The following is a 65861-nucleotide window of genomic DNA, read 5'->3' on the forward strand; positions in this document are numbered from 1 at the left end:
GAAAAATGGACTTACAGAACGAAACAAAAAAAAACACAAATGATGACAGCACAAAAATACCGAACACAAAAAAAAAAAAACACCCATTGCACAAATCTTTCAAAGATAGTATGACTCGGATTAGTTGAAAGCGGGGAAGAGAGATATCGAAGGAGTGTTTCGAAGTGGGTTCCTTCCCTCGAACCGCTGCGTGGGTCTGTTTTAGGTACTGCACGCCCTCGACGTTCAGCCCGGAGCTCCGGGACCTCGTGAAGGGCCTGCTCCAGGCGGACATCACCAGGCGGTACGGCTGCATGCGGAACGGGGCGGACGACATCAAGAACCACAAGTGGTTCACGCAGATCAGCTGGACGGACGTGCTGAACCAGAGAGTGAAACCTTCCTACGTCCCGAGGGCGAAGGCCGTGACCGAACACAGCAACTTCGACCGTTACGAAGAGGAAGACCTGGTGGTCTCCGATAATGAGGAGTACGCAGATGAGTTCAAAGATTTCTAAGCAACACTTCTACGTGCTGTTTGCTTACATGCACGATATCTGCAACTCTCATACTGAAAAAAATCTCCCACAGTGCACTTTTAAAAAAAATACAAGAACCTTATTTTAATTTATAATTGTCCATTTCAATATAAATAGTTATTAGTTTACGGGCATAATGTTTGTTGTTTATAAAGACCAAACTAATTGTGAACATTAAAATATTTTTCTTGTGTTTAACTTCATTGCCAATGACAAGTTTTATTGCTCCATTTGACAACTTTGTTAACATAACATAGAAAATTTTCATTTCTCAGCTATTGTTCCGATGCAGATTTTAAATGTGCACTTAAAACCAAGAAGTTGCCTGGTTTTCATTAAAAACCGTTAAAATGAATTCATGTCATATGGATATGGCACAAAGAAATATGTATTTTGTTAGGGTGGCATAGAAAAAAAAATTTATTTGTACTTTTTTTAATCATTTGTCTCTTACTCATTTATACATCACTGGCCTTTGTACATTTTTCGAATGCACCAAAGTTTAACATATTTTTTTTTTGTTATCAGTAAATCTGTTACAGTTATGCTCATTACAAATAATTTATATGATATAAATATGTAATTCAGCACAGAAAATAACATTATTTTTGGTGAAAAAAAATTTCAGAAAACATTTTGGTGCCATATTCGTCAAATAATATACACTATCTTCATGAATAAACATCATTTATAAAAAAAAAAATCCATAAAAATTTTTCTCTCTACTCACAGTTAATCATTACAAGTCGAGAGTTGGCTGACTAGGTAAGAGAGATCAAGATAAACTAAGTAATTTCAAAATGCTGCAAGGGAGACAAGGGAGACCAGAATAGAGGAAACATTTTTTGCTGTCTTGTGAAATTCACCAGACACAATGTGACAGTGGATCACTAACTAATCTTGTTCTTGTATTTACTCTCGTCCACCCCCGCCGGAAGCGTCAGGAAGCGCCAGTAATAGGCCAGCCAGAAGTACGCGACCCCCACGGCACAGTAAACTGACGTGAGCATCAGCGAGAGGAACGGGAGCCTCGCGCCCAGCACGGAAAGCGGATGGACCGCGACGTCGAACAGGAACAACGGGACGAGGCCCGCGAGGTACGCGCGCTCCGGGCGCGAGAGCAGGGGAGCAGAAGGCTTCCCGCCCGTGGCGTGAAGCGCCGACAAACCGAGGAACGCATACGAGGAATGGACGACGAGAACCAAGAGTTTGACGGGAATTTCAAACGGAGTGAAGAGGAGAGGGAAAAGAGAATAATGTCCCACCGTAGATATAAACAGGTACAGCCTTGCTTCATCCTTCCACAGCGCCGCCAAAATTCTGGGAACAGAACATTTTTTTGACAAGTCAGCAATCATAATCAATCTAAATGCTAAATTCTTATTCAATATCAACCTTCACATATGGGACAAATATACTACCAAAAATTTACTGACATAAACAAATTTACACTTTGATTCTTTATAGTATAAACTAATAATTTTTTTTTAAAAATTTAATAATAACTGGTCTGTTTCGTACAGAACACCAACACACACACAAAACTTGCCACAAAGCTAGTATGACTAGCATCACAGCAGCATTTATAGTGTGTTTGGAAATTGCTGGGCATTAATAAAATGGGTGGCAGGGAATGCAATGGCAAGAAATTTTTGTTACAGAAAAAAAGTCCTCAAATACAAACATACAAAGTAAGAAGCGCAAACGGTTGCACACAAATTTGAATTTATAATACAAAAGATACTACTCGACTGGCTTTTTAGCCAAAAGGACGCACTATCTCAGTGGGACACATGTTTTAAGTTAGCCATCCCCATAAGCTACTAACAGTCTCATGTACAGCACAGTGAGTGAGACAACATTTACATGTTTGGCGTTGGACTATAACTGTTGATGGTTAATAAATTTGTAGCTGTGATGAAAACTGTACTCATCCCACACATAGCCCTGATTTATTATTTATTAAGTTATTTAAATTAAGCGGATTTGTATTAAAGAGGTTTGACTTGGTACAGTTTTTTTACAAAAACCCAGCTCACAAAGTTGGACGATGTGGGGCTTATGTGAGAGGGATAACGACTTACTTGAGAGGGATGACGACTTACGTGAGAGGTGTGATGACTTACGTGAGAGAGATGATGACTTACGTGAGAGGGATGATGACTTACGTGAGAGGGATGATGACTTATGAGAGGAACAATGACTTACGTGAGAGGGATGATGCCTTACGTGAGAGGGATGATGCCTTACGTGAGAGGGATGACGCCTTACGTGAGAGGGATGATGACTTACATGAGGTATGATGACTTATGAGAGGAACAATGACTTACGTGAGAGGGATGACGCCTTACGTGAGAGAGATGATGCCTTACGTGAGAGGGATGACGCCTTATGTGAGAGGGATGATGCCTTACGTGAGAGGGATGATGACTTACGTGAGAGGGATGATGCATTACGTGAGAGGGATGATGACTTACGTGAGAGGGATGATGAAATGTGAGATGGATGATGAATTACGTGAGAGGTATGATGACTCACGTGAGAGGGATGACGACTTACGTGAGAGGGATGATGCCTTACGTGAGAGGGATGATGCCTTACGTGAGAGGGATGACGCCTTACGTGAGAGGGATGATGCCTTACGTGAGAGGGATGACGCCTTACGTGAGAGGGATGATGCCTTACGTGAGAGGGATGATGACTTATGTGAGAGGGATGATGACTTACATGAGAGGTATGATGACTTATGAGAGGAACAATGACTTACGTGAGAGGGATGACGCCTTACGTGAGAGGGATGATGCCTTATGTGAGAGGGATGATGACTTATGTGAGAGGGATGATGACTTACGTGAGAGGGATGATGACATGTGAGAGGGATGATGAATTACGTGAGAGGTATGATGACTCACGTGAGAGGGATGACGACTTACGTGAGAGGGATGATGACCAGGAGCACTGCCTTCTCGTGGACGTGCCAACCAAACATGAATGCGCTGCACGCACACAGCACCATGCAGCGCACAAAGTGCTGCGGGTTGGCAGGAGACCGCCACAGCTTTATCACAGCCGGCTGCACACACACAAACTACAGTGAAGCACCATTAACTGGCACTTGAAGGAAACATTACTTTGGCACTTTGCGCCAATGAGATTAGGATTAACCCACCAAACTACTGCGCAGTTTATTTTCAAATAGGCTCTGTAGTTCGAGTTTTATTTTTAGTTGCTTTAAAACACACACAAAACTAACTTTTTAAATATTTGGTTTCTGTAATATTAACAAAGTTTATTCTCCTGTAAAGGTAAACAAATTCATTATTTTAATGTTACCAAAATATTAGGGTGCAAAACAAGTATGCCAAAGAGTAAGAAATATAATTTACTTCTACACGTATTAAATCGCTAGTACTGTCGTTTGTCGGTTAGAAAGTTATGATTTCTGGCTGTTAAGCACAGAAAAGGCCAACTACTTAAACAAGACATGCAAACAAAACATATCATTTCTGTATTAAAAAAACAAAAACAAAGCACATTAAAGCTGTAGAATTTTGAGAACAAATTATGAGTACATTAGAATTTTAAGAAATACCTATAATGTGCACTGAACTGGAAAACATTCACAGATATTCACCAAAATCGAGTGGCCTAATTCCATGGTTCAGCTTAAAAGTACTAAAAAAAAGTTTAAGGCTAGTGCTGCAAAGTTTGTTCATTTTACCTACGTTGTTATATTGTTAAAATTACCAAAAAAAATGACAAACCTCGGCAACACCTTTACTTTAGCACAATTTCTAAAGAATAAAGTAAGTTTTTTTTTATTATTTTGCTTTTATAAGAAAGGAATCAAACGCGGAGTTTCTTAATATAAAACCCAGCACTGCAAAGCGCTAAATAGCTGCTAAGCGTAGAGCTAATTAAAAAATTGGTTGTCTGTAAAGTCGGTTTACGGACGATAGTTTAACGTGACGTCATAACAAAACATTGATTAAATGATTGCATACTTTTATGAATAAAATTGAATCATTTTTATTGAATTATCACTTTTTTGTATGGATACAAAGAAGGAGTGAAATGAAATCTACAATTTAATTGATAAATTTACTTTTATTTGCACTCATTAATTCAAATATGTTCATTACTTTAACGAAGAGATTATTTTAACTATAACTTTTATACATGTTTGCTATTTAACTTCTTCCAATCTGTGTTATTCTGTTAAGGATAGGACGATGATAGGAAAAGTAAGAAACGAATGGGAGTGTTTCAAGTTTAATGTGCCTCGAAAATGTCAAATCGATGGTAGTTCCAATCGAGTGGAAAAGAGATAGATGCGGCGCAAGTGTACAATGAGCGGTAACGGGACACCGCGTAACGGGACAATGTGTGTTACGGGACACTTTTTCGTGCGTGCAGCCGGCATTCATCGATTTATTAGACGTCGCCATGTCAAAAACGTTTATCCATCTGTGACCATCCACGAGACAATGAGGCATACAGGCGAAGGGGGCTGCGCCCCACGACACCCACCAGGACGGAGAGAGCCGTCAGCAGGAAGGTGGTGCCGGGCGTCACGCTGGGAAGGACGGCGTGTTGGTACTCCTGCACCAGCCCGCCGGTCATCACCGCGGACGGCCGCCGAGCGTCGTGGCCCAGCCGCGCCCCTGGAAGAGTCACCCGGACACTTGGATACAATTACGCAGCTACACACACACACGCGGATCCGAGCGAGCCGCCGGCGAGACGGAGCCGGGGCCCACACTCACCGATCACGGCGCCCATCTTGTCCGCTGCGTTGTACAGGGCCCAGGCGTTGGGCGCCCAGTAGGCGTGGCACAGGCCTCTCTTGAAGGGAAACAGTCTGGTGAGCACCTGTAAAAATCAAAACCGTTGCAGAGACTTCTACAATCACGCTAAACCAAAACAAAACACCCAAGAAGGGTTTTTTATTTTATGAATACTGACAGGTAAAATATTTTACTCATACGACCATTTTTAATTACCATGTTGGCACTTCAACATTTCTGAAGTTTTGACACACTATAACAAATATGTCTCGCACACACTAAATTGTAACCAAATTAAATACATGCATTTGTAACTAGCAATGATCATACATTATTGCTTTCCTTTTAATGTGGTGTAATTTGAATTTGTCTGACTTGCAATCAGATAGGTTGCCCTGTGATTCTACAGCCAGGACAGAATTTACTTGTCTCGGACAGGCAGACAGATTTTAAAAGCTAACCCTGCAAGTTCACTTAAAAAAAAATACATATCCACAGGATGTCACATAAAACATACCCATTATTATTATTTTTTATTTAGATGTATAAATATGTTTGTATAAGTATTTGTGGTTTAAACACAAGGAACTGAAACAGTAATTTTCAATTACCACCACCATCGTAAAATTAAACATGAAAATAAAAAAAATAACGCAATGCCACGAAGGGGAGAATAGAACGGACCAAGTCCTAAGTTACAGCGTTGTTACTCGTCTAAGACAGACTCTGACGTGACACAGTGGGGGAAGACGGTTGATACGCAGAGTGAAATATGAAGAATATGGCTTCTTGTGGCATTACAGCAGTGACATATTTATATTTATGTTGGTAACAGTTGCGCCTTGTTAGATGCACGCCTACCAGGTCCCTAGGTTTGTGACAAAGCTATTTATGCATAGTGGAGAATGATACTGAAAGATGATATCGCGCAGGATTCTCGAACATGTTCATTTAAACGAGAACCAGCTGTAGGATAATAACTAAAACAAAACATTTATTGCCTACCACGTACCTGTCCCAGTTGTCCCAAAGCGATGAAGGGTCCAAACGAGACCAGACACACGGACAAAACTACAAGAGCCAGGCGTGCCAATCTTCCGGGCGAGAACGACCTCCAGCGCTGGGGGTCACTGAAGCAATAACTGCGCAGCAAGTACACGAAGTAGGCGGGAGCGACGTACATGAAGATGTGTTTGTGGTTCAAGAGGATGGCAAACCAAAATGCTCCTTCCAGGCAGCGACCCTGACAATAAAAAAAAACAGCACACTCTTAATCAGGCGCGACAGCCAGTGCTAGAAAGACTAGAATCACCAATAATTCAGAGGTGCCCCCCCCCTTCCCAAACACCATGACTCACCCCCCCCCCCCGCCCCCTGAAATTTTTATGTCATTTCCTCAATGATTTACTCAATTATTTTATAAATTATACTTTTTTAGTATTATATTTTATCACATTTTGCATTAATTAAAACTGATTTTCTAATAATAATAATTTTGGTCATATCAGGTAGTATTTCCATCCTGAACTGACAGATGCCAAACTGCTTTTGTTGAGGAAAGTGCGGGGTTGCCAATTTGATTTACAAGATCCCTTTCAATTATCAAAGCACCAGAAACGTATTTTCATATTAGAAGCTATAATTATGTAAATAATATATACATTTTTCTCGTCTTTTAACCACCCCCCCCCCCCCCCCCCCCTGAAATTTTAATGACGCAGTCTGCGTCGTTACTCCCCCTTGTGGGCACCCCTGAATAATTTCAGAATCCTCACCAGACTAACTTCAGACTCAAACAAAGGGGTTATTTGATGCCCCATCAAGGTTAAAAAAAAAAAAAAAAATCAAAAGTTCTTAGAAGAAATTGACTAATCAAGTTTACATCCTCTTATTCTCTGAATACGAAAAAACAGGTTTTAATGTTTTCATTTATTCTGTACAGTATTGACACCACAAGATTTTCACAATTTAAATTAACACTGCAAGTTCTTGGGGAAAAAAAAATTAAAAACTCCTAAGGAATATTTTTTTCCCCCAACAATGAATAACTACGGCTTGAACTATGTGTACTGTATTTAGCTAAATGTCAAACTTAGACAGTTTTATTATTTTCACACAATTTTCAGCACACTGCGGAACATATTAATATCCTTTATAATTTATAATTTACAAATGTGTACACTGCCCTTGGCCTTGAAGAATGCTCAACATGGGCAAGCGATGACGGGTGAATCCCGTTAACCACGAAGAGTTCTGCCGAGGTTTCTTTTGGAGACCCGCAATAAGAAATGACATTTAATAATGATAGATTATTTTCATTGTTGGTTACATAGTTTGAACAAAAAAAAAAAAGTTCATAATATATTTTATAACTAGGGACAAGATTTTATGGTTTTGTTTTTAGGTCACTTTTTAAAACTTTTTGATGTTATTGTTTGTTTAAACCTTGTCTTTATTCATAAAAAACTGTGAATTATTCAATAAATATGAAACAAAAAAAATTCCTTAAAACCATACTTGCATATTTCACCAAAATACTTTAGCTCACACAATGTAATAATAATAATATTTTTTTTTTCCAATTCATTTTGTTCATACATTCTGTTACAAAATTCACGATAAGTAAATTACATTTGATGAATTCATTTTTTATAGCAAAATATAACATTTGAGATAAGTTCTGTCAAATTACTAAATGACTGTGATTTTAGTTAAATTTTGGTGCTTCATGGTATCAACATGCATTTTCAGTGCTCCGTGTATAATTTCCATGCTATGCTGTCTTACTGCAATTCATATGTAATCTTGTACCTTAAAAGAAAAACTGAAAAAAAAAAAAAAAAAAAAAAAAAAAGAACTTCCCAAAGGGTAGCTTACACTAAAAACACTAGATTTGTTTGTTTGATTGGGTTTCATGTTGTACCGTTAAACAAGAGGCTTACGGCGCCGGGGCGTCCATGATTATAGTGGACCGTGAACCGCTCGGGTACCGACTCGGTGCCCACCGACTTGTGCCAGCAGCCGCGCCGGGATCGAACCACGCGAGCGTGACGTGTTGGCGACCGCATTCCCCCGGGATCCCGATGGGTAGAGACCCGAAAATTTCGCGGATTCTTCTGGCCTCAGGATAGAATTCAAAGTTATAGGTGTCCTCAACCCATGTTTACTTTCCCATTGGTTGATTTATTAGCGAGAACATTTTTATCCTTGTTATTTGGCACTACCTGATTCGCTTACTTCTCTCCTAGCTGGGCGCCATTGGCTCACGGTCGTAGAGGGGTGTGTCCAAACAACTGCGGGCCAATCATGAACACAGTGCAAGAGTGTGGAGGTTTGCATTCTAGCTCGCAATCCGCGAAATTTCCGGGTCTCTACCGATGGGGCAGACGGGGAGCAGGCACCTGGAACATCCTGGCGACCGACAGCAGCAGGAAGCCGAGCAGGTAGCCGTTGTACTGGAAGTGAACGTGGTCCACCATCAGGAGTCCCGCGTTGCCGAGCAGCAGCAGTGACGTAACCACCGGCGCGGAGCCCCACGCGACTCCCTCCCTGCCCCCCCGCCAGGACTTCGGGCCGCCCACACACGACACACACCTGCAAACACGACCACCAGGCATGCCGCACTGGCCGACACAGAGGATGACTTCGGCCACTTTGGCACTTACTGATTTCAGCAAAAATTACGTGATTTTATCGAAATAATTTTATTTACTCGCTTTAATAAGTAATTTTAATAATAAAAAATTTTCACTTCAATATATGGCAGTACACATACCACTGGCTCAAGTTCCTGGCATATTAGGGTTAAATTTCTCCATGTTTTTCTGGCTTCCCCGCCCAAAAAAAAAAAAAAGTAATAATTTATTAAAATAGTTGCTATTTCAACCATAATGTGAAAACAAAAATATAAACATTAAGGTATTTAGGTCAAAATGTTTAATAACTCTTCACAATACATATTATGATTAATTAACTTAAAAACTATTCCATTCATAACCAAAATTATTTTACACCCATGAGTTTCATTTTTTTCTTTTTTCAATTACAGAATTTCATAGACCTTTACAATATCTAAACTATTCAGCTTACACTACTGCCTACAATAAAGATTAAAAGTTACATTTTAAGTGATGGTTTTCCTCGACCTCATCAAGTTTTCCTTCACATTTCCAGGTTTTTCATTATTCATTTTTTCTTTCAATGAAATTCCCTGACTTTTCTAGTTCTGTCCATTCCTGCAGCAACTGGCCCAACACTGGTTTTTTGCTAGCAGAACTGCCAAAATTTGGCGGCAAAGCGTTCCGGTTATTGAATTTCTCATCACTTCATACGCTCTGTACACGCTCACGATAAAGGCCTGACTACAACAGTCCGAACCTGTGAGCGGTCCGTGTCATCATCCTAATGTGAAGGACGTCACATGGTCGCACTGAATACCGCCATCCACAATTGCAAGGTCCGAATCTACTAATTTATATAGTCACCAGACCACAGTAAATATAAAATGCCAAAATAATTTTTTCTATATTGTTTTCATATTTTGGAAATGAGTATGCAGCTAAGTTTTGAATATTCATTTAAATTGCGAAAAGTAGTGGAAGTTAAATATTTATTTATCCTGCAATGCAAAAGTAAATATCAACAAATGAACTTCTAAGCACATTGCAAAAATGTATGTTTGGTCTTTGAAAAGAGCAAACGGGCAGTACTGATCAACATTTTGTCTCTGTCTTCTTGGCTTCGTACCACACCGTCCGTTATTTTCTGTTTACCTTTCTGAAACGGGAACCAGAAACAGCAAATATAATGAGTGTTCTGCTTCTATGCCACCAAAGAACACAGAACAGGACAAAAAGTTCAAGTTGACCACCGTATTCAGACCATCGCCCATGGCGTCAAAAAGTCACGTGGGCCAATCAGTGATCAGTGCCCGTCTGACACATGTTGGGACATTGAAATCGTATCCAGGCTTTAAAGAACCTAACAGTAAAAAAATTTCAAAAAAAGTTAACTGTATAGTATGGCACTCATTTTAATTACTAGATGTGACTTACTCTTTGGTCCCATACGCAAACAGCAAGTCTGCGACAATCACCGACAAGCGCTGGAAGTAGATCGTCTGAGGCGAGGCGTAGTTCAGATTGCTGACTTTCAGCATCTCCGGGTCGAAGAACCGAGCAACCTGGGAGAGGGTCCACTCGAACCACGCGAACAGCGGTGGGTAGTCGAGCGTCCACTCCGAGGTCGCGTCCTGGTACCACTGGGACACCGGGAGGCTGTGCGTGACCGCCAGCCAGTTCCGATGCACCTCGAAGTCGGTAGACCGGCTGCAAAGCAACGTTTTGTTCCGTTGACAGAGACCTAATAAGGCGATGTTCATATTTGCTGCAAGTAAAATTTCGATTGCTGTTTGCTTTATAACAGGCATTAATTAAATGTGTGTAATTTATATCAGTGATCCAATATTGTCAATTGTGTTATTCTGTTCACAGACACCCTGGGCACTTGTGGTAGTCATCAAAATAATAACTCAAAAGTTTATCAAGTCTGATCATTCGTGTATTGAAGGATGTGATGTTGTTACAAGTTTTGTCAATAAAAAAAAAACTTTTGTTTCACGAACTTTGGAACCACTTTCTGAGATTCAAAACCTTGTCCTCCCCCCCTTCCGGACAGGAGGTAACAAAGAAAACTGAGCAAGGTAGTGCAATATACATAATTTTTTAATTTTATATTCTTACATCGCTGCTACATTAAAAATACTGTGAAATCATGTGAATGGTTGGATGGGTCAGGATTGCTACATCTTAAATAAGTAATTCCTAAGCAACAATGAAACATATTTTACACTATTTTTAATGCAGCTACAATAACCTAACCAACCGTCCACAAAGTTTTAAAGAATTTTCAAGGTAGCTAACCTACCTAATTGACCAGTCTCACAATCAGATCAGACTAAATTTTTTTCAAAACATTAAACATTCTAACCCACATGGGAAAGCGAAAAAATTGTGGCAGCCACGTAGTGCACAGGTATTGTAATGTAAGCTATAAACTGTGATTTCTCAGAAACCAGTACAAATTTATCAACGCTGTTTTCAGGGGAAATACGGGAACGTCTCTAATGATCGAAAAAAGAATTGTCGCAATTTTATTATTATTTCCGGAAAAGCCGTAACATATATTCTACACAAATTCATCAACATCTAGGTTCGAAACCCAACATCGCCACCATGTTTTCCATAACTTGAAATTATTCCAGGCAAATGCTTACCATATTACATGTTGATTGCGTCTCTAATTTCATTGCCTTGTTTTACTAACCGTCTCTAATGCCCTTACTAGGCGTAAAGTACAAATAAATAAATATTTAATTTTTTGAAATTTTCCTGCAGGTGAACAACTTGATTTTCTATAGTAAGAAACCAACAGAAATTTAATTTATTTGAATGTTATTATGAGCATCAACAATGCTTGGTCTACAATGTTGGGATAAAATCCAACCCTTAAGCTCGTTCTACCGTGATTGTAGGTTTTGACATTTGTTGAAGTCACAGAGCTAAATGGCAAGCATTAAAAAATACTGTATAATTTATCACTTTCATAAATCTTCATGAGAACAGCCATTGTTTACAAGAATAGCTTTGTCAAAAGAAAGAGAATCAAGCCGGGACCAAGAACGTTTTCAACCTTAAAGGCCCGTCTACAACTGCAATTTCCTAAACTGTGTCCGATGGACAATGATCACTGATTGGCCCACGAGACCCACCAACATCATGCGCTGTGTGGGTGATGGTCCAATTACACTGCGTCAATTTGAACTTTTTGTTCCAATCTGTGTTCTTTGGTAGCACAGATGAATGAACACTGGTAATATTTGTTGTTATTGCAAGCGTAATATTCAATTCAACAAAGACAATCAAAAAGCATTTATTTTGGTCCTCTGTAATTACTGCCCTCTGGGGTAATATGTAAAGTAACTGTATATTCAAAAAAAATGCTAAAAATCCGAAAATACTTTTATTATATGCTCTTTCACTTCCTCTTTTCATAACAACCGGCGGAGATAAGAAATTCCAAATACTTTATGAGATATTGAATTTTTTAATTTTGCAATACAAGACCTGTGCAACCATTCGACCGACGCAATTTTTTTTTTTTTTGCCGTGTGTTTGTGAATGCGTAATTAATAAAATGGTCGATTAGGTCAGGTCAGTTACATTATTAATACTTTCAAACTATGCCGACATTAAAAATAATGTGAATTAATTTTAATGGTTGTTTAGTTTTAAAATATTTATAATGTAACAGACCTGACCAAACCAACTGGTGAGAAAGGATGAACAGTAGGAACTAAAATGGTCGATTAGGTCAGGTCAGTTACATTAAAAATACTTTCAAACTAAGCGGACATTAAAAATAATGTGAATTCATTTCAATGGTTGTTTATTTTAAAGTATTTATTAATGTAACTGACCTGACCAAACAAACCTTGACAAAGGATGTACAGTAGGAAGTCACGTAATTTTTTTTTTTACTTATTACTTGCGCAACAAATCCAAATAACAAAAATAAAACATTAAAATTTGAAATGTTAAAAACTCACCTAAGTTAAGAGGCGGGTACAATTCCTTTGCCATTAGTAGAAAATGATGTAGTCGTTCACCTACGTCGCGGAAAAAAAAAAAATCATACTCGTAAACAAGAAACAATGGTGGCCGCATGAATGCACAGGTATTGTGATGAAAATTTAAAAATTCTATATCTCCTAAAGTATTTGGAATTTCTTATCTCCGCCGATTGTTTTGAAAAGAGGAAGTGAAAGAGCATATAATAAAAAGTATTTTTGGATTTTTAGCATTTTTTTTCGCATATACCGTTACTATACATATTTACCCTATTGTAGACGGGCCTCAATTGTATTTTCACTTGAAATGAAAAACAAGGGTGGAAAACTGATAATTACCGTAAAAAGGGCTTGTCTGATCATTTCACGTCCCTCAATATATGATGTGCATGTGTCTATTGATGAAACGCAAAGAGAAACTAAAATTATAAATAATGCTAAACAGGAGATAAACTTAACTAAAATAATAAATTAAAGTAACTTACTATGCTGGAATGAAAAGTGTCTTTAAGCAAGACAGAATAATCACTATTATCCAAAAAGGATGCTTCCATGAGCTAAGTAAGTAAAATAAAACCATTGATACGCTCAACATGGTAAAAATATGACACGTTGCAATCCATATACTATAGAAAACGTAAGCATACACCCAACGCATACACCCAACACGCCAAATAACAAACTCGAATGTAAACACCAAAATACACGGTTGCCAACATCTACGATCAAAATATTTTGGCAGTTATCACAAATTTTCCCGGATAATTAACGTACACTTCCCCCAACCAATAAAAATTTGACTTTAGTCAGTACCCAAACAAAAAAATCAGTTTTCTTTCACAAATACAACTTAGTCAACGTTAGAACTATGTTTCAAGCAACAATAATTAAATAAAATTCACAGTGCTCAAACAAAAATATGTAACATTAAAATCAGTTCCACATAACGTGTTTTTGACGTGACGTCTAATAAATCGATGAACGCCGGCTGCACGCGCGAAAAAGTGTCCCATTACGCACATTGTCCCGTTACGCTCATTGTACGCTTGCGCTGCATCTATCTCTCTTCCACTCGATTGGAACAACCATCGATTTGACTTTTTCGAGGCACATTAAACTTGAAACACTCTCATTCGTTTCCTACTTTTCCTATCATCGTCCTATCCTTAACAGAATAACACAGATTGGAAGAAGTTAAATAGCAAACATGTTTAAAAGTTATTGTTAAAATAATCTCTTCGTTAAAGTAATAAACATATTTGAATAAATGAGTGCAAATAAAAGCAAATTTATCATTTAAAGTGTAGATTTCATTTCACTCCTTTTTATCCATACGAAATAGTGATAATTCAATAAAAATGATTAAATTTTATTCATAAAAGTATGCAATCATTTCATCAATGTTTTGTTATGACGTTGTCACGTTAAACTATCGCCCGTAAACCGACTTTACAGACAAACAATTTTTTTTTCTTCCAATCTCGTAGAAACATAGTGGGCACTTCCAGGTAGGAGATGGTCGTTATTTAATTGGCCTGCGCCAGCCCTGCTGGAGAGCAGCTTTAACGCGGAGGCAGGTGCAAAGACTATTAAAGAGGAAAATTGGAAAGTCTATGCATTTTGTTTGTACCCAGATTGAAACGAGCGACTTTGCTACCATCTACTGGATGTCCAAACAAACTCTGAAGCGCATTCTAGCGGTGTAACCGCGAACTAGCTGCGCCAGCAGGTTAAAATTACAGCGTTAATTTTGTATTTACTCTTTCTAAAAATTTATTAGAAGTTATATTTATATATTTCAACGTTTGTTTAGATTTTTTTGGGCAAATAAGTTCTGAAATATCTTTAATAATGAGTAGAAAAAAATAACTCTCCAAGAAAAATTGTACAAATGATGCCTGCATTAACATAATTAAATGTACCACTACCTCAAAGTTCAGAGACAAGATTCCTTCCTTCAAGGCCCGTCTACAATAGTCCGAACCTGTGCGTGGTCCGTGTCCTTATCCGAATGTGAGTGACGTCACATTGTCTCACCGAAAACTGCCCTGTCCACAATTGCGATGTCCGATGTCCGAATGTATTGATTTCTAAAGTTGCTACCAAAGCGCAGTAAATGTGCCAAACAAAATGTTTTTGTTTATTGTTTTGATGCTTTGTAGTTTGAGATTCAACTTTTGAAAGTTGTGGGAGTTCAATTTTATATATTTATTCAGTAAGGCAAAGTGGCAAATGTAAATGCTAAAAAATGAACTCATATCACAGCAATCGAACAGCACTATTTTAAATGTCGTCTTGCTCTTCTTGAATTACCTACAACACCTTCCATTTCCTTCAATAACAAAAACAAACACGTTTTCAAATGGGAACCGGAAATTCAAATATCGTGAGTGTTCTGTTCTTTTTCTGTGTCCGAAGTACACGGGTTGGGACAAAAAGTTCAAATTGACGAATGTCTTCGGAGGTTCGGACCTTCGAACACTTGACTTATGATGTCAGAGGGTCACGTGGACCAATCAGCGACGAGTGTCCTTCGGACACAGTTTAGGACATTGCTATTGTAGACGGGCCTTGATTAAACAATTGAGTAGGGAATGTGAACACGGACAGACATTCTGATTTATAATATTAGTAGAGATATTTACTTACGTATAATTGTATATATACACATATATTCGCGCCATTTGGTGTGTTCAATGATTATGTGTGACATATTATGCAATGGGTGTTGGGATATGATAGAGAGTCTAGTAGCATAACTGTTCCGAATGAAATTATGTGATGCAGCTATGCATTACCAGTAATGAAAATAAATTATTTGAAATTATTCTGGTGACAGTAGCACAACCACTTCCACAACATTTTTTCTTCTCAATGTGCTCCTCCAATGCAATAGTCCATAACTGTGTTAAGAGTCTGGCAGACACATAAAAAAAAAAACCTGTTGTGTCTCGAACTTCATTGCAGGCAGTTAATAACACGGCCACCATAGTTAGTGAAGAAATGCGAACAGAAGTTCCACTTTTCAATGTTGATATCAGCAGATAATTAGTGTTTAGCTGATAATACGTACACCTGAAGAGATGCGAGACTTCCTTCAGTACTGTACAACTTACATAACACAAATGAAAATTCAAAATTTATATTTAAATAGGAAAATTTATTTTATAAAAATGTTTGTAATACAATTTTACTTTTCATGAACTCTCAATGCTTCTTTTATTCATACCACATTTTCTTCTTGACTGTCAGGTTTTTAGTAACCAAAGTATAATTACACAGTTGAAAGAGGCAGGGGGGTGAAGGATGTCCTCATTTTGAATTCAAGTATAAACATGGCATAGATTATACACACCAACACCCTTTTTTCTTACCTCCATGCATCATACCAAGTCTGCAGCGACCTCCAAGGATCTCTTCCGCGGTGACTCGCTCCTCCATGGCGCGGCTCGCGGACAGAAGACTGGTTCCTACCTCCATGCATCAGATAAAGTCTGCAGCGACCTCCATGGATCTCCTCCGAAGTGACTCGCTCCTCCATGGCGCGGCTCGCGGACAGAAGACTGGTTCCTACCTCCATGCATCAGACCAAGTCTGCAGCGACCTCCATGGATCTCCTCCGAAGTGACTCGCTCCTCCGTGGTGCGGCTCGCAGACAGAAGATGGCGACGGTGGTGAATGTGACGCCGGCGGCCCTTTGCCGCCCGCGACTGCCGCCCCTCGCCGGGCGGCGGCACCGGGACGGCGGGGGCGGCGACCACGCCTCGCCGCGCCGCAGGCGCCCCGCCCCCCTGCAGAAGCCGCCCCCTCAGGAGGAGCGCCTGCACCAGGAGGTCCAGACAGAGCCCTACCTCGAGGTAGCGCGTTTGTTTCGTTCACACACACACAACAGCTTCTCGGGTGTACATCTAACGTTTTAAATGTTTATATATTATAACAAATATACGATAATTTTTTTTTTAAATTTCTAACTACAGTAGTTTATCTTTTTATCGATTCAAAATTCTTACAGATTTCTGAGAAATTACGTAGATGTGATTGGATTTCTGCCTGGTACCAAAAAAAAACACGTAAATTTCGCAAGTCTGTGAAAATTTTTAGCTTTCTTTTTTCTGAGCAAGTCGCGTGAATAGGGCCGGCTGTGCATTTTTTTTTCGCGAAACGGATTTCCAGACCAGACTGTGTGTCGAAAACTTTGTGGAATTGTCCGTGATTCGTGGTCGGCCGGGTTCATTTCAGGCCCGTGTCCACTGTCGGCACACCGATCACAGCCAACTCGTAATGAATGTCCCCAGCCAAACAAAGGCGATGGCCCCTCTTGCAGACGGCCGCCAATCACAAGAGTGAATGAACTATCGCTAGGGTAGGCAGCCTAATGATGGATCAGATTTTCTCTGGAAGAACACATAAACCACCGCATGAACTGTGTGGTCTGGTTGCACGAGTGTCCACAAGTCTCTGCCGGTTGCTCTACGGACAGTCTCCTGAATGTCCCGGACAAACATAACCTCTCCCCCTTGCCATCATGAACTGTGTGGTCTGGTTGCACAAGTGTCCACAAATCTCTGCCAGTTGCTCTACAGACAGTCTCCTGAACGTCCCGGACAAACATAACCTCTCCCCCTTGCCATCATGAACTGTGTGGTCTGGTTGCACGAGTGTCCACAAGTCTCTGCCAGTTGCTCTACGGACAGTCTCCTGAATGTCCCGGACAAACATAACCTCTCCCCCTTGCCATCATGAACTGTGTGGTCTGGTTTCACAAGTGTCCACAAGTCTCTGCCAGTTGCTCTACAGACAGTCTCCTGAACGTCCCGGACAAACATAACCTCTCCCCCTTGCCATCATGAACTGTGTGGTCTGGTTGCACAAGTGTCCACAAGTCTCTGCCAGTTGCTCTACAGACAGTCTCCTGAATGTCCCGGACAAACATAACCTCTCCCCCTTGCCATCATGAACTGTGTGGTCTGGTTGCACAAGTGTCCACAAGTCTCTGCCAGTTGCTCTACAGACAGTCTCCTGAACGTCCCGGACAAACATAACCTCTCCCCCTTGCCATCATGAACTGTGTGGTCTGGTTGCACAAGTGTCCACAAGTCTCTGCCAGTTGCTCTACAGACAGTCTCCTGAATGTCCCGGACAAACATAACCTCTCCCCCTTGCCATCATGAACTGTGTGGTCTGGTTGCACAAGTGTCCACAAGTCTCTGCCAGTTGCTCTACAGACAGTCTCCTGAACGTCCCGGACAAACATAACCTCTCCCCCTTGCCATCATGAACTGTGTGGTCTGGTTGCACACGTGTCCACAAGTCTCTGCCAGTTGCTCTACAGACAGTCTCCTGAATGTCCCGGACAAACATAACCTCTCCCCCTTGCCATTATGTGGTCTGGTTTCGCAAGTGTCCGCATGACACTCGGGGGTCTACGGACGGCCTCGTGCTCGCAGGAGCTGTGGCTGCACCCGGAGACGAGGGACGTGGCCTGCCAGACGGACCTGTTCTACGAGCGGCCCCCCTCGCCGCGGTACGTGCCGCGCAAGACCGGGGTGGACGTGGCGACGCAGATCCTGGCCGGAGAGCTGTTCCACTTCGACCTGGAGGTGCTGCCCATCCTGGAGGTGCTCACGAGCAAGACGATGGAGCAGGCGCTCATAGAGGTAGGTAACCAACAGCGCGGCAGCAGAGACACTCCCGTGCTGACTAAGGAGGTGTGTTGTGGTGACGAACAGCCGCGGCAAGCCAAAACATCCAGTCTTAATATCATCAGACTTCAGCACGTCAGCAGAGACTAGGGGACCAAGAGCCCATGCTGACTCAGAAGGTGTGTGGCGACGAACAGCCGTGGCAAGCCAAAACATCCAGTATCATCAGACTTCAGCACATCAGCACAGAGACTAGGGGACCAAGAGCCCATGCTGACTCAGGATGTGTGTGGCGACGAACAGCCATGGCAAGCCAAAAGTGTGGCGACGAACAGCCGTGGGAAGACAAAATCCAGTCTTAAAAATCGTCAGAAGTTATTCAGCACGTCAGCAGAGAGAATAGGTAACCAGGAGACTATGCTGACTCAGGAGGTGTGTTGTGGCAACGAAAAGCCGTGGGAAGCCAAAAAGATCCAGTCTCAATATCATCAGACGATCGTCGGACGCTCGTAAAACTTTGCGGTTAAAATAATAAACAACATTGGGTAAAAATTATCACATTGTTAAAATTAAAAAGTATTTTAAATGTCACTGATCAAATTCCGACCAACAATTCATTTCATTTTGATCATTTAGTCCTACGAAAACCAAACCTCACAGAATAAAATTATTCTATTTTTGAAAGAATTTTTACACAACCACTTTAAGGATTATTTATATGATAAAATTACATAAAAAAATCATAATTTATTTACTAGAGTTGAAAATCTGCCAAAACAAACTATTGTAAAAAATAAAGGAATCAATTTATTGTAAGAATTGTATTTGTGTAACAAGACAGACCTTACCTGGCATTGCTATTAGTGCAACAGCAGCGCTACAAGACATCGTGGTGATTCGAGCTAGCGGAGCATGAGCAGTTAGATGATCAAAAGCGCAGGCTGAGGGTGGATGTGCATGGCAGTATTGACGTGCCCGCAGGTGCTGGAGGAGGAGGAGATGGCGGCGCTACTGGCGCAGCACCAGCGCTACCTGGCGGCGAGGCACGCCGAGCTGGCGGAGCAGCAGCACGCTGGAGGATCAGGAGCGCAGGCTGCGGGAGGAGGTGCAAGGTTAACGTGGCGACGTGCCCGCAGGTGCTGGAGGAGGAGGAGATGGCAGCGCTACTGGCGCAGCAGCAGCGCTACCTGGCGGCGAGGCACGCCGAGCTGGCGGAGCAGCAGCGGCTGGAGGATCAGGAGCGCAGGCTGAGGGTGGAGGTGCCAGGTTAACGTGGCGACGTGCCCGCAGGTGCTGGAGGAGGAGGAGATGGCAGCGCTACTGGCGCAGCAGCAGCGCTACCTGGCGGCGAGGCACGCCGAGCTGGCGGAGCAGCAGCGGCTGGAGGATCAGAAGCGCAGGCTGAGGGTGGAGGTGCTAGGTTAACGTGGCGACGTGCCCGCAGGTGCTGGAGGAGGAGGAGATGGCGGCGCTACTGGCGCAGCACCAGCGCTACCTGGCGGCGAGGCACGCCGAGCTGGCGGAGCAGCAGCGGCTGGAGGATCAGGAGCACAGGCTGAGGGTGGAGGTGCAAGGTTAACGTGGCGACGTGCCCGCAGGTGCTGGAGGAGGAGGAGATGGCAGCGCTACTGGCGCAGCAGCAGTGCTACCTGGCGGCGAGGCACGCCGAGCTGGCGGAGCAGCAGCACGCTGGAGGATCAGGAGCGCAGGCTGCGGGAGGAGGTGCAAGTTAACGTGGCGACGTGCCCGCAGGTGCTGGAGGAGGAGGAGATGGCGGCGCTACTGGCGCAGCAGCAGCGCTACCTGGCGGCGAGGTACGCCGAGCTGGCGGAGCAGCAGCGGCTGGAGGATCAGGAGCGCAGGCTGCGGGAGGAGGCGGACCGCCGGATCGACCAGGCGCGCGAGGCCCTGCGGCACCAGGAGGAGGCCAGGGAGCGGCTGGCGGCCGCCACGCTGGCCCGGGGACAGCTCGAGGGACTGCTGCCCTCCGTGCTGCGGGGGCTGGCCGACGCCGGGGTGCTCGTCGACGACGTGCGGGCGGACGTGGTGGACGGCTTCCTGCCCTGGCTGGCGGGTCACGTGGACCGGCGGGTGGAGACCACCGTGCGGGGTGGTGCGATCCTGGACGAAGTGCTCAAGGACGTTCTGAAGGAGCAGAAAGATTGTTACTGTAAACTTGAAGAACACAAGGTAGTGGAAGGATGGATGCGGGAGATAGTGCTCGGAATTTTACCTCCGCATGAGGTAGAGGAGCCACCTGCTGAGATATCACCCGGGGAGGGTTCACCCGAAACGACAGCACTCGAACAGCAGCCTAGACCATCGGCGGACGTCAGCGAAGGTGGTGAAGCCCCCGTGGACAGACGCTCTGTCGCTGAAAAGAACAAGCAGTTCAGCACCATCTTAGAAGAACCAGAAGACATTGATGATAAATAGCAAAAGTTCAATATGAAGACCTAAGAAATTTAAAGTTTATCAGAACATTTTTAAAACTAAGGTCACATGATTTCACCGTAACATTCAGACAGGAAATTTGATTTCATAATTTTAATAAGCGTACGGGAAATTATTTGTGTGGTATGTTACTGTGTGAGATTTTCGGCTTGAGAAAAAACGCGTGATTTAATGCTTTTATTGTATTTTTCGAACGTTTAAAAAAGAGACCCCAGTGATTGTTTTATCATAATTATTGTATATGTTTCTTTGCAACAAAAAATGTTAAATTAAGAAAATAATATTTAATAAAAGTTGTGTCAAAAATATACATCAATTATTTTGTAAATATATTTTATTGTTTACATAAAGATTAATATTTTTTTTTAGTAAATTATAAAATGTAATGGAATAGCTTATGTATATGCTTATTAAATGAATTTACATTTTTTTGATGTAGGCCTACTGGGCAGCCTAAATTATTCTCCGTGCTAACACACTGAATATTTTTCATCCTTGATTTGGAACAGAATGTACAGAGTTAACAGATATTAAAATTTTAATCCGTCAGTTTAATACCTTGAGTCAAATTCTGTACAGAAGTAAAGTGCTGGTTAAGTACTCAAAAACAGTGCCGATCAATTAGTCGTTAACTCGTTAAAAGCAAGGTCTATTATAATTTATACGTATAATAATAGGTCTGCGAATCGATAGTATTTTAATTTTATTGAACGTGAGTACACAGATTGAATTATTTAATATATTATTTGCAAATATCTGCTGCAATGTTAAGCAATGGACATATTATTTAATTAAAATTATTTCAGTTATTTCCGGGGGGATAATTTGTTACTATATAACGCAACTTAAAAAAGAATATTGTTTTCTAATCCAACTTATAAAATAGACTGTACGTTAGGAAAATAAAATTATATACAAACCACATAGGTAGTCACTAATAGCTTCCAAAAATATTGCGCTCCGGGAATTTATCTAACTTCCTTTAAAATAATTACAAATAACTAGTGTACTCCACAGTAATTGTCAAGAGGAAATTTTACTTGAGTGAAAAAAAATTCCATGTGCAAAATAGAGAAGCTCGTAAGACTACATTGTGAATACAGCCAGCCAGCAGTAAACTGTACACAAGTGGGGAGGTTGCAAAACCCAATAGTGTCTTCATATAGCCAGCAGTAAACTGTGAAAAAGAGGGAAACTCTCAAGACCACAATGAGAATGCAGCCAGTCAAAAGGGTAAAGCTCGCAAGTTTTGGCTTCTTAAAAAATGAGTTTTTAATAAGGTCCCAGCTTCTCTAACTCCCCGCTATGGGGTCACGCGGCTTTGAGGCTCGCCTTAGCATGATATATGTTGTTGTTAGGCTCTCGTAGCTGGAGTCCCTCGGTACTTCTTCTCGGGGCCTCGTCCGTTTCCGTGTTTCATTCGCCCCTGAAGATGGCTGCAACATCACATGCCGAAACGTCGGACAATCCTATCATTTTCATGGGCGTGACCTCAAAGCCTAACAGAAATTTAGAAAAAAAATTGGTTGTCTGTAAAGTCGGTTTACGGACGATAGTTTAACGTAACAACGTCATAACAAAACATTGATGAAATGATTGCATAGTTTTATGAATAAAATTGAATCTTTTTATTGAATTATCACTATTTTTTTTTAGATACAAAGAAGGAGTGAAATGAAATCTACAATTTAATTGATACATTTACTTTTATTTGCACTCATTAATTCAAATATGTTTATTACTTTAACGACGAGATTATTTTTTTAACTATAACTTTTATACATGTTTGCTATTTAACTTCTTCCAATCTGTGTTATTCTGTTAAGGATAGGACGATGATAGGAAAAGTAGGAAACGAATGGGAGTGTTTCAAGTTTAATGTGCCTCGAAAATGTCGAATCGATGGTTGTTCCAATCGAGTGGAATAGAGATAGATGCGGCGCAAGCGTACAATGAGCGTAACAGGACAATGTGCGATACGGGACACTTTTTCGTGCGTGCAGCCGGCGTTCATCGATTTATTAGACGTTGTCACGTCAAATATGTACTTCTACAAAAGATTCAATTGGATACCAGTTGCCAAGAAATAGTTTGTAATACTACAAAAAAGATATTGTAAAAATTTGTAAAACACATGGCTAACTTCACAACTAATTTTTAATTATTACTTATGTATTCATACACATAACTTCCTCGTCCATCAACTATAGAGAAAAGAGATGAACGTAGTGAAAAAACATTAACACACTTTCATGAGAAAATGGTCCTTCCCTGATTGTGATTGGCCTGCCACCAGTGACGTCAGCACTAAAAGCTACGTTGTCACGCTTCCATAGAGTCTTTTCGTCAGCCCGACAATGTTGATTCCGATAGCCGCTATGCTATAGCAGTTTCAAGAACAGACATTTAGCTGTCGGAATGAAACCAGCCGAACATTCCGCTAGCGGAATTATTCCGACAGTCAAGAACAGTCTCCCAGCAATTTGTGAACACAGTTTTTTCAACACATAAATAGAGACCGGAAAAATTCGCAGATTCAATTAGCGATAGGCTAGAATTCAAATACATATACCACTTAGATGATTTTGTATTGGATTACTGTTCATCGGGACGAATATCAACCAATTTAAACCCTCATTCAAAGAAGGATCGAATCACAGACAAACCAGCTGAGACAACTCACAAGTCAGCAGCCAATGAACTTGCGTTATTGACCCGAGTGTACAGGGGAATGTGTAGTCTATCCTGAAGGCCATCGAAATGGGAATTTTTCCGGTCCCTACACATAAATTAATTTGGGTCGTGTAAAAATTTTCAGTTTACCATTATAAACACAAAACATTTATATTTTGTATTTACATTGATTGCTAGTGATTTGTTTTATAAGTAATAGCAATAATTATTTTTGAAAGATGGAGTAGCAAGCACCAGAGCATTATTACATCTAGATAATTTCTGGCAACAATATTATTGACTGTTCACAAGTCCCGCCAAAATGTCACTCTACTCTACTCTCATTGGCTGTTGCGACATGCGTCCGTAACATAAATAAAATACAATTATTTCCCTGCCATGCGCACGAACGTCCTATGAGCTGTCGTGAATCAGTGTGTTTCTGTAACCGTTATTTTTTTTTTTGACGTGACAACGTCTAATAGATCGATGAACGCCGGCTGCACGCACGAAAAAGTCTCCCGTTACGCACATTGTTCCGTTACGCTTTGTCCCGTTACGCTCATTGTTCCGTTACGCTGTGTTCCGTTACGCTGTTGGCGAGTGCAGTAATAATAGGTTATGTTACAATTGACTAAAAAATTATGGTGATTCATATAATTGATGATAGATATTTGATTACAGTTTATTTATATTAAAACTTGTTCATAATTATATTTAAACTTTATAGCTAAACGCCAGTTTTTAAAATTAATTACAAGTCATCTACACGTGAACTGTTTCGTCGACTGTTTATAAAGTGAAGAGGAAAGTTAATGTGGTTTTCATTGCTTATTACAACAACAATTTCGGCAATAAAGGTTAATTATTCTTGCATTTTAAAAACCTGATTACTAGTATAATTCAAGTATTTATTCTTTTATTATTAAAATAAAAATGATTCAATTTTATTCATAAAAGTATGCAATCATTTCATCAATGTTTTGTTATGACGTTGTCACGTTAAACTATCGTCCGTAAACCGACTTTACAGACAACTTTTTTTTTTTTTAATCGTGCACTCGGCTTAAGTGGCGCAAGCGGGGTGTTTCAGAGCCGTCCGCCGATTGGACGATCCGCGGTTCGCCGGCAGCCAATGGGGGCCGTCGCTAGGCTACGGTGCTGGAGGAAGGGTTTGGGAGGGGGGAGGGGGTAAACCTGTTGCGTCGCTACGCCAGTGAACGCTTCTACCTTGTCCAGGACAGACGCTCGCACTGGATCACCGCAGGTACTGCCAACCTCTCCAACTGGAATATACGTACAGCGAGAATTATCTTATTTATTTATGAGGTAGCTCGGCTTCTGGGTTGTAGCTGCGTCCTTGGCGAATAATTCAACCGACGTTTCTGGTCGAAATTGTAGTCCTCATCATCAGGGAGAAGTTACTCTCTCTCTCTGTAGTAGGTACTGTAGTACCTACCTAAGTAGGTAACTTGCTCCCTGATGATGGCAACTGCAATGTCGACCGAAACGTCGGTTGAATTATTCGCCGAGGACGCGGCTACAACCCATAAGCCAAGCCACTTTCAGACAATGGTCGTGAAAGCCTGCAAACATTATTTATTTATGAGGTTTTGTTTACAGCACAGTCCTTCATCGGCATCAAACCGTTGTTTTTATCATCTTAAGAACAGATTCTTTTATTTACTGAGGGGGAAAAAATTTGGTGTCCCTACTAGATTAGATATTACTTTTTTGGAACTCACCTGAAATCACGTTAACATCAATTTTAAAGGCGTGTTATTCAGTTGATTTTGGAACTTAAATAAAGTTTTATCAAAAAATAAAAATAAATATGCATAATAACATCACACGAATAAAAACAGAAGCATTTATTATCAGCTGGAATTTGAACATAAAGCCTCGGCGAATGACTTTAAATAATTCAATTTAGTTTCGACACACGAACCCGTGACCGATTTAGCCTTGGCGAGTAAATATCTATGTTATGGTTTTATCAGCGTGAGCCAAGGAAGCATTACACATTTTAAAATAAAACGACATCTATGTCCATTTCGAATAATACAAATTTATACCCGTGAGAAAATTTTTGCAATAATTCCAGTAGTGCTTGAGTTTACTTATTAAAAACAACAACCAAACTTTATCTTTATATTATTAAAAAGGATAGGACATAAATGTGTTATTATAATATGCTACATGTGGCAAAATAAAAAATTAAATTTATTTTCTAAGGTGTTGGAACAGTAATTTTTAGTGAACAATGAATTTAAATTATTTAGAATTATATTTTTTTTTACCTTGAAATAAAATAAGTTATTATACGGAAATATATATTTTGCTTCCATGGTGTACCTTTTGTCACTAAAATAGTTTTGACAAATTAAGTCTACTTAGTCGTGTAGGTGTGCTGAGTTTCAAATAAAACTACACCCCAGAAAGAGTTGTTTGACTGCCAGCAGTGGAGAACTAAATGTTTTTCTGGGCCCCCATTGGCTACAGTCGCTGACGCGTCACGTGACTGTAGCCAAGGTCACGGGGTCAATACCAATCCAGCCACGACTCAAATTCATGAACTTCGAGCCGGTACCTGAGTTTCTCGGAGGTTTTTGAAAATATTTCAAAGAAACAACTTCAAACCAGCAGTTGTAATAATTTGTCCAATCAAACGTTCCAATCTTAGGAAGCAATTAAAACCATAAATGGCAAACTGATGAACTTGTAGCTGAAGTTTGTTATGTGAATTATAACTATCATAATAAATTGTGAAAAAAAATTCTTTGTATTCTTAACTTAAATAAACTTTTGGACTCACTTTGGTCAGATAAATGTTTATTTAATACAATTTCTTGGATATACGCCATTGAGATTACGCGCTGTTTGTCATGGGAAAAAATTCATAAAAGCAAAATAAGAAATAATAATGAAACCACAAACCCACAAGTCTAAATTGGCTAATGTCAAACATATAAAAGCAACGATGAACCAAAACAGGTATTAGGGACTATACAACGACCTCAGCACATAGAAAAATGTTTAAACTTTAAATGTATCACAAGAATTCCTTGGAAAGAATTTAAGTCGTGAAAAAAAAAAAGTGGGGTAACAACGACGATACAATTTCAACAATAACAGTAAACGCAGACATATGACAAAAGCCTGGACAACGCGGCAAACATACGAACGAAACGAAATTAAGATGAACAGATATTATTGACCATGCAACGACGTCAAAATCGACGAACCCAGTAGGTTTTATATTTTGCATTCATGAAAAAAAAAATGTTTTACCTCCAAGAAATTGTATTAAGGGGCCCGCCTCGTCAGGGGTGTAAGTGTGTTGGTGAGGCGGGATGATAAGCGCGACGATCGTTGGTGCTTCTAACGCGGTGTCGCCTCTAAGCGCAAGTCTCTGAACTGGCACGCAGTTGTCTCGTCGTCACAGGATAACTGTGAAATTTGAGCGGTGACCGTAACATTATATGGCCGAGAAATGAAGATAAAGGCGTAATGCAAGTCCCTTAAGTGCTTTCAAGAATCTATACTGGTTGTTTTACGGCTAAAAATCACTCTGAAAACACGCGTTTTAGCCATTTTAACTCTTTTAGAACTACAGTTTAAAAACTTAATCCGAATCAAAAGTACTTTACGGCCCTCAGCGAACTCTTAAATGCATTTCTTAAAATATACACAACTCGGATATCTTGAGTAGTTTTGAAATCGCGTTGTTTTTCTTGAAGCTCTGCGCACCGTGTGTGTGTCCGGGTGGGCGGGTCCTTAAATCATAATTCCACGTTGGCGTTGAGTCGTGTTGGAGAAAAGACGACTGTTCTGTCTCCGCTCCCGGCTGACGTGTTGTTTCAGGTTCAATTGTTGAAAAGCCCAGCGAGAAGCCGTTGGTCGGTGCGAGAGGAAACTCGTGATGAGACGTCACACCGCTGCGCACCGCCGCACGGACCCAGACTGAGGACTGAGGACTAAGGACCGAGGACTAAGGACAAAGGACCGAGGACTGAAGGAACACAGAGAGAGAGAGATAGACGCAGTCGTCGAAGATGCAGTCTCTCATCCCGATGCTGATGATGAGCGTGTGCTCCAACTACTTCGGCGAGAACTCCACCAAGGCACCCAGCAACGATGAAGGTGAGAGATCCTCCCTCCCTCCCCTGTGCGCCCGTCAGTCGCGTGACCAGCAGCCAATCAGATCGACCGAAAATATAAAAAAAAAAAAATTGGTTGTCCGTAAAGTCGGTTTACGGACGATACTTTAACGTGACAACGTTATAACAAAACATTGATGAAATTATTGCATACTTTTATGACTAAAATTAAAATCATTTTTATTGAATTATCTCTATTTTGTATGGATACAAAGAAGGAGTGAAATGAAATCTATTATTTAATTGATAAATTTACTTTTATTTGCACTCATTAATTCAAATATGTTTATTACTTTAACGAAGAGATTATTTTAACTATAACTTCTATACATGTTTGCTATTTAACTTCTTCCAATCTGTTTTATTCTGTTAAGGTTAGGACGATGATAGGAAAAGTAGGAAACTAATGGGAGTGTTTCAAGTTTAATGTGCCTCGAAAAAGTTAAATCGATGGTTGTTCCAATCGAGTGGAAGAGAGATAGATGCGGCGCAAGCGTACAATGAGCGTAACGGGACACAGCGTAACGTAACAATGTGCGTAACGGGATACTTTTTCGTGCGTGCAGCAAACGTTTATCGATTTATTAGACGTTGTCACGTCAAAAATCCATCCGTTCGTCCGTAAAAAACCTTTTGCCAAGCTTAAAACCTTTCGACGTACGAACGGATGAAATTATAACCTCAAAAATATCATACCGGCATTGTCTTCAATTTAAAAGTTTTTTTTCTAGATGGTTTATTTATCAAACCGTTGTTTTGCTCGCAGACGAGGAGGTGGTGGATCCCGGCTGCGTGCTGCGCAACCCCCCTCTGCTCACACACGTCCACCTGAGGATCGCCACCATCTCGGTGAGTGCGCGGAGTGGCGTGTGAGGGGTCCCCACTTCATGGAGGGGCTGTGCGGTCCACCCCCCTGGAGCTCATCGAGTCCACGAATGTTACCAGTGCCTATGAGTGGGTACTATGCTGTGCAATGGCGTATGTCCAAATGCTTACATCAAGTCATGCACTCCCATTGCACAAATCTTTCAAAGATAAATTGGCTTGTCTCTTTACAGAACAGCCTGTTAGTGTCTCGAAATTCTGCTATCGGGTTGTTTCTGACCGGCAAACCAGAAGTCTCCACAGTAAATTTGTGCCTGAAGAAAATTGGTCATTATTGGACCTTTAGTAGGTATAAAATCACTGCTACCACAAGAAGCCAAAATATGTATTCGGCCCATGTTTGTGTTCCCATTCGTTGAATTCTTAGCGGGAACATTTTTATCCTTTTTCGCTGACTTCTCTCCTAGAACGGTGGTAGTGGGGCGTGTTCAAATAACAGCGGTCCAATCACGAACACAGAGAGAGTGTGAAGGTCTGCGTTCTAACTCGCGACTTGATGAACGCGCGAAATTTCCGTCATCTCTTATTACTAAGCAAACAATTTTGATTATCAACATTTTTTTTTATTTGAGGAGTTGTATTAGGGGATTATTTTCGCGACGGACAGATTATTCCGACCTTACGGCCGGCATTCTCACGTTCCCCTCGCACATATGCGCCCTAATAGGGTCGGGTGGGAGTAGCATTCCAGTTCGCTTTTTTAAACATTCCAGAGCTTTTATGAAAAAAAAAACAACTGTTAGGGATCGCTCCCTTTTGTTGATCGGGAGGGTGTTAGAGCTTCAGCAATGACCAGCGGCTGGGGCCTCCAACCCAGCATAGTCACCTCCTCAGCCCCACAACTCATTCAGCTGACCAGGCAGTTGGCTGTGTCCTGAGCCCTAAGACCTTACCAGCACTGCTGGTGCCTTCTCCGATCTCCCACGCCAAACTGGGACCCGGTGGTCCGGTGGAGGCCTGTTAGCTGTCCAGGCTAGCACCGGAGCTGTGTCGTCGCTCACCACGTCGACTCCGCCGTCGGGGCTAGGGAACCCTTGGAGCCTGCTCCAAGCGATCGGAGCACCACCACCAAGTACGAGTCATACCTAGGGACACCTGTATTTCGCGATTTCATTTCATGTCAAGGTATTTGACAAAACACACTGTAGCTCTTTTTCTAAGAGTCATGGCAAATTGTGAGGGTGCAGCAGTACGGTGACCACATTCTCACTGGCCCCGTCGAGAGCGGGACGACACCTCTTACTAGTGGCGTAGCCAGGATTTGTGTATGGGGGGTGTTAAGAAGCATGGCTCCCCCCCCCCGTATTAAAGCGGGGGGTCCGGGGGTCCTCCCCCGGGAAAATTTGGATTTCAAGGTGTTAAATAGTGCTAGTTTAGCTGTTTTCGGTACTTAAATTTAAATATTGTAATGGTAAAAATTTTATTAATTTTTAATATGAAATTTGTTTGAGTGATGAATAAGAAATTTATTTAAAGATTTGGTGCTAAGGGGGGGGGGGGGTTGAACCCCTAAAACCTCCCCCCTCTCCCCTGGCTACGCCCCTGCCTCTTACCGACCTCGGCCAATAACCACAGGAGAAAAGCTACAGTATTTTGTGAAATACCTTGACACGAAATGTATTCGCGTGGTGTCCCTAGTCATACCCGGTCAGAATCCAGGGCCTCGGAGGAACCCTCAGCGGACAGAGATCTCTGAGCTGCCCTCCGCTGGGGGGTTGACAGTCGGGGTGGTCGGGTGACTGTCCACAGGACCACCCGCTGAGCTACGTCGTGGAGGAGGGCGGGCGGAAGGTGGGCAAGGGCGTGGTGTTCGACTTCGTCGAGATCCTGCGCTCCAAGTTCGGCTTCACGTACGAGGTGCTGACCCCCAGGGAGAACGTGATCGGCGACAACAACACGGGCCTCCTCAGCATGCTCAACAAAGGGGTGAGTCGCCCTTACGGCGTCTGCTCGTCGGACGCGCGGCCTCTTGTCGTCCTCTTGCTCGGTCTTTGTCAGTTGTTTGTTTGGCACGTTTGGCGTACCGTGTTTGCACACAGAGTGAGTTACGAGAAAAAAGAAATGGGGTGTGGCTGTGTCACGGACACGGCCGTGTGTTGTACGTAATAGGTAATATTTTCTACAAAAAAATATAAGATATGCTATTTTTTTATTTTAACAGCGTATATGGTCACTGTAACTATTTTACACTAATGTTTTATATAATGCAATCGATAGATTTTGACGAGAACTGACGATTGAAACTCAAAACGAACGTCGTAGCTTCTCAGAGTCAAAAAGTTATACTAAATGTGAAATCTCAGAAACGCAGCAAAATGTCCTCAAAATGGCGGCGCTTCCCCCACCACCGCGCGTGATGCGTCACAGTCCTCACTTAGGCCGGCCACACATGCTCCGGTTTTCCTCAGAGGTCTGCCTCAAGGTGCTGTGCCTCAAGGCAGACCTGTGATGAGGGGTGCGCCCACATGTTCGGGTCTCCTAGAGTTACCTTGAGGCGTATGTGTCAGTAGTATACCTGCAATTATGGCGTCAACAGACGATGCTCTCGCTGTCAATGGATTGCTTATAGCAACGGGGGAAATGAAGACACAGAAAGTGAAACGAAAAGTGTGGTGCAAAGACTGGTTGAAAAAAAAAAAAAAAAAGACAAAAATATTCACATATAATTTTGTTGAATGAGCTGAGATTCGCGCCAAATGATTGGCATGATTTCTTAAGGATGGACGAAGATACATACTTGAAACTCCTGTAGCTTGTGGCGCCAATAATTGGGAAATAGGTCATCCAACAGGAAATCAAACAGATGGAAATACCACAATGTCGGTTCATAAACTTCGTCAGCACCACTTCCACTTTTTTTCGAATTCTTCACTTTTTTCACTTCTATGAGGATGTTACTTCTAAAATTATTAATTTTTTAATTACTACATCTGTGTTGGCAGTAGGCTATATTTCTTTAAATTTTTTCCACTAATCGTCAGCTCTTTCCGCGACCATAATATTATTTCATTTTACTTGCCATAAGCAAGGAGAATCCTTGTACAGATGAATAAATTCCTCCAATACTTGGCGTGTTAGAGAAGACATGGTTACCACAGAAAGTATTGGGACTAACCTCACTCGCCACTGACAGGTCGCCTCAAGGTCTGCCTCATCTCCGGTACACACGCACCGGAAACGTGTGAGGGAGGGGCGTACCTTGAGGCGAACGAAGGTATTTTCGATCTTCACTCCGGTCGCCTCTTTCCAGAAAACCTCAAGGTAAAATAACATACACACACTCCGGTCTACCTTAAGGTTCTGTACCTTGAGGCAGACCTCTGAGGAAAACAGGAGCGTGTGTGGCCGGCCTTAGCGTAACGAATTCTTTGATCCTTTAGCTATCCAGTGGTGTAGTTAAGTTTTGGATGGAGATGATAGATATGTAGCTGCAACGCCAAATAATATACTCCGATTTTGTTATCATTGTTTTTTTTTTTAAATTGCCTCCCACTATGGAAGCAGTTTTAAAGACGTATTCACGTCAAAATTGTGTAAGGATTATAATCTAAAGTGTTTCCCAAGGTTGAGCCCGTGGTGTTCTGGGCGTGGAAAACCCGACAATGAGTAGACGTGTGTGTCGTGATTATAGACAGCGACCAGTGACCACGTAGTAAAGAGAAAATCAACTCCATTACATTTCACTTGCTTTGACTGGGGCTCAATTTTCACCCTTCAAACTTAAAATAAAAATGGTGTCGGCGCAGCACAGCTGCGTTGGGCAGCAAGGCAGAATTTAAAATTAATGAGGCGCGAGTATTTTTCTTCGCGGCCCGTGTGGCTTGTGGATGTTAATCTAGAAATAGACAACCGCAAGAAAACTTGGCAGCGGTCTGCAAACTGGCAAGGAAAGAGCGGAGCAATATTGAAAGTAAGTCATCCGACCGGAGAGTTGTAGAATAGTGCAGCTGAAAGTCCTTCCGTGCATGTGCAACGGGAAAAACTGCAGTGGGTAACGACTGCAGGACGACGGCATATGGCTCTGGCAGACTCACTGGGTTGCCTCCGATGTAGATCTGTTTTAAATCAGTGAAACGTTAGTAACATTTAATTTGAAATTTAAAAAAAAAACCTGCTGGGGGAGAGAAGGGGCCAAAAAGACCATGTCGGGCAAAGCGGTCATATGGTCTTCTGAGGCCGCGAGGTTTTAAAAATATGCAAACCTAACTTGGCCACTTTGGCCCACATCTCCTTTATTACTGGTTAAATATCGAATTTCCCAAAAGGATAAAAAAAACCTGTTTAAAAAAATCACTGACAAATCAGTGAACTTCAGTCGCTGAAAGTAAACTTCTTGAATTCACGGTTTTCTGCTCAGACGTTTTAACATACTTGGTGATCATAGTTCGCTGTCTCTGAGCATCTTCAAAAAATTTTTGATTTAAGTGTTCATATACGTTTTTGACGTGACGACGTCTAATAAATCGATGAACGCCGGCTGCACGCACGAAAAAGTGTCCCGTTACGCACACTGTCCCGTTACGCTCATTGTACGCTTGCGCCGCATCTATCTCTCTTCCACTCGATTGGAACAACCATCGATTTGACTTTTTCGAGGCACATTAAACTTGAAACACTCCCATTCGTTTCCTACTTTTCCTATCATCGTCTTATCCTTAACAGAATAACACAGATTGGAAGAAGTTAAATAGCAAACATGTATAAAAGTTATAGTTAAAATAATCTGTTCGTTAAAGTAATAAACATATTTGAATTAATAAGTGCAAATATAAGTAAATTTATCAATTAAATTGTAGATTTCATTTCACTCCTTCTTTGTATCCATACAAAATAGTGACAATTCAATAAAAATGATTCAATTTTATTCATAAAAGTATGCAATCATTTCATCAATGTTTTGTTATGACGTTGTCACGTTAAACTATCGTCCGTAAACCGACTTTACCGACAACCAATTTTTTTTCAAATGATCATCAGCTTTCAAAAAATCTCGGGCGCACGACTCGGAAAGCACCGGAGCGACCTCGGAGATTGTGGTCGATGACCTCCGACCTCCGACGACGCTGGGGTCTGAAACGCGATCGGTTCGCAAATCAACGTCGTGACACGCGACAGACCCGGTTCAGTCCGCAGAGTGACGTGTGGGACAGACCCGAGCTATCGACTACCCCCCCCCCCTCTATGCGCAGGCATCACGCCATCCACGCGGGAAGTCGGTCAGGGTTGCCAACGTGCCGACATGTCCTGCGTCCACAAGGTCCTTCCACGCCCGCGACACAAACCTGGTAGCTCATCAAGGGTTGATGGCTGGGAAGAATTTGACTTTAGGTTGGATGCGTGCCGTGTAACTAAAGATGCACATATTAAAAATTTGTAAGAAAAAAAAATTGGTTGTCTGTAAAGTCGGTTTACGGACGATAGTTTAACGTGACAACGTCATAACTAAACGTTGATGAAATGATTGCATAGTTTATGAATAAAATTTAATCATTTTTATTTTAATAATAAAAGAATAAATACTTGAAATTATACTAGTAATAAGATTTTTAAAATGCAAGAATAATTAACCTTTATTGCCGAAATTGTTGTTGTAATAAGCAATGAAAACCACATTAACTTTTCACTTCACTTTATAAACAGTCGAGTGGAAGAGAGATAGATGTGGCGCAAGCGTACAATGAGCGTAACGGGACACAGCGTAACGGAACAACGTGTGCAACGGGACACAGCGTAACGGAACAATGTGCGTAACGGGAGACTTTTTCGTGCGTGCAGCCGGCGTTCATCCATTTATTGGACGTTGTCACTTCAAAAGGGGGTTGTCTCTAAAGTCGGTTTACGGACGATAATTTTACGTGATAACGTGAGTGGAAGAGAGATAGATATATGCGTCACAAGCCGAACGCTTAGGCCGATCGTGCCTCTCTATCGCTTGTTCCGCGCTCTCGCTTGCACGCTCGGCTCAGGCGGAACGTGAGAATGAGTCATGCATGCTTTTTCGTGCGTGCAGCCGGCGTTAATCGATTTATAAGACGGTTATCACGTCAAAAAACCAAAATAGTTTACCTTTAGTTTGATGTTTGATCTGTTGTAAATAGTCTAAATTAACCTGATAAAGTATACCATTTAAAAACTGGAACACTCCTTTTTTTCGACATTTCTGAATATTGATCGGTCTGGGCATGGGGCTGGAAACAAGACTGTCAGTTGTTGAGTTTAGTGAACGTATAAAACAGGAAACTTTATAAATATTTGAAGTAGCTTGGCTTCTGAGTTGTAGCCGCGTCCCTTGGCGAATAATTCACAGACGTTTCTGGTCGACATTGCTGTCGCCATCATCAGGGAGCAGTTACCTACCTACTGCCTGATGATGGCGACTGCAATGTCGACCAGAAACGTCGGTGAATCTATTCGCCAAGAACACGTGCTACAACCCAGAGGCCAAGATACTTCAGACAATTGGCCCGGAAAGCCTGCGAACGTCATTAATCTTTATAAATATTGTTGCAGTTCGTTACGGGTAAGATAATATGAGTATTGTTGCGGACACGTGGGGCAGTTACAGAATCCGCCACTGCCCAGCCAGGGCGCGCGCCGCGCTATGCAGTATTCCTCGCCCGATTATCGATCAACTGGGGCATTTCGAAGGTCCTCGGGGGGAAAGTATTCATATCACAGACGAGAGAGCCACATCTGAAGTTCCCCGAAGTTCATGCTCGCTTTTTTTCCCCCTTTCTATCTCATTGTATAAACCGGTGTGGCATTAAATTTTGCGGTCGATCAGGATAGGTTAGCTACATTATAAATACTTTAAAACATTGTGGATGGTTGGTTATACTAGGTAAGTATAGCTACATTAAAAATTCTGTAAAATAATTTTATGGTTTCTTAGCAAATAACTTTTTAATATGTAGCTATCCAGGGCTAGGAAACCGTTTATACATGATTTCACAGTATCTTTAATGTAGCTATCCTAACCAAATTAACCGTCCACAATGTTTAAAAGTATTTGTAATGTAGCTAACCTAACATTTTACAACGAACAAAAAAAAAACCGAAGATGCAGGATCGGGCGTTTGGCTCTCTCGTCTGTGAAAAAAAGGCTTCCCGTCCTCGGGCGGCGACGCGACACTATCGATACTCGGACAGAAATATATCGATCGCGGCGCGTGCGTCGTTCGCGTGTCGCCGGGGCTGATGGGAATCAACATCACGAGCTTCTAAAAAAGAGGAGTTGTCGGTCAATGGAGGGGGGGAACCATACATGCAACATCGTTGCGACGCGAGGGGACATAAAAGCTCGAGAAAATACCAGAAAAAATATTTGGATCGATACGAAACACAGGCAAGCTGTTACGTAACCGTTATAACTGAGAAACTTCCCGTCCGTATCAAAGAGAAAAAAAAAACGAAATTATCGGGGGAAATCAACTAGAGTTGTATTTCGGTTTTTATACAGTTGAGAAATGCTGACAAATAATCTTTTAAAGTTTCAAATTTTTATTATTTCTTAATGAAAACTACTCTTAAATGCATGTTAATAATTAAATTTAAAATTTGCAATTTTACTACTTAACTTTCTACTTATAATAATTAGTTCCAAACTTGTATAGTCAAGTGAAATGGCTTTTTAATGCATGTTTAATAAATGTTGAACGGTTTGTAAATGGTGCTTTAACAACTGCAGATATTATAGCGTTTTGTCGTCACTAAACATGTGTATAGCTATATAATTTAAAAGATTTTCATCATCTTGAACAATGGTGTTACCATGAATATTTTTCTATATCAATAATATGAAGGTCTGGCTCAGTAGGTTTATAAAATTTTAATTTTTTTCGAGTTTTAAAACGAAAAAAAAAATCCATTTTTCGAAATTTCCCCGTCTGTTACGAGACGAGATATGCCTGCTGTCAAAATTTCATGTTTATATCTCGTCTGGAAGTGGGTTAGACTTGTATGGACGAGTATTTCAGTTAGTCAGACTTTTAAATTAAATTTTTGTCCATTAAAGGACTCATTGACAATATGACACTTTGTTCAAATAAGGTACATATTTGTTTAAATATTCTAAGTTATGTATCAATAGAAGTATATTGTTTAATGTTACCTACCATATTTCTCAGTAAATTATATTTACTTTTATCATTCCTAGCAAAATTGATATACATTGTCAATGTAATAAAATAATTGTTTAACACTATAATACAAAGTTCGAACAGGAAATTAGAGGTAGACAATGGAATTGCTTTGAATGGAGATAGTAGAATGTTGTAGAGTAATGATAGCTGTGGTGTCAGCAGGAGGCTGATATGGCATCCTACTTCCGGCCCATCATCTAAGTGTAAGATGGTAGATTGTTGTAGAATAATGAAAGCCATGGTTTCGGCAGGAGGCTGACATGGTGGCCTACTTCCTGCCCATCATCTAAGTGTAAGACGGTAGATTGTTGTAGAGTAATGAAAGCCATGGTGTTGGCAGGAGGCTGACATGGTGGCCTACTTCCTGCCCATCATCTAAGTGTAAGACGGTAGATTGTTGTAGAGTAATGAGAGCCGTGGTGTCGGCAGGAGGCTGACATGGCGGCCTACTTCCTGCCCATAATCTAAGTGTAAGACGGTAGATTGTTGTAGAGTAATGAAAGCCATGGTGTCGGCAGGAGGCTGACATGGCATCCTACTTCCGGCCCATCATCTAAGCGTAAGATGGTAGATTGTTGTTGAGTAATGAAAGCCGTGGTTGCGGCAGGAGGCTGACATGGCAGCCTACTTCCTGCCCATCATCTAAGTGTAAGATGGTAGATTGTTGTAGAGTAATGAAAACCATGGTGTCGGCAGGAGGCTGATATGGCATCCTACTTCCGGCCCATCATCTAAGTGTAAGACGGTAGATTGTTGTAGAGTAATGAGAGCCGTGGTGTCGGCAGGAGGCTGACATGGCGGCCTACTTCCTGCCCATCATCTAAGTGTAAGACGGTAGATAGTTGTAGAGTAATGAGAGCCGTGGTGTCGGCAGGAGGCTGACATGGCGGCCTATTTCCTGCCCATCATCTAAGTGTAAGACGGTAGATTGTTGTAGAGTAATGATAGTCGTGGTGTCGGCAGGAGGCTGACATGGCGGCCTATTTCCTGCCCATCATCTAAGTGTAAGACGGTAGATTGTTGTAGAGTAATGAGAGCCGTGGTGTCGGCAGGAGGCTGACATGGCGGCCTATTTCCTGCCCATCATCTAAGTGTAAGACGGTAGATTGTTGTAGAGTAATGATAGTCGTGGTGTCGGCAGGAGGCTGACATGGCGGCCTATTTTCTGCCCATCATCTAAGTGTAAGACGGTAGATTGTTGTAGAGTAATGAAAGCCGTGGTGTCGGCAGGAGGCTGACATGGTTTAGTACTTCCGGCCCATCATCTAAGTGTAAGACGGTAGATAGTTGTAGAGTAATGAGAGCCGTGGTGTCGGCAGGAGGCTGACATGGCGGCCTATTTCCTGCCCATCATCTAAGTGTAAGACGGTAGATTGTTGTAGAGTAATGATAGTCGTGGTGTCGGCAGGAGGCTGACATGGCGGCCTATTTCCTGCCCATCATCTAAGTGTAAGACGGAAGATTGTTGTAGAGTAATGATAGTCGTGGTGTCGGCAGGAGGCTGACATGGTGGCCTATTTCCTGCACATCATCTAAGTGTAAGACGGTAGATTGTTGTAGAGTAATGAGAGCCGTGGTGTCGGCAGGAGGCTGACATGGCGGCCTATTTCCTGCCCATCATCTAAGTGTAAGACGGTAGATTGTTGTAGAGTAATGATAGTCGTGGTGTCGGCAGGAGGCTGACATGGCGGCCTATTTCCTGCCCATCATCTAAGTGTAAGACGGAAGATTGTTGTAGAGTAATGAAAGCCGCGGTGTCGGCAGGAGGCTGACATGGCGGCCTACTTCCTGCCCATCATCTACGAGAAGAACCACGGCGTGCGCTACTCGTTCAGCCTGGGCGACGTGGACTGGGTGGTGATGATGAAGCGGCCCCGCGAGTCGGCCAACGGCTCGGGCCTGTTCGCGCCCTTCGACACCACCGTGTGGCTGCTGATCCTGGTGTCGCTGGTGCTGACGGGCCCCGTCATCTACCTGATCATCCTGGTGCGCGTGAAGCTGTGCAAGGGCAGCGAGCGGCTCACGCGCATCTACCCGCTGGACGCGTGCGTGTGGTTCGTGTACGGCGCGCTCATGAAGCAGGGCTCCACGCTCAGCCCCATGACGGGTGAGGCTCCACCTCATCGTGTCGTCACAAGGGTGGACTCCTGGTACCTCCAGGCCCGGGCCCAGCCCCGTTTTGTGTGAAATAAACATTCATACCCGCTGTGGTTAATTTAAAGTAAAGTATCTAGTTTGGACTTATAAAATAGTAACCATTATTTTACCCTGCATTTTCAGGTTAAGTAACATTCTATAAAGAGTGTAGGTAATGAATAACCATGAAATTGTAATGTAGCACGTGACTGTAAAATTGATGGGGGGTAGGATGGTGGGCCGGTCTCAGATCCTGGGTCCAGGGGCCCGTAATCGAATTTGTAGGCCATGCTTGCCACTGTCATGTCCAGCATGCTGGATGATGTTAACGCTGTTGATGTGATGCTATTGGTAGTGATCCTGATGTAGTGTGCCTGCCGTTTGAGGGGGTGTAACCCGGACCACCGGGTTGAAATGTTGAAATGGCAATACATCTACTATTTAAGTTATACCTCGTTCAGGAAGGTAATAAGGAACAATTTTGCTCTGTAGTTTGGTATGTATAATTTTGTTTTTGTTATGTTTGGTTTTTGTCACTTGCTTTTATGATATGTGTGTTATGTTTTCATTTTTATTTTGTTACAAGGATGGAGAAAATGGTAGAGTTAATGTGTGTGTGTGTGTGTGTGTGTGGTGATAACGTGATCAAGTAAAGTGTTAAAGGAAGAGAGAAATGTTCATCATGTTGTTATTAATCACTACCAGCCTAAATTTCATCAGGGAGATTGAGGGATCCCTGTATGATGTGGCAGAACCGGGTAGGCGCCAGCAATGCTGATAACATCTAAAGGCTCAGGACGCAGCCAACTGTCTGGTTAGCTGACTGTGGCAAATTGGGGGGGGGGGGGGGGTGAAGGTGGTGGCTAAGTTAGGATGGGTAGCATCAGCCTCTGGTCATAGCTGGTTCTCTGACACCTCTCCTGTTGGGTGTTTCTCATTGGCCCAGAGTTCTCCAGGTGAGTTTGCGAGCCAATATAGCAGGTGCAGCGCTGAGGTACAGCTGTTTGAATGTTAGCGTATCGCGAAATGAGTATAGCTTTATCTCTAGAGACCGGCAAAATTCGCGGATTCATTTCACGATATGATAGAATCCAAACAACTGTACCTTTAAATTGCTTCTCTGATTGGCTCACAGTTTATCTGAAGGACTATGAGCCAATGAAAAAAAAAATTCAACCAAAAAAAGTATCGAATCGCAAGCGTCCCAGTTGACAGGTGACACGAGTCAGTAGCCAACGAGCAGATGGCATTTTTCCCGAGTATGTAGGGGATGGCGGAGTCTAGCCTGGAGGTCATCCAAAGTGCGAATTTTTCCAGTCTCTGTGGGATCTCTGACATCTCTCCCGTTGGGTGTTTCTCATTGGCCCAGATGAGTTTGCGAGCCAATAGCAGACGCAGCTGTTTGAACATCAGCCTGATGAACCCGTGAGTTTCCTCCGGTCTCCGAGCGGCGACCAAGGATAGCCGCGCAACTGGTGTCGGCCGGCCAGGGAAGTGCTATCGACCAACTGTCGGACGGGCACAGCTGGTGGGGACGGATGGCTTGATAGCGGCGTAGGGGCCACGCCTCCTGCCGACCTCGGGGTGTCCCCGGGAGCCTGATGTCCCATCGACCGTTCAGAGTCGGCGAGGAGGGACTAGTCTGAGGGTCACTTGCTCATAACCCGCGTGATCTCCGACTGACTCGCTTCGAACAGACATGTCCGGAACTAGCACGGACTCTATGTAGATTATTATTGTAAGCAGGCGTAGAAATTAGAGAATCACTCCCAAGTTACAGATAGTATATATAACTGGAGACCGGAAAAAAAATTCGCGAATTCATTTCGCGATAGGCTAAAATACAAATAGTTTTTACCTCAGTGCTGCCTCTGCTATTGGCTCACAACTCACCTGGATGACTCTGGGCCAATGAGAAACACCCAACCAACGCTTTATCGAATCACAGGCTGCTACATTGGGGCGTCTCACAAGACAGCAGCCAATGGGTGGGTGACATTTGACCGAGAGTACGCATAACTATGGAGTTCATCCTACCGGTCATTGAACCCGCGAATGTTTCCGGTCCTTATATATAATGTAAACAAAAATCTTTTTTTTTACAGTGTTACAGACTTATGCCAATTGTAATAGCCATATTTTTTTTTTTTGTGTTTGGAATGCTGGTTATTTTGGTTTAATGCTTTAATAAGGATTTTCATTTCGTTAAAATAATTTTTTATATTAAATAAAGACTTTTTTTAACGAAATAAAAAGCATCTTTAAAGCCTTAAAACCAAATTCCAAATACACAAAAAAAAATACTATGGCCATTACAATTGGAGTAATGCTGTAACTTAAGCAGTGCCCGATCCGGGAGTGACAGACACACTGTGTAAAAAAAAAATATTTCAGTAAGTATGGTGTTGCTTGGCTTATGGGGTCGTAGAAGCGTCGAGGGCGAATATATCACCGAGTGTTTCTTTTGACTTTGCAGCAGTCGCCACCGTCAGAGGAGCAGTTTACCCACCGTGAATTTATTTACCTTTTTTTACATTTTTTTTATTTCTTATTATTTTTCATTGTGAATTTCTTCCGCGACCCAAAAAAAAAATAAAGTGCATAACTTCAATGGCGTCAAATTTCAAGTTATTTCAAATTGGCGTAAATACTTTGTTTTTAAGATTCTTCCCGGTATTGGGGGGGGGGGGGAATTCCCACGAACTTCCCCCCCCCCCTCCACTGCATGTTCGCCGAGGGGGTGTTACGCGATGACTGCCACGTCTGCGACTTCTGCGACGTGTGCGATGTTGCAGACTCGTCGCGGCTGCTGTTCGCCACCTGGTGGATCTTCATCACCATCCTCACGTCCTTCTACACGGCCAACCTGACGGCCTTCCTCACGCTGAGCCGCTTCACGCTGCCCATCGACGACGCGCGCGACATGGCCGTGTACCGCTACCGCTGGATGGCGCAGAAGGGCCTCACCATGCACGAGGTGGTACGGGTGAGTGCGTCGCGCAGATCAGCGGCGAGCAGACAGGCCGTGCAACACTACCATAAGCTGTACAAAAAAATAATTGGTTGTCTGTAAAGTCGGTTTACGGACGATAGTTTAATGTGACAACGTCATAACAAAACATTGATGAAATGGTTGCATACTTTATGAATAAAATTGAATCATTTTTATTGAATTATCACTATTTCGTATGTATACAAAGAAGGAGTGAAATGAAATCTACAATTTAATTGATAAATATACTTTTATTTGCACTCATTAATTCTAAATATGTTTATTACTTTAACGAACAGATTATTTTAACTATAACTTTTATACATGTTTGCTATTTAACTTCTTCCAATCTGTGTTATTCTGTTAAGGATAGGACGATGATAGGAAAAGTAGGAAACGAATGGCAGTGTTTCAAGTTTAATGTGCCTCGAAAAAGTCAAATCGATGGTTGTTCCAAACGAGTGGAACAGAGATAGATGCGGCGCAAGAGTACAATGAGCGTAACGGGACAATGTGCGTAACGGGACACTTTTTAGTGCGTGCAGCCGGCGTTCATCGATTTATTAGACGTCACGTCAAAAAAAAAAACAGATATAGGAAGGTATATTGACGTGAATACGTCTTAAAAACTGCTTCCACAGTGGGAGGCAATTAAAAAAAAACGAATGATAACAAAATCAGGGGGGGGGGGGGTTTACAGTTTGGTGTTGCAGCTACATGTCTATCATCTCCACTCAAAATTTAATTACACCATTGGATAGCTAAAAGATCAAAGAATTCGTTACGCCAAGTGAGGAGTGTGACGCATCGCGCGCGGTGGAGGGGGAAAGCGCCGCCATTTTGAGGTCATTTTGCTGCGTTTCGAGATGTCCATTTAGTACAACTTTTGACTCGGAGAAGCTATGACGTTCGTTTGAGTTTCAATCGTCAGCTTCGTCAAAATCTATCGATTGCATATACAAAACATTAGTGTAAAATAGTTACAGTGAATATATGGTGTTAAAATAATATATATAATCATCTTAGTGTTCAAACATTATTATAACATACATAAAATAGCGTATTTTATGTTTTGTATAGAAAATATTACCTGTTACGTACACGTATTCACGTACAACACACGTCCGTGTCGATGACTCAGCCACACCCCATTTTTTTCAAAGCATGTTCAGTGGGGAAGACATGTAGTACCGTACACGCGGCAGCATGGTATGCCATTCCCAGATTTTACGCTATGTTAAATGGAATATGGAAAATATGTTATGGTACACTATAGGGAGAGCCATTTAAAAAAAATGTACTACCAAGGAGCTTACATATAATGGTACACCATTAATGCCCAGGCACCCTACAAAACTGTTTTTTCAAGTTTGCATGAATTTTAAAACATAACTTACACATGACCGGTGCTTGTATCCTATGTTAGCCATCAAGCTACTTGTCCGAACGCAGATGGTATCAGCAGAGTTAAGCCTCGATTTTCTCAGCTTATCAATTTAAAATATTTAAACCCTTCGTTTTTTTTTCCAAGAATAAATTTCGAGGGGAGGTATCGAAATAGTAAATTTAAAAAAAAAGTAACTTTGGAACACACTATTTAATTTTTAAAAAAGAGGAAGTTCTGGTCAAGTATTTTTTACGTGATAACTAACGTCTTATAAATCGATGAACGCCGGCTGCACCCACGAAAAAGCATGACTCATTGTCACGTTCCGCCTGAGCCGAGCGTGCAAGAACCGGCCAACCACCGTGCGAGAAAAACTTCTATGATATCAAACGGGTTAAGGCGAGCTTTTCAAAATCAGCAATTAAAAAAAAAATTGAATTATTTGTCCAATTTCGTTAATTCAAACTAACAATTTATTGACATTGATTTGATTTCAGTTTTATTTCTATAACTAATTGTTCGTGATTATATTTAATCAAATTATTAAGACTAAATTTGCAAAAACTGTAAATAATATTTGAAAATTAACAAAGTATGCAAATTTTCATCATGTTTTTTTATGACGTTATCACGTAAAATTATCGTCCGTAAACTGACTTTATAGACTACCCCCCCTTTTTTTTTTATTATTGCTCGTCGCACAAGTTGTTTATTCACGTTGTCAGCACGTATTCTTAAGAAGTCTGTCGCTGCTAACAGCCAGTCACTTCAGGTAACTACTTTCCGTTCTCTCTTTCGCTCATTTCCTTCGCTGTCTTCGGTAAAATCTGTTTGCTCTTAAATTTTTCACGTGGAGTACAGACAGACGACTTGCCTTCTGTCCACAACGGAAATGCGCAACTCTTTGCATCATTGATGATTCTTTGCCCTCCTTCTTTCTCTTTGACCCGTGTTCCTTTCCCTTGGGACACAGAGACGCTAGGGCACATCTGTGGGCGCCGCGTCTGTCAAAGAGTCGATGCTTACTCTTTAACACGGTGGTATCCTTAGTTCTGCTTCTATAATATCACGCTTTACGCATGATTTGAATTTAATTCGGAAATACGAGAGGATGTTTAATTTTTTTTTTAAGTCAGACGTACCAATTTTATATATATATTTAAAAAAATTGGTGATTTCTATTACAAATCACAATTATACTTATTATTTATTAATTTAGTATTTAATTCAAACAATAAAAAATATTTTTTTTTCTTTTAAACAAAAAAAAACTAATATCCAAGGTTTTGGATCCACAAATTAATTGCGAAATATTCAAATACACGTAATATTGCTCACGCCCTTAGGAATAAAGCAATACATTGTTTACAAGTAGTTTAATCCACTTGATTATCTCTCGGGCACCGCAGTAAAATTCCCATAGAGTCGTTAACCGCGCGAATGAGCCGTGCACATGTACTGGCATCGGGACGCCGTCCGAGCGCGGTGTTGTCAGATATGTGGGACATCGTCGAAGCGCGGTGTTGCCAGATATGTGGGACATCGGAGCGCGGTGTTGCCAGATATGTGGGACATCGTTGGAGCGCGGTGTTGCCAGATATGTGGGACATCGCCCGAGCAGTGTTGCCAGATATGTGGGACATAACCCGAGCGCGGTGTTGCCAGATATGTGGGATATCGTCGGAGCGCGGAGTGGCCAGATATGTGGGACATAATCCGAGCGCGGTGTTGCCAGATATGTGGGACGTCGCCCGAGCGCGGTGTTGCCAGATATGTGGGACATCGTTGGAGCGCGGAGTGACCAGATAAGTTGGACGTCGCCGGAGCGCGGTGTTGCCAGATATGTGGGACATCGTTGGAGCGCGGTGTTGCCAGATATGTGGGACATCGTTGGAGCGCGGTGTTGCCAGATATGTGGGACATAACCAGAGCGCGGTGTTGCCAGATATGTGGGACATAACCAGAGCGCGGTGTTGCCAGATATGTGGGACATAACCAGAGCGCGGTGTTGCCAGATATGTGGGACATAACCAGAGCGCGGTGTTGCCAGATATGTGGGACATAACCAGAGCGCGGTGTTGCCAGATATGTGGGACGCCGTCCGAGCGCGGTGTTGCCAGATATGTGGGACGCCGTCCGAGCGCGGTGTTGCCAGATATGTGGGACGCCGTCCGAGCGCGGTGTTGCCAGATATGTGGGACGCCGTCCGAGCGAGGTGTTGCCAGATATGTGGGTCGCCGTGCTGAGGCGCGGTGGGACAGGACCGAGAATAGACGTCGCCAGGCGGCGCCGCGAGAGCTGTTGTGAAGAAACGTGGGAGGCGCAACTCTCTTCCAGCGCGAAGTGACGTATTCTGGGAATGTCGAACGCACATTCAAGGGGGGAGTGGTAGAGAAATGGAGCAGTAGGGTGGATAGAGGGGAAATATAATAAATGAATGACTAAATTAAGATTCCACATTATTACGTTTCCCTTATAAGGAGAGAAAAACAAGAGAACCTAACCAAAAAGCGAGAGGGAATGCATGAGTACGATAGCACACATTTTATTGTACATTCCAAAAAAAACAATAAACATTATCACAACCGTTGTTTGCATCTAAAATCCAGGCTTTAGTATAAGGTTGCCTTCCCCTACGGCACCAGGTCTGTAAACATAACAAATACACTTTTTAGATAAATCAAAAATTGCTAGGGCCTGAATATTAAGGCAAGCAAGAGCCTTAATGGTGACGAAGTCTGACCACAGAACTGGCATACGTACTGCTACTGTCTTAACTCAAAATGCAGACGCCCACGCTGTAAAAAAAACAACTACCAAACTGCATAAATGCTTGGCCGATTATTTCACGCACGGAAACGTAACAAATGGCATGACCTGTCTTCAATAACAGTCCCGCAGGACATGTTCTTTGGCTGTCCTCGCCGGACACAACAGCTATGCAGGACCTGTCCTCTTCGGAGGAACAAGCGGCTAAGAGTCTGTGTCACGTGACTTGTCTCAGATTTTGGACAATTCTCAAAAGTTGTTACTCGCGGTACCCACTGACAACTGCCTTTTTCAAAGCGACGCATGTTTTGTTTACGGAACACTGAGGACTACAACGCTGATGCAAGCATAGACTAAGTATGGATACAATCTGCGCTCTCAGGCTGCGTAATAAACAACTCGTGGTCCAAAAAAAAAAAAACAACTGAAGGTCTTGTTTGCTGAAGTCGAGTTTATGAAGTGTGTACTTTCTTTTTTAAAATGTGTAAACGTTTTTTGGACCTCTGAAGCGCCAACTTCTATAGGTACGAGTCTTGCCTGAGGCATGAACGTGTGTTAGTGTTTCAAACGGAAATAGCAGGTTAATTTTGATTCGCAATATGACCTAGGATTACCGTAACGGCATTGCCTCAGTATTGACTTCATCTTCGTGAAGTGGTTGAATGTGAATGAAGGCGAAAAGCTTCAAGTTCGCCACAAATGGGAAGTCGTGGATGAGCGGTCTGTACAGCAGGGGGGTTCGCCATGGCGCTGACATGCGACGTTGCCGCTTGTTGCAGCACGACCCCGCCTACGACTACCTGAACCACTCGGTGAAGGCGGGCCGGGGGGAGTTCCTCAAGGGGGACAACCTCAAGATGATGTCCATCGTGCAGAAGGGTGAGTGCGTCCCCCTTTCGGGTCGTTACCACAACGCCGAAATACCACAACGCCGAACGTACAATAACGCCGAATGCCAAATTGACCGCAACGCCGACAGCTAGAAAACTGCTGTGTGCCACAACGCCGAAATACAGTAACGCCGAAAAATGTACCACAACCTAACCTAACCTAGGCTACCCTAACCTAGCCTAACCTAACCTAACCTAACCTAACCTTACCTTACCTTACCTAACCTAGCCTTTTCGGCAGTCCTGCAATGACATTTTTCGGCGTTAATGTGTTTCGGCGTTGTGGTACACAGCAGTTTTCTAGCTGTCGGCGTTGTAGTCAATTTGGCATTCGGATGTTATGGTTTTCGGCGTTATTGTACGTTCGGCGTTGTGGTGCGTCCCCCTTTCACTTCGCGGTCCGGCTGTAAGATTGCAACCTGGCCACAGCCACCGAGACCTGCAGAGGATACATGCCCAGGTGGCGTGGGCTGGAGGCTGCACTACTGCTGAAGCCAGTGAGAGGTGTTATCTGGAATCACCTTCCATTTTCTGTAACCTTAGTCAGTTTTCCTCTCCGTCTAATTCCTTCCCTTTTAAGCGTTCAAAGTTTCTGCCCATACCTCAAACCGTCTTTCTTCCATATCTTTATCTCTCTTCTACTTTCATCTCCATCATCGGTTATCAGCCACCGTCGTCTTTCCTGTTCTTCTTCTTCATTGTGTCCTTATTCATTCTCCATTCATATTTCGGGTCATCATCTTCATATTTTAAGGCTTCCCATACGCATCTTCTCTCTTATTCGTTCGTCTCCAAACCTCAATGAACAGTCTTCCTCATATTCTTCTTCATCTTGTCTTTTTTCAAATCTCAAATGCTTCCTAGTCTGCCAATATACCTTTCATGTTATTTTCACAGTTACAATTTTTTTTTTGTTTGCAAGAGGTTCACTTGATATTTCTGGCATAAGGAAAAAACTTTAAAGGAACTCCGAGAAATAACGGTTATGGAAATACAAATCTCAGGAACTTCATGAACGCTAGCAAACGCCAGTTAGTGCAGCCCTCAAACTGCTTGAACTCAGTGCGGACGGTAGAATAATGCAACAGGGTCTCATTAGTATGGACCATCAAATTTCACGTTGTTTCCTGATTCCAGGTTGGAATTTAAAAAAAAATAGCCAGTCATGGGGACTGTCAATGGAAGTGAAAACTTAAAACTTTGTTTTTAAAAGTGTAATATAACATCATTTCTACGTCAAATGTACGTAAGAAAATTATTTTGGTATTATATCAGTACGATGTCAGCATGATATCGTTTATCCTTACATAATTTTCTAGTCACTTAAATTGTCACTGGTATGTAAAAATTACGTAAAAATTCATTACCTAGCTATGACTTACCAGTGATGTCAGACCTATGTCATGTATTTACGTGGTCAAATTAACTTCACTTACTGCTACTACAGCATGTCGGTGATGCGAACTCACAAGATTTTTACCCATCCAAAATAAAAGAGTCCAACACGCACATGATACAGTCGAATATATACAATGTACATATTAGTGTATATACGCGTATACATGCACACAGGCCGCTGCGATTCGCCAGTCTGGCGCAACACGTCACGAGCATGTCGGTGACGCGAACCCATAAGTTTTGTCCCTAGCGAAAATCGCTCAACGCGGCTAAAGAAGTTTTCACTTCAAAAAAATTGGTTGTCTGTAAAGTCGGTTTACAGACGATAGTTTAACGTGACGTCATAACAAAACATGGATGAAATGATTGCATACTTTTATGAATAAAATTGAATCATTTTTATTTAATTATCACTATTTTGTATGGATACAAAGAAGTAGTGAAATGAAATCTACAATTTAGTTGATAAATTTACTTTTATTTGCATTCATTAATTCAAATATGTATGTTTATTACTTTAACGAACAGATTATTTTAACTATAACTTTAATACATTTTTGCTATTTAACTTCCTCCAATCTGTGTTATTCTGTTAAGGACAGGACGATGATAGGAAAAAGTAGGAAACGAATGGGAGTGTTTCAAGTTCAATCTACCTCGAAAAAAGTCAAAATCGATGGTTGTTCCAATCGAGTGGAAGGGAGAGATAGATGCGGCGCAAGCGTACAATGTGCGTAACGGGACACTTTTTCGTGCGTGCAGCAGGCGTTCATCGATTTATTAGACGTTGTCACGTCAAAATCAATTGCGTCATCGGGTCGATGTCGTGTGTCGACGGCTTCTAGTCCTCTGGACGGTGATCCAGTGGACATAGTGGATCAGGTAAGAGCGCAGACGACCGCTGATTGGCTCTCGCGGGGCGTGTGTTCGCCGCAGAGAACAAGATGTACCTGCGCGAGCGCAACGTGGTGGAGTACCTGATCCTGCGGGACTATGTCACCAAGACACACAACAACGTGGAGGAGACGGAGCGATGCACCTTCGTGTCCACGCCCAAGGCCTTCATGGAGCGGTCCGTGGCCTTCGCCTACCAGCCGGGCACCAATCTGCACAAGCTGTTCGACCCCGTGTGAGTAGTGAGTAGTGAGCGGTGAGTAGTGAGTAGTGAATGGTCACTTTGGTTATTTTTGGTTCTGAGGTACATATTTTGGTAAATTAAAAATACATTCTAAGCTTTTTTTCAATCTACAGTTCGGCATATACTGTAATCTGGTACCGATGAAAATTTGTTTACTTCGACTGCCAGGTCAAACCCGCTGCATTGCCCACATAACTCTCACGTGTAATTTTTTATTAACACAGAGCAGCTTATAACAAGTGATTAAATTTAACTGAACGTGGTAAAAAAAATCTTTAAAATTTTGATTGAAAATGAGTTGATGTTCTGTGATCTGGCCGAACGAACTACACAGCTTGTCGGCTGTCACGAGTGCCGGACAGAAGTTGTAGTGTGGGTTATAGGTTCATGGGCCTGGTGGAGCAAGGCATCGTGAAGCACCTGCTGCGCAAGGACCTGCCCAAGAACGAGGTGTGTCCCCTGAACCTGGGCAGCAAGGAGCGCCAGCTGCGCAACTCCGACCTCTTCATGACCTACATCATCGTCATGTCGGGCTACGCCATCGCCGTGGCCATCTTCTGCGGCGAGCTGCTGGCGCGCGTCATCGCCAAGTTCCACGAGAGCCGCGTCATCGAGACGCACGACACCGGGTAACTGTCATGTACCAAGCACTACGGGTAACTTTCACCCGCACGCATGACACCAGGTACTGTCATCGACACACACAAATCCCCGGGTAACTGTCATCGACACACACGACCCCGGGTAACTGTCATCGACACACATGTCATTGGGCAACTATCATCGACACACAAGTCACCAGGTAATTATCATCGACACGAACGACACCGGGTAACTGTCATCGAAAGATACGACACTGGGTAACTGTCATCGACACACACAAATCCCCGGGTAACTGTCATTGACACACACGACACCGGGTAAATGTCATGTACATGCACGACACCGATTAACTTTCACCCACATGCATGACACCGGGTAACTGTCATTGACACACACGACCTCGAGCTATCTATCATCGACACACATGTCATCGGGTAACTGTTATCCATACGCACGACACCGGATTACTGTCGGCACGCTTCTCGTAGACGAAATGTTCATTCGGCCTGATTTTGTACACAAAATTTGGCGATGTATTTTGTGATTTTTTTAAGTCGTATTTAGTGCACCTTACTAAACTCACAAAATGAAAAATTAGAAATATACCAGCCTCAAATTTTTTTTTCCAATATTTTCATTTCCCTATTCATTAAATTCGACCAGTTACGATCTCTGACGAAGCAGGGGGGTCCCACCCTTATCAACAAACTGCCATCTCTGCTGTTTCTGACTTTAATTTATCATCTTATTTACACTTAGACCCTGCTTGCACATTGCTTGGACGTTATTTTGACCGAGGCAACAGTACGACTGGGTCAAGTTGACGAATTTGTGTTATTCAAATAAATTAGATCAGCGGCCATTGAACTGAGATATGGGGAATTTGGAAGTGAATCAACATGATGTCAACTAATCAAATGAGGAAGTGTCTCTTCTTAGTTTCGTCTTCGCATAGGAAGAAGGCCTCTCTCCCAAAGATCAAATTCAGCGTCCACACTTTATTCCTGATAGGATAACGTTTAAGTAGATTTCAATCAGCATATTCACAACTATTCTCCCACGCCTACCAAACACAAATCTTCATTTGTTTGTAGGAGTAGTATATCTAAACTTTGGCGTACTAAAACCACGCCTGAATAAGGCAAATGTTTTTGAACCTCTTTGACTAACAAATATTTATTTTCAAAATGCTTGACATTTCATAGCTGTTTTGCATGTAGTATATACACTGAACAGGTTTTTTCTCTCCTTGTTCAAGAATAAGTTCACCTATCACCGTCTCTAGATATCCTGCGCCTACTTTAACCCGACGTCCAAAACACTCGTCGTGGCAAACCAACCAACTTGTACTAAGTGTTCTTGCACAAGTGTGCTTGATACAAGGTGTGATCGTATCAACGGCTCAAACATTCTCCAACCGTTCCCATGGCCTCATTTGGGCAGGAATAATCCTCACGGAGCACGTCAGAAATAATCTGTCCGTGTCAAGGCGAGGAACGCTCATCGCCCACTGCCAGATCTATTTAGAAAATTAAAAAATCGGAATTATATAAAGGGGCTGCAAGTGTAACTAACGATCGTTGGCACGGGAGGGGCGTGCGAATGCCAACGGGCACAATTTGTACTTCTGACTCTGAGGTCCAAGAAGCACCCTGCGTCTCAGCTGGCTCTGGCCTCGCAGTGCCAGGCACGGCGCGCCTCGGGTTCTTAATGATCAGTCGTCATTAATCTATGGTTTCATTTCTGCTTACTTATCGTTGAGAACGGGTATGTCAAAGCCTGTGTCACACGATGTAAAGTTTCAGACGTGCTCCACCAGAAACTTCCAGAAAAGTTGGTGGCCAAACCTCCATGGCAGCAGGTATGGATGTTTCTATGGAAAAAAAAAAGACTATGACAAGTAGAATCGTGACTGGTGTAGGCCTAGCTTGTGCGAATGGTTTTGTTATGGTACTTAACACTATTTGTTTTTGTATAAAACAAGGATATTTCTCACAACAGTGCCATAATTCTGTAACTGCTTCAACAGATCACATGTTCACCGCATTTCATACCAATAATAAAAAGTACTTTAATCCCTCCAAAATAATATACCGATCAACACTAAGGACTAACTCCCACAAGGTTCTGATTGGATAAAATTTTCACCTTCCACAGAAATTTTAACATGACCGATTACCAAAAAAAAAAAAACTCCATGAAAATTGCCAGCACTCTAATTCTTCCAAAGAACCATCCATACCTGCTGCCATTGAAGATCTTCCAAGGAAACTTCCATCGTTGTGATAAGGGCTTTACGGACATCTACACTCGTTATCACTGTTCAAGGAAACTGAGGAAAAATTTCGCCATTGCCAACAAAGTCTCGGCAGAACGTGGAAAACCGAAGGCAAGATGGACGGGCCGGGATGGGACACCGAGTCCATGTAGTATGTCACTCGTGTTAGAAGCTATGTATTATTTTGCCACGATGCCTTTTAAGTTCAGCTTTTTTTTCCTGGTTGTTAATTTGTTCTTCTGTAGAAACACATAGAAAACTTCGTTCATTCATTAGTTAAACTCCGTACAATTGTAGATTATTGTAACATCTTCAACTGCACCACATACCAGTACCTGATGAATGGCCACAACACATTCGGGGAATTGCGAGACTAGAATGTCTTCTCCCGAGAGCAGCACTTGTCTAGTCTAGCCTGCTGTTTATTGAATACCGAGAACTACTGCCTGTGATAACGAACCATCTCAGGATTACCTCGGAGTTGTTTCATGACAACACGGGATGACCCACCGGGAATCTAATCCTGGTGAGTGAGATGACCGCCCGACCACTAACGGTGGGACTCTGGATCTCTCTCCAGAGCTAGTAGTAATCAAACATAAAAATATGAGCAGGAATATATAACTTAATATAAGCTTTTGGACATACGCCATTGCTAAGCACTTTTTCTGTAGAAGAAAACTAAAAAAATACCCAAAAGACAAAAACACAAATTAAGCAAAAAATTGCTGTTGTCAACAGGAAATATTTTTTTCAGGCAATTTTTTGCTTAATTTGTGTTTTTTTTTGTCTTTTGGGTATTTTTTTAGTTTTCTTCTACAGAAAACGTGCTTAGCAATAGTGTATGTCCTAAAGCTTACATAAAGTCATGCACTCCCATTGCACAAATCTTTCAAAGATAATAGGAATATATAGTCCGCGCCAATGTTTCACATGCTGGTTTACATAGCCACACAAGCCTGCCTCTGCTAAGGAGTGACACAAGTCCCAAAAGACCCACGGTTGATGTCCTTTGAGAGGAGGATTCAATTTTTTTGAGAATAGTAAAAAGGTCTGCTGGTGCCGAGTCAGGAGTGTTCGACACGTTGCAAGCGTGGAGGCCGACATGTTGCAGCTACGTGCCCAGCAAGTCGCACATGTTCCCGCCGCCCTACTCCACCGTGCTGATGGGGCTGGACGCGGAGGGCGGGATCCCGGGCGGGAAGAAGCAGAACATCAACGGCCGGGACTACCTGGTGGTGGACGCCAAGGACGGGGACCGCCGCCTCATCCCCATGAGGACTCCCTCCGCCTTCCTGTTCCAGTACTCCGCCTAGGCCCCTGCAAGACTCTGCACCCTTCCCTGATAACATGAGGACCCCCTCCGCCTTCCTGTTCCAGTACTCCGCCTAGGCCCCTGCAAGACTCTGCACCCTTCCCTGATAACATGAGGACCCCCTCCGCCTTCCTGTTCCAGTACTCCGCCTAGGCCCCTGCAAGACTCTGCACCCTTCCCTGATAACATGAGGACCCCCTCCGCCTTCCTGTTCCAGTACTCCGCCTAGGCCCCTGCAAGACTCTGCACCCTTCCCTGATAACATGAGGACCCCCTCCGCCTTCCTGTTCCAGTACTCCGCCTAGGCCCCTGCAAGACTCTGCACCCTTCCCTGATAACATGAGGACCCCCTCCGCCTTCCTGTTCCAGTACTCCGCCTAGGCCCCTGCAAGACTCTGCACCCTTCCCTGATAACATGAGGACTCCCTCCGCCTTCCTGTTCCAGTACTCCGCCTAGGCCCCTGCAAGACTCTGCACCCTTCCCTGATAACATGAGGACCCCCTCCGCCTTCCTGTTCCAGTACTCCGCCTAGGCCCCTGCAAGACTCTGCACCCTTCCCTGATAACATGAGGACCCCCTCCGCCTTCCTGTTCCAGTACTCCGCCTAGGCCCCTGCAAGACTCTGCACCCTTCCCTGATAACATGAGGACCCCCTCCGCCTTCCTGTTCCAGTACTCCGCCTAGGCCCCTGCAAGACTCTGCACCCTTCCCTGATAACATGAGGACCCCCTCCGCCTTCCTGTTCCAGTACTCCGCCTAGGCCCCTGCAAGACTCTGCACCCTTCCCTGATAACATGAGGACCCCCTCCGCCTTCCTGTTCCAGTACTCCGCCTAGGCCCCTGCAAGACTCTGCACCCTTCCCTGATAACATGAGGACCCCCTCCGCCTTCCTGTTCCAGTACTCCGCCTAGGCCCCTGCAAGACTCTGCACCCTTCCCTGATAACATGAGGACCCCCTCCGCCTTCCTGTTCCAGTACTCCGCCTAGGCCCCTGCAAGACTCTGCACCCTTCCCTGATAACATGAGGACCCCCTCCGCCTTCCTGTTCCAGTACTCCGCCTAGGCCCCTGCAAGACTCTGCACCCTTCCCTGATAACATGAGGACTCCCTCCGCCTTCCTGTTCCAGTACTCCGCCTAGGCCCCTGCAAGACTCTGCACCCTTCCCTGATAACATGAGGACCCCCTCCGCCTTCCTGTTCCAGTACTCCGCCTAGGCCCCTGCAAGACTCTGCACCCTTCCCTGATAACATGAGGACCCCCTCCGCCTTCCTGTTCCAGTACTCCGCCTAGGCCCCTGTAAGACTCTGCACCCTTCCCTGATAACATGAGGACCCCCTCCGCCTTCCTGTTCCAGTACTCCGCCTAGGCCCCTGCAAGACTCTGCACCCTTCCCTGATAACATGAGGACCCCCTCCGCCTTCCTGTTCCAGTACTCCGCCTAGGCCCCTGCAAGACTCTGCACCCTTCCCTGATAACATGAGGACCCCCTCCGCCTTCCTGTTCCAGTACTCCGCCTAGGCCCCTGCAAGACTCTGCACCCTTCCCTGATAACATGAGGACCCCCTCCGCCTTCCTGTTCCAGTACTCCGCCTAGGCCCCTGCAAGACTCTGCACCCTTCCCTGATAACATGAGGACCCCCTCCGCCTTCCTGTTCCAGTACTCCGCCTAGGCCCCTGCAAGACTCTGCACCCTTCCCTGATAACATGAGGACCCCCTCCGCCTTCCTGTGTCAGTACTCCGCCTAGGCCCCTGCAAGACTCTGCACCCTTCCCTGATAACATGAGGACCCCCTCCGCCTTCCTGTTCCAGTACTCCGCCTAGGCCCCTGCAAGACTCTGCACCCTTCCCTGATAACATGAGGACTCCCTCCGCCTTCCTGTTCCAGTACTCCGCCTAGGCCCCTGCAAGACTCTGCACCCTTCCCTGATAACATGAGGACCCCCTCCGCCTTCCTGTTCCAGTACTCCGCCTAGGCCCCTGCAAGACTCTGCACCCTTCCCTGATAACATGAGGACCCCCTCCGCCTTCCTGTTCCAGTACTCCGCCTAGGCCCCTGCAAGACTCTGCACCCTTCCCTGATAACATGAGGACCCCCTCCGCCTTCCTGTTCCAGTACTCCGCCTAGGCCCCTGCAAGACTCTGCACCCTTCCCTGATAACATGAGGACCCCCTCCGCCTTCCTGTTCCAGTACTCCGCCTAGGCCCCTGCAAGACTCTGCACCCTTCCCTGATAACATGAGGACCCCCTCCGCCTTCCTGTTCCAGTACTCCGCCTAGGCACCTGCAAGACTCTGCACCCTTCCCTGATAACATGAGGACCCCCTCCGCCTTCCTGTTCCAGTACTCCGCCTAGGCCCCTGCAAGACTCTGCACCCTTCCCTGATAACATGAGGACCCCCTCCGCCTTCCTGTTCCAGTACTCCGCCTAGGCCCCTGCAAGACTCTGCACCCTTCCCTGATAACATGAGGACTCCCTCCGCCTTATTGTTTTAGTACTCCGCCTAGGCCCGTGGCAGTCCATGCAAGATTTGTAAATATTTGTTTTGAAGATATTATAATAATTATGAATTAAAAATTTACTTGTAAACTGGAATATAGTCAAGCATGTGATTTAGTTAGCTCTTTAGAATAATTTCTGTGAGATATTCCACTTTATCATTTTTTTTTTTTTTTGCATTTAGTTGCCTATCAATCTACTTGTTTGCACACTTATCTTTCGCTGTTGTTTAATAACTTCAATCTCACCCGTCACCAATATTTAATTTGTTAGAGATGCTGTTTACAGTTTTTTTGCCTAAATTATCGTCTTGGATTATGGTGTGACTCTCAGGAATATTTTTATCTCCTCTGTACGGTGAACATTTAATCGATTCAATTGCATTTGCAGTATTAATTTAATTTAAATTGCTACTTTTAAAACTAGACAATTCAAACATTTAAATGTGCGTAGGCTCATTATATAAAACTGTTTGATTCAAGAGACTGCCATGTTGTTAACATGATAGCATAATCACACTTCATGTCTACGTGTGATGCTGAAACAGGGGATGTTGCAATACGTGAATCAGTACATAGAGGCCTTATGAAATAAATTATTTGTTTTAAATGCTTTACTTTTACGTAAATTCTAGAGAAATAGAGTCAAACAATATAACTGTTTGCTAACGAGTGTTCAAGTCGCACGTTTTGCTGTGAAAACACGTTAGTGTTTTTGACTGTATATCACGGAAAGGCACACGACATAATTAAAGCTATTTTATTGGACTATATACTTGTATCAAACTGCAATGGTACTTCTAATAATTACAAGACGATGTGTGATGTGTATGAATAAGTTAATTACTGTTTGAAGGTGTAATCATAATTTTAATCATTATATTAGTTGTAACAAACTTCGAGTAGAAATGTTTGAGCTCATAAGTGCAGTAGTGATATATCGTTTGTAGGTTATAAGTAAAATTTATTGTAAAAACATTTGTGTCCATAAATAATATGTTTGCAAGCTTTCATAAGTTATAAGCATGTAAATGGGAGAGGGGGGAAATATGTGCTTCTTCTCTGATATGAATGTATGTGTTGTCTATATAAATTAAAGTAGCAGTATTTTAATTTTCAGTATCGCTATGCAACTAAGACTGTCTGGGATACGCCGTGGTATTTAAATCTTAGTTAAACATAATATAGTTGTCCTGCATTATTTAACAGTCACGAGTAAATAAAAGAATAATCCTACCGTTAGTTTAAATGAAGTTGGTTTTTTTAAATACCAACCTCGACGTATCCCAGCCACTGTCTGACAGTTTTATGCAGATTGCTTATTACTTACTTATTATGCAGATTACGAATAAAAGCAAATACTTTTCAAGTGCACGCCTCAGTTATTCAGCACTGAGTAATATTCATTATTTCCAGTTATATTCTTCAGGTGAAACATTCTGAGACTTTTAAAAAGCGTAATAATACTAGCAAGTAAATACTAACTTCTACTAACGGTTAAAAGCAATAATCAAACGGCTTAAAGTGTGATGAATAATTTCATTTACTTTGTTGCATCATTTCTCTCCATGTGATATATATTATGTTTGTGGCTTGTGTCATGAGATGTGCTTTGAGTATATTAAATTACTATAAATTAAAGTTTTTTAAAAATATTAGCATACATTTTTATCAAATTAACATGATGCGCAATATTAAAAAAAGGGGGAGTAAGCCCTATGAATATACAAATTGTCGTTAAAATATTGACATTTAGTATTTAAAACGTACCAAAATTTAATGCTTGTAAAAAAAATATTTTGCCCCAAACTTATCTTTTTTAAGTTAGGAGTTTTATATTGCTAACAAATAATAGAATGCTTAACTTTTATTAATAACTAACTTCAGAAATATATGTAAACACTTTTTTATTCGTGTAACTGAATTCATAGTTTGATCGTGTAGTGTTTTGTTTAGCTGTTTCAGAGTGACGATAAACAATATATTGCAATGTTTAATCGGACATGTTAATGCCAGTGTTGAAAATGCAGTATTAATATTTGCATGTTGTTGTGTTGTTTCAAATTTTAGAAGTGCAACTGGTTTTGAAATACATCAAATACGTTTCATTCTTGTAAGGTTGTACACGAGACTGTGTTATGTTGTAACTGTATTATACATTTCTAATAAAGTGCACAAATTAATAAGTGATTGTGATTTAATTAATGCGAGTTATTGTAGAACCTGCTGACTTCTCATAAACCAAAGTATTCAGCAGCACCGATATTTGTTGCAGTGTCGGTTTAGAAAATTTCAGCTGAAACGTATTTCTGCAAATGAAACATGTCACAAAATGGCAGGCAGTTACAATGAATCGTCGGATTCAGATTAAACTTTAAGAACAACTATTTTATTTGCTCTGTTTTGGCTGATGACGTAGCTCGCGCCACCAAGGAGGTACGAGCCCAGCTCTCGCCAGCGGGAGACGTGGCGGACGTTACTGTGATCTGATTTTCTTTTTCCGTTTTACTCCCGATTCTTCCACTTTTACAGTCCGTCAATGCCCCATTATCATGTCATCACCCTCCACCGTCTACAGAATGTCCATAAATTTTATTTTTCTCTTTCTTTTCTGTTTTGGAAAACTATTGTGTTTGTTTCGTATTTTCGTTTTGTCGTGTTTTTGTCTCGTTTCAACTGTTGTGCTGATTTTTTTTTGTTTCATTATTTTTGTGCTGTCATCATTTGTGGGTTTTTTTTCGTTCTCTTAGACCATTTTTCTTTGTTTTTCTTTGTTTGTTGACCATATTCCTGTTTTGAAATATTATGTGGTGTTTATATCCTGTTGACAACAGCAAATCTTTTGCTTAATTTGTGTTTTTTTTTGTCTTTTGGGTATTTTTTTAGTTTTCTTCCACAGACATACATGTGCATTGCAATGGCGTATGTCCAAAAGCTTACATAAAGTCATGCACTCCCATTTCACAAATCTTTCAAAGATAATATAAAATAATGTTCCTTTTTATAAGTGTTAATAGTATCAACTGTAAGCTTTTTAGCGTGTTGGTTCAAGGTTCACAATTCAAGAGTAACTGAAACAGTTTTAGGCAAGCACGTGCACCAGTATTGCTTTGTTGTTTTCCCGCTTTCAGCGCCACCTGCGTAAACAGGCGACTCCCCAGTTAGTAGATAGTGAATCGGTAAACTGTATTGGGCAACAGTATGGAGTCCCTCCCCATTGGAATCTCTTTGCACGTGAGTGGCTGAACGTCGAAGTCCCTGGACCGTTGGATTGGTCGTAGTGGTCGAGACGACAGAGCTCTTTTTCCGCTGGCCTCCTGGATCCGCCCCTGCTGATAGCTTAAATATAATATACATAAATTATAGATTTTCGGGTCGTGAGTACTATGCTAGGACAGGTTATGTGTAAGTCATTTGTTTTAAATTTTATCAATAACCTGAAAAATTCAGTTTTCAGTAAAGTTAAAGTAGTGTTGAGAGTAACGCGTGCGTTGTGCAACTGACGTATCCGCGGCCGCAAGGCAACGCCACGCCCTGTTGCTCAGTGAGGTCAGTGGAACAAACATGGAGCCGAGTAGCAACGCAACTGCACCATTGTCCTGATCGTTACACTTACCGCGCATCTCTAACTTTGGTTCCGCTCTGATGACGTGAACGCCTAGACTTGCCTCTCCGGTTCCGAGGTCGTAGAGGTTACATACGAAGACGTTAGAGGTCGTATATGCGACAAAAATGACGTTATAGGTCGTTTAGGCGACATAAGAGGACGTTAGGGATTTGTAGGCGACATAAGAGGACGTTAGAGGTCGTAGAGGTGACATACGAAGACGTTAGAGGTCGTATATGCGACAACAGAGGACGTTAGAGGTCATATTTGTGACCTAATATGACTTTCTAGGTCGTAGAGGTGGCATACTAGGATGTTAGAGGTCGTATATGCGACAAAAGAGGACGTTAGAGGTCATATTTGTGACCTAATATGACTTTCTAGGTCGTAGAGGTGGCATACTAGGACGTTAGAGGTCGTAGAGGTGACATACGAAGACGTTAGAGGTCATATATGCGACAAAAGAGGACGTTAGAGGTCGTTTATGCGACATAATATGACGTTCGAGGTCCTAGAGGTGGCATACTAGGACGTTAGAGATCCTATATGCGACAAAAGAGGACTTTAGAGGTCGTATAGGTGACATACGAGGACGTTAGAGGACGTATATGCGACAAAAAGGACGTTAGAGGTTGTATAGGTGATATAAGAGGACGTTAGGGAATGTTAGACGCGAAATACGAGGTCGACGCAGGTAGCTCGAGAAATGAGCGACTTACGACAGAGAACCAACTCGGAATATTTTTCCCGGAGTGGGTTTTTGGAAAACGATAAATTCAGGCATGCATCTGTCTGGTTTGTCAGTTAGCAGTCGCCAGCAACGTATCCAGAAGCTCGTTTCCCACACGAGACTTCGTTATACCCCTGACAGGAGACAATGGAGAAACTCCGTTACTACATCCTCTCCCCCTTGACCCACTTCTAACTCGACCTTTTTTTTTTTCATCCTGATTCAGCTGGTGTGCTAACCGCACCGGGCAAATCTGTGGCGACTGGGAGACCGCATTCCGAACGTATTTCTCATTCCCCTACTCCGCCTTTTCACAAAAAAAAAAAACAAGGGGCACCTTCGCACCTCTCCCCCCACCCCTCCTTTAAGGCGTCCAGCGAGGACGGGAGCCAAGCCCGACGCGTGGCGTCTATTTCGGACACGTGACGTCACGACGAGCGTCGCGGCGTCGGCGATCCAAAAACTGCGCCCACGACGCGACAGGGACCCAGTGGCGTATCTCGCCTCTCTTTTTTACAAGCTGTGATCGGGAGGTTTGTGTGTGTGTTCCTGGGCTGCTACAGATTCCGCCCCTGGACAGTCCGCAACCCTCTTGCATCCGTGCTGCGCTGGGTTGCCTATCTCTGTTCCCCTTGACTCACTTCAGCTCCCACACTGTGTGTAGTCCGCCTCCGTTAAGGGATGGATTCGTAATTGTTCTCCCTATGTCACTTTACTAGCTGTGCTTATTACGCGTTGCCTTGGCCCAGTCCGGTTGAACGGAAAAGAAAGAAAAAAGAGAAAAAAAAATGTTTTTTTTTTTTTTTTGTAATTGCCAAAGAAGTTTCACTTCTATCGCGTATGCTGAGTTACACGCGCTCTTTTTTTTATTGATTTTTAAATTATGAGGTTTTTATTATATCAGAACACGCGTGTATACAAGTGCAACATTGTGTCAAAATTTCAAAATAATCGGATAGTATTAGTCTTCTTTTTTTTTTGTACACATATTTAAGACTATCTGCCCGACCCGGCTTCGCATGGCTATACTAATGGAAAAAACTTAAGCCACATCCCCCATTTACAGTAATGGTAAATTTAAAAAAATCAGTGAAAATTTATTATAATGCTGTATAATGTAAGGAGTTTATGTGAGTATTTTAACATATGCAGCTGGTGCTTGGAGTCGCATTGCTTGTCAAGTTCATCCTCGAAGAACTTTATTATCCAGCCAACGAACTGTACTTATTGCTATAACTAAATCTTATAGAACAATTTCAACAGATGCACTCCTAGTTATAGCCGGACTCATACCCATTGACCTAGTTATATATGAACGTGGGCAAGTATCCCAGTTAAATAGGGATAGGAAGATCTCTGTGGCAGAGAAGAAGGAACTTCGGCGGAATGTTATATCAAGATGGCAGGAAACTTGGGACTCTTCAACAACAGGAAGACATACATACAATATTATACCTGACATTAACGCAAGACTTAAATGTCGGTGGATCACACCGGACTATTATGTATCGCAATTTCTCAGTGGCCACGGAAATTTTAAAGCAAAACTCTATTCACTCGGATTAGTACAGTCACCTCTTTGTCAGATTTGTGAAGTAGAAGATACAGTACTGCATGTTTTAAATCAATGTAAGAAGACAGAAGATATCAGAGAAAAATATACTCAAGAATTACTGACACTAGGATATGACTTTCAAGATCTTCGAAGTCTTATTTATAATAAGAATTCTTTTGAAATTTGGAGAAACCTAGTAACAGAAATGGGGAAACGGTTAGAAGAATTTGACCGGTGGTATGCATCTGTGGAAACGGACAGCGATGAAGATTGACTGTAAGAAAATTTTAGAAGAATTTCTCTCCAGTTGATTTATGTGATAAACATTATGAAGATAAACTCTAAATATAGATGAAGAAAATTTTGTTCTGGTTATGGAATATATTTAAGGTTTTTGAAGAAAGAAGGAAAATTTGTTCACTTTCATGATGTGATAAATATAATAGTCTAAAACCCCTTTTTAGGTGAAGAAAATATTTATTATAATTTTTGGTGATGGCATATATTCAGAAGATTCTGAAGAAAGAAGAAAACTTTTGTTTAATATTATTTATTTTGTTTACTTTAACATTTATTTGGATAGAGGAAATTAATCTTACATGAAGATATATAATATGCATATAACATTAACTATGGGGACAAGTCAATATAATCTCTCACTAACCCCGATAAACCTTTTGAAAATAAGTTAATATAAATATTATATGATTTGAAGATAAAACTATTACTAGATTGATAAATCTCCTATTATACCCTAACAGGGATTACATATAGGAACGAAGCAATAGAAATATGCCTTTATTATTTATTGGAGAAATCTGTATAATGTACCGGTGAGAAAATGAATAGCGCCGATGGTTTCCCGACTCGTGCACGCAACGTACAACTGATGTACCCGTACTTCGCTACGGCAGTCTACAGGCAGATCACTCTTGCACCGCTCATTATACATGCCCCTCGTTGTGGGTACGCCACTGCCGCGCGATGCCCGTTGCCATGGAGACGCAGAAGGCATGAACAATGCAAAATCCTGTTCTCATGCAGACAAAGTACCCAATGTTGCCTGGTTTTAACCACCCATGGGATCTAATTTTCGGAAAGTGTCATCCTGCGTAACATAAGGAATATTACTGTGAAGTTTCAAGTCTGTAAAATATATATACTTGAAAAAAAGGGCAATTTTTGATATTTAAAGTACCCGCAAAATTTCAACGGTGATGACTGCACTAACAATGAAATAGTCGTCTCCATAGAGACGAATGAAGCATCAACAAAGCAACAGCCGTTACCATGGTGATTTCCTACCAAAAACTGGAAATTTGGATATATTACGCCCCCGAAACTCCCCTTGGGATCGGATTTCCGCAGAATCCGTTCTTAGTGAGCGTCTACATCACAAAATGAGTAACTATGCTAAAATTTTCAAGTCAATCGGGTGTATAGTTTTAGAGATCTCGTGATGAGTGATTCAGTGAGTGGTATTAAACTTATATATATATATATATAATTTTAAATCGCAAACCTAAACTATTGTTTTTTTTCCTCTCTGTGTGTTTAATTTGTTTTTTTATTCTTTTACTAGAAATATTTTTATTATTTTTAATTAATTTTCATTTTTCGGACCATCAATAATTTTCCTCTCCCGTTACAATTCTGACAAGGACTTGTGTATATACACAAACAATATATACAAACAAACAAACTCTTCAGCTTTACAATATTAGTATAAATAAAGTCATTTTACAGTTAGGGAAATCTACAATTACCTAGAAAATTAATTTACAGCTGTATAGGTCTATACTGACTGAAATTGATTAATGTGAATTGCCATAAATCTTGCTCGTCTTATAGACGGCGGGCTATTCCAGCGAAGGAAGCTAATTCCCCAGGAATCTCTCCGCCAGAGTGTGAGATGAGCTGGCAACGTCTAAGGGCGTGGGTGGGGGGGGGGGGGGGAACATGCCTCGAGTGCAAAGCGACGCCAGGCTAAAGTTAGCCGGAAGGGTTTCCCCGACCTCCAGTGAGACACTTCCGCTTACATTTTCGAGATGCAAGTGGTGAAGGTTTCCTAGCAATCCTGACACCAGCACTGTAACCGATGCAGAACTCAAACATACTACAGTGACTTTCAGAATTGAAAAGAAAAGAAAAAATCTTTGGCTTTAGATTTTAGGCTAAGTGATAAAACAACACATACATTTTTGACAGTAAAATATATACTTATTTCCCCACATTTTAGCTAAATTATGCTAAGGATAATACAGCTATTGCAGGCGCGACGTATTGCAGTCTAATGGACGTTCAGAATTTTTCACGAAAAATGCCTCCCTCCAATAATTACGATTTTGTAAACCCATTTCAATATTGTAAAGTTCGAAAGAGATGGAACACTTAGCTAAGACATAATTAATTTTCCTTTTCCATAATGTATCAAATTGCATTTTAATTTTTTTCTAAACAAACTACTATGCGTAAATACATATCAAAAATATCTCCCACCACATATTATTCTACATAAAATAACAAATCTTTATTCATGTTGTACAAGTTCGAAGCCCACCAACAATCACTCGCTGGTATGGTCCAATGTTCACTCATTCCCATGGTACAATGTTCACTCACTCTCATGGTACAATGTCCACTCACTCCCATGGTACAATGTCCACTCACTCCCATGGTATAATGTTCACTCCAATAGTACAATTTCCACTCACTCTCATGGTCCAATGTCCACTCACTCCCATGGTCTAATGTTCACTCACTCCCATGGTATAATGTATTCTCACTCCAATGGTACAATGTCCTTTCACTCCCATGGTACACTGTTCACTCACTCCCATTGTTTAATGTATTCTCACTCCAATGGTACAATGTCCTTTCACTATCATGGCACAATGTCCACTCGCACGACACAATGTTCACTCACACTTGTCTCCGCTGCTCTTCTTGGACGCAATCAATACATCTCGCAGCCCAGTCAACTCAAACCCAACTCTCACTTGGCAAGTAACTCGCTCTCTCGGTCAATAAACAACCACCAGACCACGCGTTAAACGTGGCTTACAAATTTAAGGGAGCACATCGATAACTTTCACGTTCTTGAAATTATTCATGCAACGGGGAAATTCGGTTCAGTGCAATTTCTTTGGACATACGCCATTGCAGTTTTGCACTGTGTGTCATAGGACAGTCTGTTTGTGCCTGATGACGGGAACTGATGCCAGTTCCCGAAACGTCGCAAATGTGTTTTCATAGGAAACCTATTGTGTTCCTCGGTGCTGTCGTCGCTGTGTTGTCCTTAATGCCTGTTTAGGTTCATCGTTGCTTTTATCTGTTTCACATCAGCCGATTTAGGCTTGTTGTAGTTGCGCTTATATTCTCATTTTTTAAATTCTTATTTTTCATTCATGATGGCGTATAGCTAGAGACCGGAAAAATTCGAGGGTTCAATGATCTCCAGGATAGACTCCACTATTGGCTGCTGACTTGTGAGTCGTCTCGACCGGGCGGCCTGTGATTCGACACTTCTACGAGTGAGGGTCTCTAATTGGCCCTAATTACTCCAGATTAACAGTGAACCAGTGGTAGAAGCAGCGCTAAGGTGTAATTATTTGAAATGTAGCATTTCACGAAATGAATCCGCGAATTTTTTCAGGTCTCTACGTATAGCCAATAA

General features: G+C 42.3%; 3 protein-coding genes across 4 annotated transcripts in view; 2 read left to right on the top strand and 1 right to left on the bottom strand.

The window, feature by feature from the left end:
• The window catches only part of LOC134537053 (cAMP-dependent protein kinase catalytic subunit alpha-like), a 9405-nt gene extending 8448 nt beyond the window's left edge, over window positions 1-957 (top strand). For both annotated transcript variants that reach the window (XM_063377280.1, XM_063377281.1), the window contains exon 4: window positions 206-957. In XM_063377280.1, the coding sequence (XP_063233350.1) occupies window positions 206-497 (292 nt within the window). In that variant the 3' untranslated portion in view covers window positions 498-957. The remainder of the gene's footprint in view (window positions 1-205) is intronic.
• LOC134537052 (probable dolichyl pyrophosphate Glc1Man9GlcNAc2 alpha-1,3-glucosyltransferase) overlaps window positions 1-13775 on the bottom strand; it is a 17565-nt gene extending 3790 nt beyond the window's left edge. Inside the window, exons 1-8 of the mRNA XM_063377278.1 lie at window positions 13418-13775; window positions 10360-10632; window positions 8707-8899; window positions 6318-6548; window positions 5285-5390; window positions 5049-5182; window positions 3452-3591; window positions 1-1838 (exon numbers count right to left, since the gene is read on the bottom strand). The exon at window positions 1-1838 is cut by the window's left edge and continues 3790 nt beyond it. Of these exons, the coding sequence (XP_063233348.1) occupies window positions 1409-1838; window positions 3452-3591; window positions 5049-5182; window positions 5285-5390; window positions 6318-6548; window positions 8707-8899; window positions 10360-10632; window positions 13418-13590 (1680 nt within the window). The 5' untranslated portion in view covers window positions 13591-13775 and the 3' untranslated portion in view covers window positions 1-1408. The remainder of the gene's footprint in view (window positions 1839-3451; window positions 3592-5048; window positions 5183-5284; window positions 5391-6317; window positions 6549-8706; window positions 8900-10359; window positions 10633-13417) is intronic.
• An 11165-nt stretch (window positions 13776-24940) lies between these two features.
• LOC134537051 (glutamate receptor ionotropic, delta-1) lies at window positions 24941-53795 on the top strand. Its single transcript, XM_063377277.1, has 10 exons — window positions 24941-24968; window positions 27566-27844; window positions 28628-28710; window positions 30496-30672; window positions 38652-38994; window positions 41819-42009; window positions 46951-47050; window positions 49396-49588; window positions 49981-50226; window positions 53593-53795. Exons 2-10 carry the CDS (start codon window positions 27757-27759, stop codon window positions 53792-53794), a joined length of 1623 nt encoding a protein of 540 aa, XP_063233347.1. The 5' UTR covers window positions 24941-24968; window positions 27566-27756; the 3' UTR covers window position 53795.
• The last annotated feature ends 12066 nt before the right edge of the window (window positions 53796-65861 follow it).

The sequence above is a fragment of the Bacillus rossius genome, chromosome 11, assembly GCF_032445375.1.
Source record: "Bacillus rossius redtenbacheri isolate Brsri chromosome 11, Brsri_v3, whole genome shotgun sequence".
Taxonomy (NCBI): domain Eukaryota; kingdom Metazoa; phylum Arthropoda; class Insecta; order Phasmatodea; family Bacillidae; genus Bacillus; species Bacillus rossius.

Coding starts and splice junctions, on each gene's coding strand:
- LOC134537051 (XM_063377277.1), top strand. CDS start 27,757: ATGCAGTCTCTCATCCCGATGCTGATGATGAGCGTGTGCTCCAACTAC. Junction 42,010..46,950: donor CCATGCACGAGGTGGTACGG/GTGAGTGCGTCG, acceptor CGCTTGTTGCAG/CACGACCCCGCCTACGACTA. Junction 50,227..53,592: donor ATCGAGACGCACGACACCGG/GTAACTGTCATG, acceptor GACATGTTGCAG/CTACGTGCCCAGCAAGTCGC.